This window comes from Myotis nattereri (genome assembly GCF_964212035.1).
Source record: "Myotis nattereri genome assembly, chromosome: 12".
Classification (NCBI taxonomy): Eukaryota; Metazoa; Chordata; class Mammalia; order Chiroptera; family Vespertilionidae; genus Myotis; species Myotis nattereri.
Genome location: NC_138087.1, coordinates 8474988 through 8546437, shown reverse-complemented (window position 1 = coordinate 8546437; position 71450 = coordinate 8474988). Strand labels below are relative to the sequence as shown.

General features: G+C 46.5%; 2 protein-coding genes across 3 annotated transcripts; both read right to left on the bottom strand.

Moving 5' to 3' along the window:
• Nucleotides 1-13914: 13914 nt before the first annotated feature.
• On the bottom strand, nt 13915-46401 carry LOC308528043 (F-box/WD repeat-containing protein 12-like). Of its 2 annotated transcripts, XM_081103524.1 has the most exons (11): nt 46263-46401; nt 43326-43363; nt 35336-35499; nt 34807-34925; nt 26843-27052; nt 22610-22768; nt 20582-20792; nt 19355-19533; nt 19144-19271; nt 18726-18763; nt 13915-14505 (listed from the first exon to the last, which is right to left on the bottom strand). In XM_081103524.1, the coding sequence occupies exons 1-11, from the start codon at nt 46350-46352 to the stop codon at nt 14474-14476; spliced, it is 1368 nt and encodes a 455-aa protein (XP_080959650.1). In that variant the 5' UTR covers nt 46353-46401; the 3' UTR covers nt 13915-14473. The 2 variants fall into 2 exon arrangements, with proteins under 2 accessions (XP_080959650.1, XP_080959649.1); XM_081103523.1 differs by lacking the exon at nt 18726-18763.
• A 2751-nt stretch (nt 46402-49152) lies between these two features.
• CDK20 (cyclin dependent kinase 20) lies at nt 49153-56963 on the bottom strand. Its single transcript, XM_081103526.1, has 8 exons — nt 56637-56963; nt 56131-56244; nt 53422-53610; nt 53063-53184; nt 52814-52876; nt 51934-52057; nt 51371-51526; nt 49153-50118 (listed from the first exon to the last, which is right to left on the bottom strand). The coding sequence occupies exons 1-8, from the start codon at nt 56709-56711 to the stop codon at nt 49921-49923; spliced, it is 1041 nt and encodes a 346-aa protein (XP_080959652.1). The 5' UTR covers nt 56712-56963; the 3' UTR covers nt 49153-49920.
• Between the last annotated feature and the right edge of the window lie 14487 nt (nt 56964-71450).

The following is a 71450-nucleotide window of genomic DNA, read 5'->3' as shown; positions in this document are numbered from 1 at the left end:
GCCACCAGAGACTGTTAAAGGCGAAAACACATGATCATCAGCCCAGGTAGGAGCTGAGATGGGGCATCTCATTGAAAAGACTTTTGAATATATTTTTAAATTTAGAAAAAATATATTCTACATTTTAAATATTTCTTGTTTATATGTCTTGCAAATATTTTCTAACACACCTTTATTTTTTCAAAATTCAAATGTTGCTTTTCATGTGAAGAACTTTTAAATTTTAATTAAATTGCAAATATGTTCCTTCATGGATAGTTCTTTCATGACTGATTTAAGCAGTATTTTTCTCTATGCTCATTTTTCTAAATGTTTTATTGTTTACTTTGTACAGGTCATGGAATTAATAATTGCATATAATTTGAGGAAGGATTCCATTATTTTCCTCATATGGATACTCAAATATTGCAGTACTATTTATTTTTTACAATAGTCCTTTCTTCCCTTTGTCCTTCAGTGCTGCTTCCTTGTTCAATCATGTCTTTATATTCATGGGTCTGTTTTCTAGGCTCTTTCTCTTTCTCATACCACCACCAATATAGCCCTGTCTTAACTTTCTTTATAGTAAGTATTGATATCATGCTTTAATTTCATTATTTGACTATACCTTACCTATTCTTAGCCCTTTGCATTTCCATATGTTTTAGAATCATATTGTCAAGGTCAAGAAAAAAAGTGGGATAGCTTTAAATTATATATATAAAATATTGACATATATATATATATATATATATATATATATATATATATATATATATAAATTATTGACATATCTTTAACAATGAGTCTTCTGACCCAGGAACATGATGTTTTATTTAATAGATCTAAATAAAGATTTATAATTTTACCTGAAAAGGTTGTATGCACACTTTGTTTCATTTATTCCTAGGTACTTGTATCACTTTTTTTTTTTAAGGTATGTTATTTTATGTTATTTTCTTGTTGCTGTTTTACATTAAATCTTTACTGTTGACAATATTACATATGTCCCCTTCCTTCCCCCATTGACCCCTTCTAGCCCACTCATACCCCCTACCCCAGGTCTTCACCACACTATTGTCTGTGTCCATGGGTTATGCATATATGCATACAAGTTTGTTGGTTGATCACTTCCCACCCATCCACCCTTCCCCCCCTTCCCTCTGAGATTCCACAGTCTATTCCATTCTTCAATGTCTCTGGATCTTTTATTCATCAGTTTATTATGTTCATTAGATTCCACATATGAGTGAGATCATGTGATACTTGTCTTTCCCTGACTGGCTTATTTTACTTAGGATATCACTCTCCAAGTCCTCCATGCTGTCTCAAAGGATAAGAGATCCTTCCTTTTTATTGCTGCATAATATTCAATGGTGTATATTTACCACAGCATTTTTATCCACTCATCTACTGATGGGCACATGGGCTGTTTCCAAATCTTAGCTATTGTCAATTGTGCTGTTATGAACATAGGAGTGCATACATTCTTTCTGATTGGTGTTTTGGATTTCTTAGGATATATTCTAGAAGTGGGATCACTGGGTCAAATGGAAGTTTCATTTTTAATTTTTTTTTATATATATATTTTTTAATTAAATCTTTATTGTTCAGATTATTACATTTGTTCCTCTTCCCCCCCCCCCAACTCCCCTCCTCCCAGTTCCCGCCCTACCCTCCGCCCTCACTCCCCACCCACTGTCCTCATCCATAGGTGCACGATTTTTGTCCAGTCTCTTCCCGCATCTCCCACACCCCTTTCCCCCGCAAGAATAGTCAGTCCATTCCCTTTCTATGTCCCTGATTCTATTATAATCACCAGTTCATTCTGTTCATCGGATTATTTATTCACTTGATTCTTAGATTCACTTGTTGATAGATGCATATTTGTTGTTCATAATTTGTATCTTTACCTTTTTCTTCCTCTTCCTCTTCTTAAAGGATACCTTTCAGCATTTCATATAATCCTGGTTTGGTGGTGATGAACTCCTTTAGCTTTTCCTTATCTGTGAAGCTCTTTATCTGACCTTCAATTCTGAATGATAGCTTTGCTGGATAAAGTAATCTTGGTTGTAGGTTCTTGGTATTCATCACTTTGAATATTTCTTGCCACTCCCTTCTGGCCTGCAAAGTTTCTGTTGAGAAATCAGCTGACAGTCGTATGGGTATTCCCTTGTAGGTAACTGAGTTTCTTTCTCTTGCTGTTTTTAAGATTCTCTTTATCTTTTGCTCTTGGCATTTTAATTATGATGTGTCTTGGTGTGGTCCTCTTTGGATTCCTTTTCTTTGGGGTTCTCCGCGCTTCTTGGACCTGTAAGTCCATTTCTTTCACCAGGTGAGGGAAGTTTTCTGTCATTATTTCTTCAAATAGGTTTTCAATATCTTGCTCTCTCTCATCTTCTGGCACCCCTATAATTCTGATGTTGGTACGCTTGAAGCTGTCCCAGAGGCTCCTTACACTATCCTCGCATTTTTGGATTCTTTTTTCATTTTGCTTTTCTGGTTGGGTGTTTTTTGCTTCCTCGCATTTCAAATCATTGACTTGATTCTTGCGCTCCTCTGGTCTGCTGTCGGGAGTCTGTATAATATTCGTTATTTCAGTCCGTGTATGCTTAATTTCTAGTTGGTTCTTTATCATAACATCGAGGGTCTCATTAGTTTTCTTGAGGATCTCACTACATTTATCGGCGGCTTCTAGAGAGTTCTTAAGAGACCTTAAAAGTGTGGTTCTGAACTCTATATCTTCCATTGACAATTTTGTCCTGTTTCTTTGTCTCCACATTTTGTTATGCTTCCTTGGTGCACCCCCTAGTGGTCTTTGTTCGCAGTCTTATAGTTAAATCTTGATTGTTGTAGCTAATTCCAGGGAGGGTTTGACCTCCAGGCCAAGTGGCTATGAGAATCAGCTGTGTCAGCAGTGAGAGAACTTCTGTCCTCTAGGGAGGTGCTAATCTAGCCTTTGCCTGAGGCTATCCAGCAAATGCCTCTGTGCAGGGCTTGGGCGGGGCGGGTCGCACAGGATCAACAGGGTGGGCCGGAGAGAGCAGTTATGGCGGCTCTCAGTCCTGTCCCCAGGGGCTCTGCCTCTCTGAGTCCCAGCACCCGCTGCAAAGCTCGGAGAGAAAGCTGCACTCGCTCTGACCGAAGCCAGACAGTCCCGCTTCTCCCGTTTGAGTCTGGGTCCCTAAAGACTCGCCCGGATCTGGAGCTCAGAGTCTGCGACTCCCTCCCGATTGAAAATGCCAACCGTGCCCTCCGCCGCCAGCCCTCTCCGTGCACTCCGCACCTCAGAATTTGACTTCAGCACTGCACCTCCTCTGAGTGTCCGTATGCGTTTCTCTTTCCTCCTAGTTGTAGGACTTCCACTCAGCCAGCGTTCCTGTGGTTCTGGGTGATGTCCCTTCTGTCTTTTAGTTTCACTTTTGAAGTAGTTGTTCAAAGCAGCAAACTCCGGCGTTAACCTATGCCGCCATCTTGGTTCTCTCTCTTTAATTTTTTTGAGGAAACTCCATACTTTTTTCCATAATGGCTGCACCAGTCTGCATCCCTACCAGCAGTGTGCTAGGGTTCCCTTTTCTCCACATCCTTGTCAGCACCTGTCATTTGTTCATTTGTTGATGGTAGCCATTCTGACAGATGTGAGGTGATACCTCATTTGCCATTTTCATTTGCAACTCTCTAATGATCAGTGACTTTGAGCATTTTTTTTTCATGTATCTTGTCTATATATAAATGTTGGAGAAGTGTCTACTCAGGTTCTTTGTCAATTTTTTAATTGGACTGTTTATCTTCCCCTGGTTAAGTTGTATGAGTTCCTTATATATTTTGGATATTAAACCTTTATCATATTTATTATTACCAGATAGGTTCTCCCATACAATGGGCTCCCTTTTCATCTTGTTGATGGTTTCTTTTGCTGTGCAGAAGCTTATTTTGATGTAGGTCCATTTGTTTATTTTCTCCTTAGTTTCCTTTGTCCTAGATGTGTCTATAACCATATTACTGCAAGAAATGTTTGATATTTTGCTGCCTATGGTTTCTTCTAGGATTTTTATGGTTTCACAACATACATTTAAGTCTTTTATCCATATTGATCTTATTCTTGTATATTTTGTTGGGTTTTTTCAACATCTTGTAGTTTTCCGAGTACAAGTCTTTGACCTCCTAGTTTCATTTTTTTTTTTTGCACATTATCTGTCCAGTTTTCCCAACACCATTTATTAAAGAGATCATCTTGACTCCATTGTATATTCTCACCTTCATTGTCAAATATTAATGGAGCATAATGGCTTGGGTCGATTTCTGGGTTCTCTGTTCTATTCATTGATCTATATACCTGTTCTTGTGGCAGTACCAGGATGCTTAGATTATGGTGGCTTTGTAGTATAACTTAATATCTGGTATTGTAGTTCCTCCAACTTTGTTGTTATTTCCCAAGATTGCTGCAGCTATTTGGGGTCGTTTTTGCTTCCATATAAATTTTTGGAGTGTTTGTTCTAGATCTGTGAAATATGCTATTGGTATTTTAATAGGGATTGCACTGAATCTGTAGATTGCTTTAAGTAGTATGGAACTTTTAATGCTGTCATTTCTACCTATCCATGAACACTGTGTATTCTTCCACTTGTTTATATCTTCCTTGATCTCTTTTTTTCAATGTCCTCTAGTTTTCCTTATACAAGTCTTTCACCTCCTTAAGTTTATTCCTAAGTACCTTAATTTTTTTGTTGCAAGGGTCAATAGAATTATTTGCTTGGATTCTCTTTCTGAGAATTCATTATCCTATATAATAAAGAGCTAATATGCAAATGGTCATCATGCTGGGTTGTTTTATTCCTGATTATAATGGGAAATATTTCAATGTTGTACAAGTAAGAATAGTTTGTGGCAACTTTTATGTAGACACATTTCTCAAAATAACAGTTCCTCATTGGTCTGAACAGCGTGGATGGCGGGAGAAGTGGTAGCAGCCAGGCAGCCCAGGTTCATGAAATCACTAGCATGCATCAGCCCTGCCGCAGTGATGCCCAAAAGGATGGTCTGCTCCACCCCGGGAGCAGCCAAGGAGGGCAGCCACGGAGGAGTCGTCTAGGTTGTAGCCAAACCTGCTCCTGGAAAAGTGAAAACAAAGCACCAGAAAAAGCGCCAGGAAAGGATAAATCTGCAGACAAAAAAGTGCAAATGAAAGGGAAAAGGGAAGCAAAGGGTCAGCAGGCTGAAGTGGCAGACCAGAAACCTGAAGATTTACCTGCAGAAAATGGAGAAACTAATGAGGAGAGTCCAGCCTCAGTTCAAGCAGGAGAAAAGGAAGCCACGTCTGATTAATATCCTATTGCATGTCTTATCAGTGGTCCCTGTCTCCCTGCTTATACAATCCAGAGGAATATTTTTATCAACTATTTTGTAAATGTAAGTTTTTTGGTAGCTCTAGAAACATTCTCAAGAAAGAGGGACTTCCACATCATCCCATTTTTAAAAGTGTAAATGCTTTATTAAGAGGTGAAATCATTTGCTGGTTGTTTATTTTTTTTGGTACAACCAGAAAATAGTGGGATATTGAATATGGAAGGCTTTGATTGTCTTGGGTTTCAGCTTAACATTCCATAGACAGGGGAGGTTTTTATATACTAGTAGAGGCCCGGTGCACAAAAATTTGTGCACTTGGGGGTAGGGGGAAGATGTCCCTCAGCCCGGCCTGTGCCCTCTTGCAGTCTGGGACCCCTCAGGGGATGACCACCTGCTGGCTTAGGCCTGCTCCCTGGTGGATTGGGCCTAAGCTGGCAATCAGACATCCCACTGGCAGCCTGGGAGCCCTCAGGGGATGTCCACTTGCCAGTGGGGAGCAGGCCTAAGCTGCAGTCAGACATCCTTAGCACTGCTGAGGAGGTGGGAGAGGCTCCCACCACCACTGCTGTACTGCCGGCTTCTGGCATGACAATATTTTGTTTATATTACTGGTTTTGCTTTACTGACATTTTTAAATATTTGCACTTATGTTCATAATTGACAATGGCCTGTAATTTTCTTTGAATGTCTTTGTCAGATTTTAATAATTTATGCTAGCCTTATAAAATGTTAGAGTGTTCATTTATTTCTATTCTTTGGAAATTTTATAAGATTTGGAATTATCTTTTTATTAAATATTTACCAGAACTCACCAGTCAAGCCTAAAGTTTTCTTTTAGGCAAAACTTTTTATAAGTGTATAGTTCAATGGATTTTGACAAAAGATATACATCATATGCCACCTCCACAAAATATAGGCCATTTCCATCAACCCCAAAATTCTCTTACACACCTTCATGTTCAATCTCCTCTCCTTACTCCCAGGCCCAGAAAATTGCTGATTTGGTTTCAATTTCTACAGTTTTGCATTTTCAATAATGTCCTTTAAGTGGATTCATTCAGTATGTAGCCTTTGTGATTTGGCTTCTTTCACTTAGCATAACACCTTTGAGATTCACCTGTGCTTTCACATGTATCAGGATTTTGTTCCTCTTTATTGCTGAGTAGTTTTCTACTGTGTAGATAAACCACAATTTGTTTTTCCACTCACAAGTTGATAAACATTTGGTTTGTTCCTAGTTTCTGGCTATTATCAATAAAGTTCCTATAAACGTTCCTGCATAGCCTTTCTGTGGATATGGTCGTCACCCTGCCACCATATTTGCCAAGTTTGGTTTGGACATCAAGTCTGATAATGCCACCCAAACACCAAGAAAAGACTTGCTTTCTAGGGAGAGCAGGATAGCTACCAAGCAGATACAAAAATGGCTTGAAAGATTAAGGAAGGGAAACTGCTTGAGGTTTTTATGGTGGTTGGGGCTTGGGGCCAGAGTGAGGGCTCCTGAACATGGGCAGAGGCCTCTTGGTTTGAATTTCCCATCACCACTAAGGAAGGAGGGACCTGGGCTGAGGTCTTGTCTGCTTGCCCATATGTGAGGCAGAAGAGGAAGAGAGACTTAGAAACTGTCAGTCAGTAAACATTTTTTTTTGAGTTTTTCTTTCTTATGGTACACATATAATTTTATTACTTAGGTAAATATGTAGAAATAGGAACACTGGTTTGTATGATAAGTGCATGTTTAACTTTATAAGAAACTGCCAAGCCTGGCTGGTATGGCCTAATGGTTGAGCATTGACCTATGAACCAGGAGGTCATGGTTTGATTCCTGGTTAGGGCACATGCCCAGGTTGCAGGCTCAGTCACCAGTAGGGGACATGCAGGAGGCAGCCAATCAATGATTCTCTCTCATCATTGATGTTTCCCTCTCTCCCTCTCCCTTCCTCTCTCTGAAATCAATAATATATATATATATGTATATATATATATATATATATATATATATATATATATATACTTAAAAAAGAAACAAGAAACTGCCAAACTATTTTCCAAAGTGTCTGTACCATTTTGCATTCCCACTAGCAATGTATGTGAGTTCCTGTTGCTCTTCAATTCATCAGCATTTGTTATTTTTTTGTCTTTAAACTTTTAGCTATACTTGTAGTTATGATTTTAATTTGCATTCTCCAATTACTAATGATACTGAACATTTTTCATATGCTTATTTGCCATCAACATATCTTCTATTAACTTTGGCGGAAACTCAACTTTAATTCTATTTTTAATGACTATAGAACTATTCAGTTTTCCTTTTCTTTCTGGTGGGTAATTCCTTCCTAGGAATTTATGTCAACCAAACAGAATTTATTGGCATATCATGCCCTCTGCTTTTCTGCTTAGTATTGTCCTCTTTCACATTCCCACTGTTGGCTTTTTGTGTGATCTTTTTTTTGTTTGTTAGTCTTCTAGGGAGTTGTCAACTTTATTAGTCTTGTCAAAAAGCCAAATTTTAACCTTTGCTGTTCCTTTTTATCATGCATTTTTCTATTTTATAAACTTAATGTCTTTTTATTTCATTATAAATTAATTTCCTGCTCTTTTTCCTGATATTTTAAGATGGAAGGAGGCTCATTAATTTTCAGCTTTTCTTACTTTCCCAATATAGGCATTCAGATTTATAAAATTTCGCCTAATACTAGTTTAGCTGCATTTTGCAGGTTTTGAGTCCTAACATATTTTCATCATTTAGCTAAAATATTATCAAATTTCTTTTTCAATATAGTCTTTGATGTGGTTATTTTTTAGTTCTTAATTTCAAAAACTAAAACATTCTAGTTCTATTTCTGATACTTATTTCTAACAAAATTTTATTGTGGTCAGAGAATTCTTTGGCTAATACTAATTCTTCAACATTTATTGAGACTATATTTCCCAGTATATTTTTTCTTTTATGATCTCTGTATACTTGCAAAGAAAATATATTGTGTAGCTATAGGTGTGATGTCTATATTGGGAAGGAAATGTTGTGCACCTTCCTAGATAGGTATAATTCTGCTTTTTTTTCTCTCTCTTGGTCAATGACCCATCCGAGATTCATTTCCCCACTAGCACTTGAATGGAATATAATAACATGTCATTTTTAAAATATAAATGATAGTCATCCTCCAATTTAAGGTATTTGCTGAAAGCCGAAGAACCTTATCTTCTGCCACCACCGGGAAGAGTACTGAAAATCTGCCAGAGTTAGTCTAATGATGAGTGGCAGAGCTGCAAAGAAGAATAATATGCAGCTCAGCAGGTCTGGTGTAAAAATCAGCCCAGATACAGAAAGAGTAAGACCTTAGGATTTGGGGTTTGGGTATCTGAATGGAAAATCTAAGAATATTGACTCCCTCCTTACCCCATCTCCAATTTCCCCGAGCCCTTTCCGATGGCAAAAACAGTTCCCTCCATATTACCAGGAGAGAATTAGTTTCACCCGAGGGGGATGCCTTACGTAATCATCATCATCATCATCATCATCATCATCATCATCATCATTATTCCTCGTTGCCTCCAGGCTGATACCAAGAGACATGTACCAGCATAGCCTGGATAGAGAACTGCAAACCCTGCTTTGGGAAGAAATGCCTACATAGCAAAAGAATTATAGGACCTAGGAGCATGTGTAAAAGTGGATCTCGGTGTTAGGTGAAGGTAGAATTTAAGAGTGGAGAGGAGACCATTTACTGACATGGGCACTCTCACCTTTGACGCACGATTATTACTTGGGTAAAAACACTTGAAAACCATCCTGGCAAATTAAGGACCCAGCAGGGTTGGAGTGGTGGTCAAGGTGCGTTGACGTGCAGAGATCTGAGGTGGTGGTTGATGCATCACAATTCCCTAGTGATGATATAAATGCTATGGCCTTGTTTCTCTGCATTAGTTTTTATATAAATAGAAAAAAAAACCTGAGAATTAGTGAACTAGACCTCTTCTACCTCAATGGAAAGTTAAGATCCCACAACTCATTCCAAGCTCGAAACTTGTAGATACAGAGGACATTGATTAAAAGGAAGGTCAGTTTCCCTAGTGCATAGATTTTCAATCTTTTTCATCTCATGGCAGACATAACTTATTACTAAAAGTCTGCGGCACACCAAAAAAAAGATTTTTTGCCAATCTGACCACAAAAAAAAAGTATAATTTTGATTCTTTCACACTGGATGACTACTACTGGGTTGGCCGTCTCTCTCTCTCTCTTTTTTTTACAATCTAAGGGAAAAGAGGTCAATGCCCCTGACTAAAAAGTCAGGTATTGTATATTTTAAAAATTCTTGTGGCATAGCGGTTGAAAATTGCTGCCCTAGCCCTAGCCGGTTTGGCTCAGTGGATAGAGTTGGCCTGCAGACCAAAGGGTCCTGGGTTCAATTCCAGGCAAGGGCATATACCTCGGTTGCAGGCTCCTCCCTGGCCCGGGCCCTGGTCTGGGCTCATGCAGGAGGCAACCAATTGATGTGTTTCTCTCACATCGATATCTCTGTCTTTCCATCTCTCTTCCACTCTCTCTAAAAATCAATGGAAAAATATCCTTGAGTGAGGATTAAAAAATAAATAAAAAAATCGTTACCCTAGGGCAATGGTCGGCAAACTCTTTAGTCAACAGAGCCAAATATCAACAGTACGACTGAAATTTCTTTTGAGGGCCAAATGTTTTAAAGTTAAACTACATAGGTAGGTACATTGTTATTAACCTACCTATATAGTTTAAGTACTGTTGATATTTGGCGCCTCCCTCACACCGCGTCTCCCATCGCCCGACCGACACCCCCCCTCCCCCACCACTTCTTCTAACGCCACTTCTTCAAAATAGACTCGCCCAGGCCGAAAACTGACTTCTGCGTATGGGCCACGAAGTTTCAATCGCACTGTATGTGTGCGCCCACACATGGTATTTTGTGGAAGAGCCACACTCAAGGGGCCAAAGAGCCTCATGTGGCTCGCAAGCAGCGGTTTGCCAACCACTGCCCTTGGAAATTGTAACCCACCCCACATTCTTTTGACATTGTTTCTATAAATGGTAACTCTGACTAATATGTAACTTGTAGATAACAGCATGTTTATATAAGAATCCTAGGCACTAACATCAGAAGATGCAGACTCTGACCTTCAATCATCCCAGTTCCAGATTTGTCGACCTTCAGCCATAGAACCAGGATGACATAGACCCAGGATGATGAAGAGCAGGAAAACACACACCAGACTATCACTTGACCAGTTTTGAAATCCTTTTGGAATGAACTCTACTGGCCTGCATGTAGAGAACTCTTCAACCTCCTCCCTTGATTTCTTTGTTCTGCCTTCCCTCTTCCTCCTTTTGAAAACCTCTGCCTACACTGAGATATGGAGATGGGCTTTGTGACAAGAGTCTCCCATCTTCTTAGGAGACCAGCACTTGAATAAACCTCCTTCCTTCTTCACCAGCATCTGTCTCACGAGTTTGGCTTTTGTGGCAGCAGGCAGCCGAACTTGAGTAAAGCTCCCGTAACTCCATCACAAGAGTATGCAGTAAGTATTTCTCCAATCCTTTCTCAAAGGAACCTATGGCCACTTGCCAGGGTAACCAGGGAAGGTTGAGTGCATGTCAGGATATTTCTTCTCAGGTGAAGACAAGGTGTTGTGCCTCAAATATCTCACTACTTAACCATTTGTACGCCGTAAGCATCTATAGATGCAAGCGGCCGACCTTTTTTAAATTAAATTCAAAATATCGTGGCAGTTAACTGGTTAAAAAAAGCTTTGGTGGGTCTCTTGGAAATTCAAATTTGGAGGAAATGAGTACCAAACTTAGAAATACTGCTCTGATTCATTTATTGGATAACCTTGGGCTCTCAGTGATTACAGGTCCTAGTTCCTAGAGATAGGAGAAGTAACAATTCTCTCAGGAGTCAGAAATTTTAGGTGGAAGCTGTGATGACCACCTGCCTACTCTCTTTGTCAATGGCCCAAGAGGCAAAGAAAGGAGTGACTATCATGACTGGGGGTATAACTGCCAATCATGAAGTAGGCTAGTGTGTCTAGTACCTAGAAGTAACAAGGGTTTCCCTAATCTGATATACCATCAATGAATTTCAATGAACACAGAAACAACCACAAACATCACACTGGGGGTGGAGGTCGGGGTCACCCCACCAAGCAAACAGCCCAGACTGCCTAAAGTACTACCAGAGTAAAGGGAATCCAGCAGGAGGGATTCTATCTCATTTCACTCTCTCTTGCTGCAGACTTCCAGATCAGTACTGGCCACCAACTGGGACTCTGAGGAGGCCTCACTCTTTATATAATGGGAGGGTGGGAGGGGTACAAAGCCTGGACTGAGCTGGGACACAGAACATGTATACCTTCTCAAATTCCCTCAGCCACTTCCTTTCTCCCGTGGTTGGCACCCCATCTGCATCAGGCATTCCCCACTTTGGGAGATGACTGAAGTACACATTGCAGCTACCTAAGTGGCTGATGCACAGCATCTGAGCTAAGACCTCAAAACTATACTCTCAGAGTCAAGGAGATTAGGATGTAACCGTACCCTCTCCCCGGCCAAATTGCAGGGAATGACAGAAGGCAACCTTTGTGTGGACCAGAACAGATGAGCTGAGAACTGTGACTTTGATCCTGCCCTGGATGGGTTGTACTACTGGAACACATACCTTGGACTGGCCAAAGACCTTCAGACTGTGAACGGGGCGGGAGGCAGCCTCCATCATGAGGATCCTGTATCCCCACATAGCCACAGACACGTGGCATCATCTAGATTTCTATATTCCCTCCCCTTTGTGGCCAGCCTAATTGTGTAGCAGTAAAGTGATATGTCTTTATTTTGTGTGATTACTAATGTTTTGAGCATGTTATCCTATAAATTAGGGTTTGGTTTGATTTCTTCTCCTGTAAATTACATTTCCTATTAGCTCATTTTTGGAGCTGCTGTCAATGGCATGTCTTTCAATGTTGGTGTCACTTGTACAAAGGATTTAAATTATGACATAGACTAATACATTTATTTGGTTAGGGGTTTTATTTTATATATTTAATTCTGCTTTAAAAAATTTTCTCTATAATCTTAAAATTTTGTTTAGATCCTTTACACACAAACTTATTTGTTTGCATGATAGGAGGAAGGAATCTCATTTTATTCCATTTGGATAGCTAGCCTTACCAAATCACTTATTGCAACATAATTTTTCCATTCTGATTTGAAATGTCACATATATTATATAACAAATTTCCAAATATACAGAGATCTGTTTCTTAATCTTCTACTCTGTCTTTTCATGCTCTGGTACCACTTCGTCTCAGTGCTAAAGTTTAATTTTGTCTTCATAACTCACAGGGCAGGTCTCTCCATCCTCTAGCGTTATAAAATGTACATACACATTTTGTAATCATTTTTCACTTTCTATTTTAAAACTGCTTCAACTTTATTGGTATTGCTTTCAATTTATGGCCCCTTTAAAATAGTAACTCTATCTATATATTCTTTAGAAAAGCTTTGTGTGTTTCCTCCATAAAGTTTTTTGTTAAACATAATTTCAAGATGCTGGCATGGCTCAGTGGTTAGAGTGTTGGCCTGTGGACCAAAGGGTAGCGGGTTTGATTCCTAGGTTGCAGGTTTGTTCCCCAGCCCCATTCAGGGTGCATGTGGGAGGTGACCAATCAATGTGTCTTTCTTACACTGCTGTTTCTCTCTCTCCCCATCCCTCCCTTAAAAAAAAAAAAAAAGAAAGAAAAAGAAAAAAATTAGTGGGAAAAATATCCTCAGGTAAGGATTAAAAAAAAAGATCATTTCAAGATATAATTTCTGCTGTTATTGTGATGGCATACTTTTCCTATCGTATTTTCTAATTGTTGGTACACTAATTTTAATATGTACATAACTAATTCACCAATCATGAGGAATTTTGCTTTACTAATTCTAATTATTTTCTTAAGATAACATTTTTTTTAGAAATTATGGTTAATATACCTCTTTCTAATATTTTTAGAACTCAGTTTTGTTTTTAAAAAAGTATTACATTTGTTAGCACCTCCAAGGTAATAATTATGGTGGTTATATCACTCTTACATTGTTCCTAACGTCAGTGGAAATGTTTCTAATTATTAAGCATGATTGCTGTTTCTTCTAGATTTCCTTTATCAAGAAAATTATCTTCTGCCCCTATTTCATTGAGATTTTATTTCTACTTAATCCATCTATCTTAAAATGTTTTCAATCTTCTGTGTGTATCAAAGCCACTTTTTTAAAAAAGGAATTATTGAATTACAATTAGCAATTACTATTTTAGAATTTGTAAAGACTTCACTTGTAGTCAATTGCTAGAGAGAATATTTTAATGTTTTATATCCACTTAATACAGAATATCTTGGGCTACATCAGGAGTTCATGAAAGGATTTGAGGAAGACTCACAGAGACCCACCAGCTTGCTGTTTCTCTTGCTTACAATTAAGAACTCTGAAAGATATGCCACTGCACCAGTCAGGGCTTCCGAGGGGACCAAGTCCAGGGGCACCACCATCAAAAAATACAAAAGTCGCCCTACAATTACATGATGCAGTGCCATGAAACTCATCTACATGATAGCAATTTATTTTTTTAATGTGTTTAAAGCACACTGCACAAGATTAAGAAGATAAAATACATTTACTTACACATTTGAACAACACAAATGATTCTGTGACACCCCCAGCACTGTAAGCATGGGCTTTCTAGTCCCCCGTTGGGCATTCTCTCCTTTCTGCCACTTACTACCTGAATAGCGCTGGGCAGATTGCTAGGCGGCTGGAACCTGGGCCAACAACAGGTTACTGACTCTCCTGTTACATTTCCTGTTCCTTCTCTGAGAAACAGAGAATCATTCTTGTTTTATCGGCTTGCTGTGATTATTTACATAAACTCAAATAGCACAGTGCCCGCTCCTAGGAGGCATTTGAAAATAACTACTTCCATTCCCAATGTTGATTAAAAAATCATTTTAGTCTGTATGTACACAAGCTATTCACCAGAGTGGGATGATCTTTAACCAATGCAGTCACCTAGGTCTCGTCGCAGTTGGAAGTAGTATGACCTCAGAATACTCGTGCCGGCGCTTCTGGCTTCCACGCCCACGATGCTCATGCTGTCACTTTCCACCTGGGTAAATCCACTGCGAAGGAAAGGACACGCTGCGTGTTAACCTGAGACGAGGACAAATGTGTTGGCAGTAGGGTCTTCACACACAACCTCATACCTCCTCCACCCAGCCCCGTTTGAGGACCTACATTCATTGGTAACAATTAGCAAATACGACCACTTCTGCAGTGGGAATATCAGCTTTGGACCCTCCTGAGAGGAGCTGCCTGAATCACAGTGATCATGGCTATTCTGGAAACTTCTCCTGATATAGGAGGAGGGGCACCTGATCTAATCTTGGCAGGTCTGAGTCATTCCCCAGCATTTGGAACCATCAGTTCCTGATCAGTCTCGGTGAAGATGTGAACACAGCAGCTAATGAGGCCACCATTCTCTGTGATGTTACCTGTGTCTGCCTAGACCAGCAGTTCTCAACCTGTGGGCTGCGACCCCTTTGGCGGTCAAACGACCCTTTCACAGGGGTCGCCTACGACCATCCTGCATATTTACATTACGATTCATAACAGTAGCAACATTACAGTTATGAAGTAGCAACGAAAATAATTTTATGGTTGGGTCACAACATGAGGAACTGTATTTAAAGGGCCAGAAGGTTGAGAACCACTGGCGTAGACAAACGTACCATGTGCTGCTCTGAGGCGTGAGAGAAAAATGAAGCAGGTATATAGAAAACCAAATCAAACTAAACTAAGCAAAAACAAAATTAGAGAAGGAATTTCTTGTTTCTTACAGAAGCCTAGCTGTTGGGCTACAGACTGCTTCTCAAATACTGCTGCTCTGGCCTTCGTGAAATACCTTTTAGCTTCAAGCCCATGCTGACTTACTAAGTTTCTTTAAGTAGCAACTAAAGTTCTAGTCAACTTAGAAATATCAAGAGTGGAATGCAGCAGTTTCCAGACTCTCAGAAAACTGCAGCATTGGCTGGTCTATCTAGGGGCTGAGCAGGTCCCCGATCTGGTCAGCCAGCCAGTGATCACTGTGATTTTTGGGTAAAGAAGGTAGAATTTGCATCTGCTTTCTCTCTTTAGAATCATCATTCCTCCTCTTAAGTCTTTTTCTTTCTCAATTGATTTTTAGTAAATTTGCAGAGTGGGGCAACCATCACTATGATACAGTTTTAGAACATTTCCATCACTCCAAAAAGAGGTTGTGCCCTAGCCCAATTGGCTCAATGGTTAGAGCATCAACCTGCAGTCTGAAGGGTTCTAGGTTTGATTCTGATCAAGGGCATGTACCTCAGTTGCAGTCTTGATCCCCAGCCCCAGTCAGGGCACATGCAGGAACAACTAATTGATTTGTCTCACTCACATCGATGTTTCTCTCCCTCTGTCTTTCCCTCTCAGCTTCCACTCTCTCTAAAAAAAAAAAAAAAAAAAAAAAAAAAAAATCAATGGGAAAAAAAAAATTCTCAGATGAGGATTAACAAAAAAAAAAATAAAAATAAAAATTTAAAATAAATTTTAAAAAAGATTTGTTGTACCTATCTGTAGTAAATCCCATCCTACTCTCAGCCCCGGGCAGCCACTAATTTATCTTCTGTTCCTATAGACTTGCCTCTCCTGGATGTTACATAAATGGAATCATAGAGTACTATCTTATACATCTGGCTTCTTTAGTGGAGCACAATGTTTCTGCATTTCACCTATGTCAAGTGTATGTCAATGCACCATTCCTTCTTATAGCTGAGTAATATTCCCTGTATGGATGTACCACAGTGGATTTATCCACATCGGCTGGCATTTGCACTGTCTGCACTTTTAGGGTTGAGTAAAGCTGCTAAGAACATCCCGTGCAAGTCTTTGTGTAGATGTGTGTGTGTCTATTTCTCTTGAGTAGATGTGAAGATTCACATAAAGTCTGGGTGTAGATGAATTTATTTCCTTAGGTACATACGAACCTTCCTCTAACATCTTTGTGTAGACATAGGTCTGTTTCTCTTGGGTAGATCCTAAGTGCTACTGGGCTGCTGGTAAATTTATGTCTAATACACATTTTCTTTGGAGAATCAGAATTCGTATTCAGAGACGACAACATTTTAGGAAACTGAAAAGTTCCTAGAAAGTTTTGGTTATTTCTTGCAGTAGTCACGAAGGTGCCAAAAAAGGAGATAAAATGTTGCACATCTTAGAACTTACAGGGAACAACAGCATTAAGCAAGATTTCTGGGTTTATTATTGCCAAATGAAGCTCCCCAAAAAAGAAATTACCACTCAACTAAGGATTTCTGGAGGTACGTGTTGTAAATCAGGGAAGGGGCATAATTTGAGGTCATGATCCACTCGTTCTGGAGTCCTGATTAAAACACGTTTTTGAGATGTGCCACTCACCTGCCACACTGAAAACAGTGTCACTTCAGCAGATGGACATGTTTACATTTTTATAATGCGTGTACTGCAGTGTTTAAAAGCACATGTGAAATGGGAGATTCTAAAGTTTCTACTTGCTTACCATGACAAGAGCAGTGCAATACAGCAAATGGATGTATGCAGCTTTGTGATGCACACAGTGCAGTGTTTAAAAAGTCTTATAAAGAAGTTTCTAAATGTGCTACTTGCTTGCTAAGTTAAGAACAGTACTGTGTCAGTGAGAGGATGTTCTAACTACTCAGTAGTGCTGTAAAGAATGCAATAGAGAATTCCGGAAAGACAGATAAAAACGAATGAAACAGTGCATTCGTGAGGCCAACATCTAAGCACAAGCTCCTGAAGGCTGACCTGAACAAGGCAACAGCACAGGTGTTTGCATGCATCTCCCCAGAGGAGGGACGGTATCCCTGCCCCTGGAGGGAGATCATCGTTATTATTGACAGAGGGGCTCACTTCACACAGGCGGGCCTCGGATCCACAGCAGACACAGCAGAGCGAGGCCACGATGCCGCTCCCAAGTACAGGGGAACCTAGTACAAATGTATCCCAGCGTAAACTAGCGGAAGTACAGTACGTCCCCACCTGCAAATGTGGACATGGAACGGCCTGGCTCCCAAACACTCCGGTTCGGCCCAGACCTCCGACTTCCAAGGAATTTACTGAGGAATTCTGAGGGAAGCAGTTGCTGATGCCAATGCTTTTCAGAATGCAGAGCACTGAGTTGGCCTTACGTTTTGTTTAGAAAGTTGAGAGGGTTAAAAACTACCTACAGACCAATGATCTTAAAATTTAGTTGACTCCCTACTAATTCTTAATCTTCCCAGAAAATTGTATTTATTTACTGAAAAGAACTAAGATTCTCCTGTTTTAGGAATTTCCTCTAATAATTGTCCTCAAATACCTACTGATTTACCATTCAGAAAATACGTAGTTTTATTACAGAAATCTGTAATTTTTTTAAATATTTGGTTTGGGGCACTGTATTTTTTCATTTAAGATTATAAGATGTTTCATGGGCACAGACAACAGTGTGGTGATTGCAGGGGGCAAAAGGGTGAGTGGAGGTGGAAAAGGGTATGGGGGAATAAATGTTAATGGAGAAAATAAAATTTTAAAATAAATAAGTAAATACGTAGTTGTGAGAAGTTTGTCACAGGAGGTTGAATTTACCGCATACCTCATGACAAGAAAGTGACAACTCCCCCAGATGGAATATGAGATCCAGAAGCCCTGTCCTCTACGGCACTCTAGCAAGAAGGCTCACAAGTGGTTCCAAACTATTAACCCAAGCACAATGCAGAACCGCATTCTTTCCCTTTCACAGTCTTTCCCCCACGGACCCCCCCACACCAGGGTCTGGCAGTGAGTTCACAATTGTGTGGGCTATGAAGGGAGGGTAAGGCTGGGCTGCAGGGCTGTCAGGCCCCACCCCGGACCTCCCGCCTCCCCGTGGGACTTTGGGTACAATAACCACACCTCTGCACGCCCACTGCACCTGGGCAATGTGGGTGATGCCACATAAACTGTGGGTGGCGGTTTCGTACATTAAAGGAGACCGAGTGGAGGGTGCAGAGCATCTTTTTTTAAGAAGAGGAAACAGATTCTGACCAGTGACTTTCGTTGGGTCCCCAAGTAGTGCGGGGCGGGCTAGGCTAGGACTCCAAGTCCCAGTCACACTCTCTCCAAGGGAATCCTTAAAAAGGTACTGTGGGGGATATATGCATCCCTATGTTCATAGCAGCACAATTCACCATAGCTAAGATCTGGAAACAGCCTAAGTGCCCATCAGTAGATGAGTGGATTAGAAAACTGTGGTACATCTACACGAGGGAATACTATGCTGCTGTAAAAAGGAAGGAACTCTTACCATTTGCAACAGCATGGATGGAACTGGAGAGCATTATGCTAAGCGAAATAAGCCAGTCAGAGAAAGAAAAATACCACATGATCTCACTCATTTGTGGGATATAATGATCAACATAAACTGATGAACAAAAATAGATCCAGAGACAAATGGCAGGGGAGGGGGGGTTAGAGAGCAACCAAAGGACTTGTATGCATGCATATTAGCATAACCAATGGACACAGACACTGGGGCGGGGGAGGGGGGTTTTGCCCAGGGTGGGAAGGGGGGGGTCAATCAGGGGAAAAGGAGACATACATAAAACTTTATTAATAAAAAAATAATAAAAAAAAATAAAAAATTATATATATATAAAAAAAGCCACTGTGGGGAGGCCAGGAGAGGCCGTCTTACAGGTAAAGGAGGAATCGGATGCAATTACCTGGCCCAGCGGTGGGAGCCCCCGAGCAAGTGATAGCAGCTCTTGAGGACAGGAAATTTATTCCCCTTTTTCCACATGTAGACACGCAAGGAGAGGTCGAAAGAAGAGGTGACGACTCGGCTCTGGTCCTTGAAATGAAAGCTACATGAGGCGGGGAAGTGGGCTCCGGGGGCTGGGCTCCCCCATCCGGGCCAGGGGGTGCGGCACTCACCACACACAGGGACGTGATGGGCTGCTGATGGTCCTGGAAGGCTGCCAGCCGCAGGCCGTGGATGGTGAAGAGCACCAGCTCAGACCCCGACACCAGCAGCACCACTTGGGAGCCGTGCCCCTTCATGAGGTGAGGCGGCATCATGGTGTCTGGCAGGTTGAAACTTGCGATCTGCTGTACTTTTTGAAAGAAAAACACACCGATTGTCATTTCTCGATAGCAGCTGGAGTCTGGGATAGCGTGCCTCACCTAAGATGACGCAGCACATTGAAAAGGGCAAGGGCTTCACAGTTACAGCAGCGTTCACGGCTGAACACGCGTTCACTCCCTCAGCCTCCCATGCATTGGCTCTACCGCACTGAACCGGTGCCTGGCTTACAGGGGACGCTGTGCAGGTGCAAGTGACAGGACCTGGCACACAGCACCATCCAGAGAATGGGGAGAATGAACACCCTTCCTCATCTAGGACAGGGTGATATGAAAAAGGGCCACAAGAGAACCAAGACATTTACGACATCTGCCAAAAACTATGTTGAAGACACAGTCTTTTACACTGTATAGCATTCCTTGTTTGTTTGTTTTTTTTTTAAAAACCCACTTGATCACTTTCTAATGGAGTTTAGCACCAGGAAGAAAAAATTACCTCTTTTGAAAAAATTCATGTGCTTTCTCGTATCAGACAAGGGATTATTCCATATCCTGTTTTCCCTTTTTCCTCGGCTGCCAGGAAGCTCAGAATAAAAACTAAGGTCAAATGATGACATGAAAACACATGAACATAAAACCAAAGGAAAACAGCGAAGGACCACAGGGAAGGCCTGTCCGGGAGACAGGGAAGGAGAGGGCTGTGGGTCTTATTTTCCTACGGACTAGGAGCTCCTGGGGAAGAGATAGGCGTGGCTTTTATCCATCTTTGCCTGCACTGTGCTGAGAACAGTGCCTTGGATACAGTGGTGAAGAGAAGCAGGGACGAATGGAAGCAGGAAAATAAGTCAGGAGAGGGCAGCTGACAGTAGTTAATGTCTGAATTCAGGGCCTGACACAGAGCAGGTGCTCAACCACCCACACAGTACATAACATCACAAACAAGGAAACATTCGCTGGGTCACTATATTCTCTGCGAGAAAAGAAAAAGTGTCCCAAAGGCAGCATGAGGAATCTGTGCTTGAAGCGTCCTATGCAACGCTGGTGACATGCAGGCCCACAGGTCCTGCTGGGGATCCTTACCCAGAACGTTCACTGCATCCCTGGACTTCTTAGCCCCTGGCTCGTAGGTGGTGACCACCCACTGCACGCCGCCGTCATCTCTGTGCACCACCACCAGCCTGGCCGCCTCATCGGGGGCCCAGCAGGCTTTGGAAGTCAGCCCGATGGGGAGAGCGGTGGAGACAGGAGGCTCGTCTTCCAGTGGACACAGCAAGGAGTGCGAGTGGAACACCTGGGGAACCGCACCGCCGGCCTCAGTGCGATGACGGGGACGCCTCCGACCCCGGAGCACTCTCCGGCGGCTCTGCTCAGGGACCCACACCCACAGTGGCCTTCCGGGCGTGAGGGAGCAGCTGTGCCACTCGCAGACCCTCCTTTCCAGATGGCTCGGGCCAGGGAGCAGGTCAGTCCCAGCCCACGTCTGGCCAGAAGATGTCTAGGTGCACGAGTCCCAGTGAGGGCAGGGGGGAGTGACTCCAGTAAACGGCTCTTCTGCTTCTGGGCAGCTGCACAGCACTGTCCTACTTCTGCCTCCAGCGTCTGCCTCCAGTGTCTGCCTCCAGCGTCTGCCTCCAGCGTCTGCCTCCAGTGTCTGCCTCCAGTGTCTGCCTCCAGGAGCCCTTCCTACTTCCAGGTAGTCTGATCCCAAACACTTCTTGGTCCCTAGGACTGCTGTGTCAAGAGGCCCCGCTCCTGGGGACCACTGCCCCCCGCCAGCCCCTTCCTGAGCCTCTCTCCTCCACTGCCCCCCGCCACCCTCTTCCTGAAGCCTCTCTCCTCCACTGCCCCCCGCCACCCCTTTCCTGAGCCTCTCTCCTCCACTGCCCCCCGCCACCCTCTTCCTGAGCCTCTCTCCTCCACTGCCCCCCGCCACCCTCTTCCTGAAGCCTCTCTCCTCCACTGCCCCCCGCCAGCCCCTTCCTGAGCCTCTCTCCTCCACTGCCCCCCGCCACCCCCTTCCTGAAGCCTCTCTCTTCCACTGCCCCCCGCCACCCCCTTCCTGAAGCCTCTCTCCTCCACTGCCCCCCGCCACCCTCTTCCTGAGCTTCTCTCCTCCATTGCCCCCGCCACCCCCTTCCTGAGCTTCTCTCCTCCACTGCCCTCGCCACCCCCTTCCTGAGCCTCTCTCCTCCATTGCCCCCGCCACCCCCTTCCTGAAGCCTCTCTCCTCCACTGCCCCCCGCCACCCTCTTCCTGAGCTTCTCTCCTCCATTGCCCCCGCCACCCCCTTCCTGAAGCCTCTCTCCTCCACTGCCCCCCGCCACCCCCTTCCTGAAGCCTCTCTCCTCCACTGCCCCCGCCACCCCCTTCCTGAGCCTCTCTCCTCCATTGCCCCCGCCACCCCCTTCCTGAAGCCTCTCTCCTCCACTGCCCCGTCCAGACCTCTCACCTCCCCTGGCTACCAGGTCCCGGCACTGCCGCCTGATTGCCCTGCCTGCCCTAGCTCTCTTCCTGGCCTTCCTCATCCAGTCACCCAGCATGGCTCAGACCTCTACAGGGGCTCCAACTCCGCTCTAATTTTCCAGGTCAGTTCCTGGCACTCAGGCTGGACGTCTCTGAGCCCATAAATCACCAAGACACTCCCTGGGTCCCGGGGCTCTGGTGCTAGTGGTAGTGCTCAGTGCTACGGGCTGGCCATGCTGTGCCCGGTCCAGGTAATGACGCTGTCCCCCACTGCCAGCATCTCCTCATGCCTGACCTGACACCCTCTCATCCTCGCTCTCATGGAAGCTCTGTTCTCAAGCCGCTGAATGTCTATGACACTCCACCAAGGTGTCCCTAAGGCCCCAGCTCCTTCAGAACTAACTCTGTCCTCTAGCCAAGCCACAAACTCCTTCCGACCTGGGAGCAACACAGCAGCCTGGAAAGAGCAGCGCTCTGGGGAGAGGCTGGCACCACCACTGCCCAGCTGGTGGCCCTGAGTGGCCGCAGGCATGGTCCTGTGCGAGGAGCCATCCTCCCAGATGCATGTGCAAGACCGGGCACACAACCCACTCCCGTGCACACAAAGCCTGGCCCTTGGGACAAGGGCCACAGCCCAGCACTGACCTTGGGGCTCAGGTCTGAGTCCTGGGCCAATGTGAACACCCACTGGCAGTCGGGAGAGCAGAGCAGGCTGGCGGGGTGGTTTGGGAACACGCTCACCCTGGACAGCACCTGCAGCCCGGGCACCGTGAGCGTGTGGAGTGTTCCGTCGGCACAGGCCGCCTGCAATGCGAAGTGCAGTGACCACCTGTGTCCTGTCCTCGCCCAAGGACCAGGTGGCCACATGACTCCTTCCTCGCTGGGGTGAAATGACAATTAAGTCAAAAGTAATGAATTACTCAAACAATATGAGAGCAAACCCTCTCCTCCCTCCACACAGAAGCCCTTGCTATCCTCATGCTCAAATTCGAGCTGCAGCCTGCCCTGCCTTTTCTGTTTCCAAATACTCTTTGGAAATCTCTTCTCATCAGAAGACTTTTTTCCAGGACTTTTTACTTTGTCCCATTATGATGGAAATTTGGATTGTTTACAAATTCCGTTACCATGAACGATCTTTGTGCGCCAATGCCAATATTTCCCCCTGAGAGGTCCCTACAACTGGAATTGTTAGGTCCAAAGAGTATCAGATTTAAAACTTCTAACAGGAAAAAGGCAAGCTTTATTAAAAGTGCTCAATCTATATTCTTACTTGCCATGTATAAAAATATTTATTTTTCATCACACTTATTATAATACCGATTTTTTTTATGTGTTGGCTCATCCAGTAGGTCAAAAGCCTTGTTGTGATGCTACTTTCTTGGTTATGAGTTGGGTTTCACTCCTTTACACATTATTGGCCACTTGTACTTTTTTCTATGAGTTGACTATTCATGTCCTCACCTATTTTTCTACTAGATCTCTATGCTTCAAAAAATATGATATTAATGCCTTGTTAAATAAGCTACAATGTTTTCTCCTAATTTTTTATGTCTCAATTTTATAATACTCTATAGTTCAGATGTTTTTAATTTTTTAGGTAAATCTGTGTATTTTTTCAGTTCCAGGTTTTGTCTTGCCTAGCAAGGCCAGGCACATCCCAGACTGATTTTAAAAACCAGTTAGTTATCCCTCGGATAATTTTATAACTGCCTTTTACATTTTTAAAACATATTTTTATTGATTTCAGAGAGGAAGGAATAGGGAGAGAGAGATAGAAACATCAATGATGAGAGAGAATCATTGATAGGCTGCCGCATGCCCCCTTCCTGGGGTTCGATCCCACAACCCGGGCATGTGCCCTTGACCGGAATCAAACCCGGGACCCTTCAGTCCACAAGCCAATGCTCTATCCACTGAGCCAAACCAGCTAGGGCTAACTGCCTTTTAATTTATTTTTAATGATTCTAAATGTATTTCCACAGATGGAGTGATATGGGAATAGCTTAGCTTCTCTCTCCTAATGGTCAAGGGCTCCATTTCTTGAATGGCTTGTCCTTCACCTACTGTTTTAAAAAAACGTTTTTCACAGACATTTGCACCTGGAACACAATCTGGACTTTCTTTTCCTGAAAACACTTGTTCTTACTGGCCAAGAAAACACAAACACTTCACAACGCATAGAAAACAGCAACAAACAAGGTCATGAAAAGAAAAAGTGAGAAGCAACACATTTAAGCTGATAAAACTATTCCACCAAAGGAAAACCAGGAATCAGGGATCTGTAGCCACATGGATGGAAGTTAAGTATCACAATACAAGCATATGAAGGGACATCTGGAATCAGAAATTCAACACTCAGAATGGACACGGATAAAAAAAAATATTAAATAAGAGAAATTACTTCAGAAAAGATACTGATGAAAAAGTTATCTCGCCCTGGCCGGGTGGCCCTGTGCACCAAAAGATCGCCAGTTTGATTCCCAGTGAGGGCACATGCCCAGGTTGCACGTTTGGTTCCTGATCGGGGTGGCATATGGGAAGCAACCAATAGATGTTTTTCTCTCACATCAATGTTTCTCTCTCTCCCTTCCTCTCTCTCTAAAAAAAAAAAAAAAAAAAAAAAAAATCAGTAAAAACATTAGGAAAAAAGAAAGAAAAAGTTACTTCACAAATGAAGATAACAGCCCTAGTCAGTTTGGCCTGTGGACGGAAGGGTCCTGGGACCAATTCCAGGGAAGGGCTTGTACTTGGGTTGCAGGCTTGGTACCCGGCCCCAGTCGGGGTGCATGCAGGAGGCAACCAATTGATGTGTCTCTCTCACATCGCTGTTTCTTTCCCTCTCTCTCTTCCCTTCCCTTCCACTCTCTAAAAAATCAATGGAAAAATATCCTCGGGTGAGGATTAAGGGAAAAAATGGACATAATAAACCTAAGAGAGAAAACATTCTCTGAACAAATAAGGGCACTAGAAGAGGAGAAAGAAAACAGGTAGGAGCACAAAAGTAGAATGAAAGGCTAAACTGAATCGGAAAGTATCTGAGAAGATAGGCAAGAAGATCAAATAAACACGAAGTTCCTACAGAGCGTTAATCTGTTAACGCTTCATTAACAGATTTATAATTAAAATTCATATACAGTGAAACTTCCTAGAAATAAAAAACCCTGAATCTATGTATTGAAAGGGTGACCCAGGATGATCACTGCAGACATGTCACAATGAAACTACTAGACTTTAAATGTTTAAAAATATATTGAAGGCCTTTGGTTTTAAAAATCCAAGTTTCTGACAAGTGAAGTCAGGTACCTGTAGACTTTCAACAGAAACATAAACAGTGAAATAATATTTTCACAAAATTCAAGAGACGTGTGAGCAGGGATCTGGTGCCCAGCCAGGCTATCCTTCAGCATCAAGACTACAGAAAAGGGTGCCTCACCTCCTCCGGGGATTTCAAACACTAGGTTTTTCACAGATCCTTTATGGTCTTGCTACTCAAAAGAACTGGCAGCCCCAATATTCCCAAGAAGCCGGGTAAAAGTCAGTATCTCAGGCATCCCCAGGGACCCACTGAATCAGAACTGCCTTCACACACAAGCCACAGGTGACGGGGTCCCAGCACTGTCTAGAAGCTTGGCCACGCCTCTTACCCTGTTCCGCATTTACACTCTTGCTATCCCGGTTCTGCTCCAGACCATGATTGTTATCTTTCAGCTCACTAATTTCCTTCCATTTTCTAACTTTTTAATTGATGTATATAACATATATGGCAAAATGCACAAAACATAGAGCTCAAGGAATTATTACCAAAAAAAATTCATGTCACCACTTAAGCTAAGAAGTAGAACTTGCCAGTGCCCACAAGCTCCATCCATCCTCCCCAATCTCTGTGTGGTTCCACTGTCCACCCTCCATCAAGTCCATTCACCTTTGCTTTTCAGTTTTTCTGTTCTGATTATTTTCTAAATCATTTTTATAGCGTTTAAAACAATTTTTGTTGAATTTATTGGGGTAACATTGGTTAATAAAATTATATAAGTTTCAGGGGTAAATTCTATGATACATCACCTGTATATTGTATTGTGTGTTCACTACCCAAAGTCAAGTCTCCTTCCATCACCATTTATCCCTCCTTTCTCCTATTCCATCTCCCACCACAACCCGCTCCCACTGGTAATTACCATGCTGTTGTCTGTGTCTATGTCATTTTTTATAGCTTTAAGTTCTCTGTTGAAATTTGCTTCCCTGATCATAGCGACCATTGGTGTCTTATTGTCTGTATCTAATAACCACAATATCTGAAGCCCCTGTGGCTCTCTCAACATTGTCTGCTGTTTATCCTGCCAGTTCTAGTTGGTACTATTCTTTTTTTTTTTTAATCCCTGCCCGAGGATATGTTTTTATTGGTATTACAGAGACAGAAAGGGAGAGAGAGAGAAACACTGATCAGTTTGCCTCCTGTACTTGACCCAACTGGAGACTAAACTCACAACCAGTATGTGCCCTGACCAGGAATGGAACCCACCACCTTTGGTGTACGGGACACTCCAACCAACTGAGCCACCTGCCAGGGCTAGTTGGTACTATTCTTATCCCCTAGTTAGCTTTAAGTGTGTGATGGCTGCTATGTCTGAAAGAGAAATAATGTGAGGCCTGTGGTACTGGTATCCTTTTCCAGAAAGGATTTTCGTTTACTCTGACCAGGTGATAGGAGGCTGAGCTGCAGGAGGCTGAGCTGCAGCAGGTGAAAAGACTGTTTACTCTCAGCCCAGCCTTACTGCCAGGTTGCAACACCTGATAATCCACCCAAAGCTCCAACTCTCCATGGCCCTTGGCTGGGAGACGGCTAGCACCCACAGAGGCTCCTGAGCGCCAGGCACTCACCAGCAGGAAGGGGCCCTCTGGATGGTCAGAGGCCTCCAATGCAGACGAATGTGTAGGCAGGCAGAAGGAGGCTGACTCCCGCCCGCTCTCTGCTTCCCACACTTTGATGAGTCCCTGTGCGTCCACGGTGACAACCAGCTGCAGCTGAGGGTAAGTCACCAAATTCACCAGAGCATCAGGCTGTAGAGGGCTCGACCAGATCTCCATGCCCTGGGCAACAACAAAATTAATATAAGAACTTATATAGAGCAGTTTATTTCATAAACACACATTCTTTTCATTCATCCCTCAACCAGCACACACTGGGACATGCAGGTGAAAGGACCCCATCCCCATCCTCACAGGACTAACAGCAGGGCAGGGAATACCATGGAGGTGGCTGGGTCTGGGTGTGTAGAGACTTTGGGGGGGGGGGGGCTGGGTGGCATCACCAGGTGGGCCCAGGATGGGGTCCTGCTTGCACACAGGCCGGTATGTCTGCTGCACTTTCGGTGGTGACCTACAGCTCCGCTGAGGAAGGCTGGGCAGGGAGGCGGGATCCAGCACTACACACCCGGCTGGGACCTGGCCACGAATCCCTACACACAGAGCCTCCACACGGAGCATCTCGCCCAGACCTGGGTAGTCAGTTTCACCGATAAGCTAATCGGGCTTGTGGATATGAATGGCTTGTGTTGCATATCTGCAGCTGCCCTGGCCAGGACACCCACTTCCCTACAGTGAACCCAGCAGTACCACCACAGGCCAGCCCTGGCCCAAGCCCATGCCCACGCCCAGAGGAAAACCAGTGGCCCAAGCTGGGTCGATTCCATGGTCTCTTCCTGGGATTCTGAGAACTGGATTGGAGAGGTCAAGAGCCCAAGTGCCAGAGAGCCCACGGTACATTAAGACAGGGCATCCGAGAACCAACCCACTAACCACTGTTCTGAGTCTCCAGAGCTCACACACAGGTTTCTTTCCAATTTGGGGTTATTCTGACCTTTTTTCTATTATGTTATCTCTGTATCATGGTCTCTATCTCTTTTCCCACACCTGGTATCTCAGTAGTCTTCCACTAGTTTCTTTCTTCCCCACAGGCCAACAAATCAACAGTTGATTTCTGTTGCTCAGCTAACATGCCATCAGTGGGGCAGAACTTGGCCTGTGGACGGACTGAGGGTGAGCTTCGGAGGACACAGGGTGTTTACCAGTGGTTAGTGGCAGGAAGTGGGCGAAGGAGCAGTTAAACTCCCCTTTCTATTTCAGAATGGGAAGCAGTGGCCAGCGGAACAGGGCAGAAAGATGCTGACCAGCGAAGGTCTGGGGACTCCACTCGATGTGGCCCAGGAAAGAGGCGTGGGGGCTGGGGGTGTTGGAAGCTGCTAGTGGCACCAGATACTTCAATGCTAGAAAAAGACAACTCAAACCATAGAATTCTCCAGGGAACAGCAAATAAAACATAGAGACAAATATTATGAATACATAGAAAACTAAAAAAAAAATTTAAAGAATCATTACAGACTGCAGGAAAAGCAAAATGTTAGTTTTCCTCAAGGCTTGGCTGTGAAAAGCATTGACATAATTGTGGGGGAGCACGGAAGACTTGGTTGGAAAATCTGTAAGGAGGAAATTCTGACTGAGGAGCGTTGGCTGAAGGCACCAACCCGTTTATTGGAATTCCCTAGGGGGTTTGGCTGAAGGTGATTGCCCCTAATTGTTCCTCGACCTTTCCCAACAAGTCTGTGTACATTTAGACCCTTGGGTGTTTACCGGAATATTTATGCCTAATCTTTAGACGTCCTTGCTTAAAGGACATTGCAGACACATGTGTCCTCCCACGAATGCTTACCCTACTAATTGTATCTAAAAGTTAAACACAAAGGCTGGTGGTGGTGCACAGAGACGACAACAAATACTCAAGGTAATGCATAGCAAAGACCTACAAACAAGATTATTCTACCCAGCAAAGCTATTACTTAGAATTGAAGAGCAGATAAAGATCTTCTCAGACAAGAAAAAGCTAAAGGTGTTCATCCCACCAAACTAGTATTAAATGAAATGCTGAAGGGTATTCCTTAAGAAGATGAAGAGGAAGAAGAAGAAAGTAGAGGAGGAAGAGGAGGAGGAAGAGGGGAGGGAGGGAGGAGGAGGAGGAGGAGGAGGAGGAGGAGGAGGATAAAAAATGTGAATAATAAAAAGGCAATAAATACATATCAACAACTGAAGCTAGAAATCAAAGGAACAAGGAATCTAGTGAACAAATAAAATGATGAATAAAATAGAACCAGAGGCATTGAAACATGGAACAGACTGACAAACTCAGAGGGAAGGGGAAAGGGGGGCAGGAAGAGATTAACCAAAGAACATATATGCATATATGCATTACCTATGGACACAGAAAATAGGGTGGTGAAGGCCTAAGGCAAGGAGGGAACCAGGTGGAAGGGGAAAATGGGGGGGGGGAATATATATAATGTTCTCAACAATAAATATTTTAAGAAAAAGGAAAAAAAAGTATTTTCTAAAAGCATGACGATAATTTAAAGAAATTTTGGGACAACATGAAACAAAACAACATTCAGATCATAGTGTACCCATAGGGAGAAGAGAGTGAGCAAGAGAAAGAGAACCTGTTGGAAGAAATAATGACAAAACACTCCCCTAAGCTGGGGAAGGAAAAAGCCACACATGTTCAGGAAACACAAATGGTACCAATCAAGAGGAATCAAAAGAGACCCACTCTAAGACACATCATAATTAAAATGGCAAACATTAAGGACAAAAAGAGAATCTTAAGGGCCACAAGAGAGAGAGAGTAAATGCCCTACAAGGGAGCTCCCATAAGGCTATCAGGAGATTTCTCAACAGAAACACTACAGGCCAGAAGGGAATGGCATGAAGTGTTCAAAGTAATGAAAAGAAGGAATCTGAAATCAAGACTACTGAAATCCAGGAAGGCTATCATACAAAATAGATGGGGAAATAAAGAGAATTTCAGACACAAAAAAAAGGCTAACGGGGTTTATCATCATCAAACAAGCACTACAGGAAATGTTAAAGGCACTACTGTAATAAGAAGAAACATATATAGAAAGAAACATAGGCCTAAAGAATAAAAATGGCAATGAATAAATACCTATCAATAGTAACCTTAAATGTAAATGGATTAAATGTTCCAATCAAAAGACATAGGGTAGATCAATAGATAAGAAAACATGACTGAAATATGCTATCTACAAAAGACGTACCCCAGAACAAAAGACTCTCACAGGATAAAAGTGAAGGGAGGAAAAAAATATTCCATGCAGATGGAAATGAAAAAAAAAAGGGGGGGGTAGCAATACTTATATCTGACAAAATAGACTTTAAAGCAATAGCCTTAACAAGAGACCCCAAAAAAGTCCATTACATAATACTAAAGGGATCAATCCATCAAGAAATAATAACCCTAGTAAACATTTATGCACCCAATATAGGATCACCTAAATATAAAAAAAAAGCTCTTGGCGAACTTTAAGGGAGAGATCAATAGCAATATAGTCATAGTAGGTGATTTTAACACTCCACTGACATCACTGGACAGATCTTCCAGACAAAAAAACACACACAAGAAAACAGAGACCTTAAACAACACACTACATCAGATGGATTTAACTGACATTTATAGAACATTACACCTCAAAGCAGAAGAATATACATTCTTCTCAAGTGCACATGGGTCATTCTCAATCAAAGATAGACCACATGTTAGGACACAAAATAAGTTTCTACAAGTTTAAGAGAGCTGAAATCAGATCAAATATCTTCTTAAACCACAGTGGCATGAAATTAGAAATCAACCACAATATAAAACACTAAAAAAAATTCAAACACACAGAGAATAAATAGTATGTTTTTAAACAATAAAGGGTTACCAATGAAATAAAAAAAAAATAAAAAACTTCCTGGAAATAAATGAATTTGAACACTCAGCAACCCCCAAATCTATGGGACACAGCAAAAGCAATTCTGAGAGGGAAGTTCATAGTATTACAGGCATACCTCACTAAACAAGAAAAAGCTCTAATAAACAATCTAACACTACAACTAAAAGAATTAGAAACAGAACAATAAGAAAAGCCCAGAGTAAGCAGAAGGAAGGAAAAAAATTAGAGCAGAAATAAATGGTAGAGACAAAAAAACAAAACAAAAAAAATCAATAAAACCATGAACTGGTTCTTTCAAAAGATAAACAACATTGATAAAGCTTTAGCTGGACTCATCAATAAACTAAGAGAGAGGACCCAAGTAAATAAAATCAATAATAAAAGTGGAGAAGCAAGCACTGACACTACAGACATACAAAGGATTGTAAGAAAATACTATGAACAAACTATATGCCAAGTTGGACAATGTGGATGAAATGAACAAATTCCTAGAAAAATACAATCTCTCAAAACTGAATCAGGAAAAATCAGAAAACCTGAATAGGCCAATAACAACTGATGAAAGAGAAGCAGTAATCAAAAACTCCCAGCAAACAAAAGCCTGGGTCCGGAATTCTTCACAGAGGAGTTTTACCAAACATTCAAATAAGAACTATCACCTATACTCCTCAAACTATTCCAAAATATCCAAGAAAAAGGAACACTTCCAGGCTCCTTTTATGAAGCCAGCATTACCCTAATCCCAAAACCAGATAAAGACACTACAAAGAAAATTACAGGCCAATACCCCTGATGAACATAGATGCTAAAATCCTCAACAAAATATTAGCAAATCGGATCCAGTAATATATTAAAAAGATCATACACCATGAACAAGTGGAATTTATTCCAGGGATGCAAGCCTGGTACAATATTCACAAATCAACAAACATGATACAACACACAAACAAATTAAAAGACAAAAATCACATGATCATATCAATAGATGCAAAAAAAGCATCTGACAAAACCCAACACCCATTTTTTGATAAAAACTCTCAGCAAAGTGGGAATAGAGGGCTCATGCCTCAACATTATAAAGGCCACATATGACAAACCTACAGCCAACATCATAGTCAATGAGCAAAAACTAAAAGCATAGCCCCTAAGAACAGGAATAAGACAGGGATGTCCACTTTTACCACTCTTATTCAACCTAGTACTGGGAGTCCTAGCCACAGCAATCAGACAAGCAGAAATAAAAGGCATCCAAATTAGAAAGGAGGAAGTAAAACTATCATTATTCACAGATGACATGATATTGTACAAAGAAAACCCTAAAGACTCCACCAAAAAACTACTAGATCTAATAAATGAATTTGACAATATAGCAGGATGCAAAATCAACACCCGAAAATCGATGGCTTTCTTTTACACCAATAATGAATTTTCAGGAAGAGAAACTAAACAGACGATCCCATTTTCCATTGCAACAAACAAATTAAGATACTTAGGAATAAACTTAACCAAAGAGGCAACAGACCTATACTCAGAAAACTACAGGACATTGAAAAAAGAGATAGAAAAAGATATAAACAAGTGGAAGATTATATCGTGTTCATGGATTGGTAGAATCAAAATCATTAAAATGTCCATACTACCCAAGGCAATCTATAGATTTAATGCAATCCCTTTTAAAATACCAATGGCATATTTCACAGAGCTAGAACAAATACTTCAAAAACTTATATGAAATCAAAAAAGACCCCAAATAGCTGCAGCAATCTTGAGAAAGAAATCCAATGTTGGAGGGATCACAATACCAGATTTCAAGTTATACTACAAAGCCACCATAATCAAAACAGCTTGGTACTGGCACAAGAACAGGCACATAGATCAAAACAGAACAGAGAACCCAGAAATCAACCCAAGCAATTATGCTCAATTAATATTTGACAAAGGAGGCAAGAGAATACAATGGGGTAAAGGTAGTCTCTTCTATAAATGGTGCTGGGAAAACTGGACAGGTACATGCAAAAGAATGAAACTAGACTACCAACTTATACCATACACAAGAATAAACTTAAAATGGATTAAAGACTTAAATATAAATTGGGAAAACATAAAAATCCTAGAAGAAAACAAAGCAACAAAATATCTGAAATCTTATGTAGCAGAATTTTCACAGATACATTTCCTGGGGCAAGAGAAACAAAGGAAAAAATAAACAAATGGGACTGCATCAAACTAAAAAACTTCTGCACAGCTAAAGAAAGCTGTCAAGTTGAAAAGAGAACCCACTGCACGGGAGAACATTTTTGCCAATGATACATCTGGTTAGAGGTTAATCTCCAAAAAAACCCCCAAACATATATATAAAGTACTCATACAACTCAACAAAGGAAGACCAACAACCCAATTAAAAAGTGGGCAGAGGACATAAATAAACACTTATCTAAAGAGGACATACAACAAAAGTCCTGGAGACATATGAATAAGTGCTCAACATCACTAATCATCAGAGATGCAAATTAAAGCAGCAATGAGGTACCACCTCACACCTGCCAGAATAGCTACCATCAACAAATCAACAAACAGCAAGTGCTGGTAAGGATGTGGAGAAAAAGGAACCCAAGTACACTGCTGGTGGGAATGCAGACTGGTACAGCCACAATAGAAAACAGTGTGGAGTTTCCTCAAAAAAAAAAAAAAAAAATTAAAAATGGAACTGCCATTTGACCCAGTGATCCCACTGCTAGAAATATATCCTAAGAATCCCAAATACGATCAGAAAGAATATATTCAAAAGCAAAACAAATGATAACTAACTCATTCCAAAACAGCTCTAGCCATCCTGCCCACCTTCCCACACCCTCTCTGATTTTCCTTTCCAAGTCCCTCCCGGTTCCTGGAGTCCCTTAGAGGACCTGGTTTGGAATCCTGCAGCCATCTGGAATCCTGGGCTGGTGTCTAGTTGGTGATCACACATCAACAGCCACTAGTGGCCTCAGACCTGAGTGGGCCATTTCAAAAGCACCACCTGCCATCACCAAAGAAACATACCTCACACCCGTTCTTACGGTTTCTACTGTAAAGTCTGGGCAGAGCAGGGACCCAAGGCTGGCACAGGGGTATGAGAATGCAACTCCCCCTAGCCAGCTACTCATGCAGACTGAAAAGGAAGGCTCAGCTCACGGTCAGGTCGCTCTCTTACGGGCCAGAAGAGGAATGATCTGTGGGGAGTTCGGTAGAGCCTCCAAGGGTCCTGCTTGGAGACCGCCCTCCGCTCTGTGCACTATGTTCAAGTGCAAGGAACCTGTCACTTCCAGCAGAACTGAGTCACAGAGAGATAAGCACCCACCTCACCATGTGGTACTAGGGTGCCGTTGCCTGTCTAGGGATTCTGGAAATGTGAAGTAATCTACAGATTTCCAGGAAAGGAGCCATTATAAGAGGCCTGGTTACATCCATGTGTGGCCGGGCAGAACCCTGAATTTACAGGGAACCACACACTCAGAGACACTCCCTCTCCCAGGCTGTCTATACGTGTATAAAATTAGGATGATAATACCGAGTAGTCTGCTCAGCTGCTGTGAGAATCAAATGAGAAAATGGATAGAAAAGCTTTTAAACTAAGAGCACCAGCAACGTGTGAAATACTAATCAAGTTTCAAGGTTTTAACACTAAGCTTGCACTGGGGGTGACTAAAAGCTGCAGTTCCCTGGGCTCAACCACCCAGGGGCCGGCATTGAGCACAGCAGTGCCCCTCCTCTCCTCCCCCCGCCCCCGCACCCCCCCCCGCACCCCCCCCCCGACACACACACACACACACACACACACACACACACACACACACACACTTGTGCAAACAACCCTGTGCAGAGGAAGTTAGAAGCAGGTCATTTGCGATCACTCAGACTCCAGTTTCAAGCATGGCCTGGCATGGCGTCTCAGCCCCTTGCCGCTCAGATTTCTCATCTGTACAATGGGCTCCCACTCCTCACCTCAGAGGTCACCTGTGATGCCTAATGACACCGAAGACACTCAGTGCTCCTCCTGGCCCCCTCCAGGCCACTCACCGCATGTAGATTCCAGGCACGCACAGTGCCATCTGAGGACGCAGTGCACACCACAGACTTCTCCCACCTGTCAAAGCAGTACTCGTTGGGTGAGATGTAGGCCAGCTTAGCTATCTCTCCTGAAAGAGAACAGACTTGCCTCAAATGGACACTCCTGCCTGGAGTGTGAGCACAACCTGGGAAGGGCAGGCGAGACAATCACTCCCCTTTCTGTCCCTGCAGCACAACAGGCGCAGATTGGGAGACAGCGGTGGACAGAAAGGGCTAGGGCTTTAGACTTACAACTTGGGTTTCATGCCCAGGACTGCCCACAGCCTACCAGCCCCAAAACGATGAAATAGATGCAATGAGCCCTCCTCACAGGGTTACAGTGACTGTCAATGACAACATCGATGTCGAACCCAGCATGGAACATACCCATCAAGTGGCATTTTCCAACTCACTGGCTAAAACACAAAATGCCATGGGACCGGACCAGGGAGAGTGAGTGGTGGGAAAGCGGGCAGCTACCACACTCCCAACACCATACCTTTGTGCCCGGCAAGGGCTTTGCAAACGAAGTCCTTCTCTGGCCGCCCAGATTCCACTCGGAAGTCCAGCTCGGATCGGCAGAGGTAGTACTGTTTCCATGTCTGTGTGCCCCGCGTCACCTGGGAGTCTTTACATGAGGACCAGCGTCTCAGACACAGCTGCCTGAAAACAGACCACAGTCCCAGGCAGGGCGGAACAGTCATCAGCAGGTACTGTGGTACCAACAGGCCAGCTTCACCATCTATCAGACTGAACACCTCACTATGCCTGTGTAGACCGCATTTCCTCTACTGTTAAAGGGGGAAATAAAGAGATAACGCAATGAGTGCTTTGTGTGTATCCAGTCAATCTGCAGAAGTAGGTCTGATTGCCATTCTGCACGAGGACAGAGAGGCAGAGAGAAGTAAACACTTGCCTATGGTTATGCAGCCATAACCATTCCAAGGCTCTGCATATTTTGAAGTATCTAACTCTTACTACTGAATTGTCTATCTTTCCCTTCAATTCTGTCAGCCCTTCGTGTATTTTGCTGCTGTTAGTAGGTGTATATATGTTTATAAATTTTATTTTTTATTGATTTCTGAGAGGAAGGGAGAGGGAGAGAAAGATAGAAACATCAATGATGAGAGAGAATCATTGATTGGCTGCCTCTTGCACACCCCACACTGGAGATGGAGCCCACAATCTGGGCATGTGCCCTGACTAGGAATTGAACCATGACCTCCTGGTTCATGGGTCGATGCTCAACTGCTGAGCCACGCCAGTTGGGCTGTTTATAAATTTTAGATCTTGATGGATTAACCTGTACTTTTTGTCTTAAAGTCTATTTTGTCTGATATTAGCCTGGCCATTCCAGCTCTCTTTTGGTTACTGTTTGCATAGTATATCTGTTTCCATTCTTTTATTTTCAACCTGAGCCTCTGAATCTAAACTGTGTCTATTATAGTTTAGATTCCTATAGTTTTGCTGCCTTTTTATTGGAGTGCTCAATCCATATACATTCACTGTAACTAAAAAGATAGCATTTACATGTCATTTACTTATTTCTATGCGTTTTTCCTTCTCATACTCTATCACTTCTTCTTTTATATTCGGTATTTTTTAGTGTCCTATTTTAATTCCCTGTTGTTTCTCACACCATAGTTTTTTGAATTCATAATGGTTGCTTTGGCGATTACTATTAAAATATTTATCTTTTATTTTTTTACTTTAAACAAAATTATTTTTTTTCTTTTTGTTAATTCTTACCTGAGGATACTTTTCCCATTGATTTTCAGAGAGAGTGGAAGGGAGGGAGGAGGAGAAAGAGAGAGAGAAAAGACATATAATTGAAACCTTAAAAGTAAATGGAGTATCCCTAGCCAGCTTGGCTCAGTGGACCAAAGAGTCCTGGGTTTGAGTCCAGTCAAGGGCATGTACCTTGGTTACAGGTCTGTGTTTCTCTCACATCAATGTTTCTGTCTTTCCCTCTTTCTTCCATTCTCCCTAAAAACTAATGTAAAGATATCCTCAGGTGAAGATCAACAACAATAAAAAAAAGTAAATGGAGTAAATGCTTTCATCAAAAGAGATAGGGGCAGCTGAATGGATACATAAATACGACCCAAATATATGCTGTCTACAAGAGATGCACCTCAGAACAACAGTCTCACATAGGATCAGAGTGAAGGGATGGGGAAAAAAAATTTCCATGCAAGTAGAAAAAAAAAGCTGGGGTAGCAAAACTTGTATCTCACAAAATAGACTTCATAATGAAGGCCACCACAAGAAACAACAGAGGTCACTGCATAATACTAAAGGGATCGATCAAATAAGAGGCTGGAATCTTGTTACATTCATACCATGGAATACCAGAAGAACAAACACTCCAAAATTTATATGGAACCAAAAAAGACCCCAAATAGCTGAAGCAATCTTAAGAAAGAAGAACAAAGTTGGAGGGATCAAAATACCAGATATCAAGTTATACTACAAAGCCACTGTAATCAAAATAGCCTGGTACTGGCACAAGAACAGGCATATAGATCAATGGAACAGACCAAAGATCCCAGAAATCAACCCAAGCTATTACACTCAATTAATATTTGACCAAGGAGGCGAGAACATACAATGGAGTCAAGACAGTCTCTTCAATAAATGATGTTGAGAAAATTGGACAGATACATGTAAGAAAATGAAACTAGGCCACTAACTTAGACCATACACAAGAATAAACTCAAAATGGATAAAGGACTTAAATGCAAGACATGAAACCACAAAAAAACAACAACAAACAAACAAACAAACAAAAAACTAGAAGAAACTATGGGCAGCAAAATCTCAAACATCTCCTCCTCAAAAAACTAAAAATGGAACTCCCATTTGACCCCAGTGATCCCACTTCTAGGAATATATCCCAAGAAACTAGAAACACCAATCAGAAAGGATATATACATCCCTATGTTCATAGCAGCACAATTTACAGTAGCTAAGATTTGGAAACAGCCTTAGTGCCCATCAGCAGATGAATGGATTAGAAAACTGTGGTACATCTACACAATGGAATACTACACTGCTGTAAGAAGGAAGGAACTCCTACCTTTCCAACAGCATGGATGGAACTGGAGAGCATTATGCTAAGCAAAATAAGCCAGTCAGAGAGATAAATATCACATGATCTCACTTATTTGTGGAATATAATGAACAACATAAACTGATGAACAAAAACAAATCCAGAGATAAAGAAGCATCGATCAGACCGTCAAACCTCAGAGGGAAGGCAGGAGAGGGTGGGTGGAAGGGGGAGAGATCAACCAAAGGACTTGTATGCATATAAGCATAACCAATGGACACAGACACTAGCGGGGTGAGGGCATGAGCGGGGGGTGGGGGTTGGGGTGACAGTGGGGGGATAAGGATACATATGTAATACCTTAATCAATAACGAAAAAAAGAAAAAATTAAATTAAAAAAAACCTCAGACTTCTCTCGTAGCAATATGTTTACTGATACATTTCCTAAGGCAAAGGAAACTAAGGAGAAAATACACAAATGGGACTACATCAAAATAAAAAGCTTCTGTATAGCAAAAGAAACCATCAACAATATAAAAAGAGAGCCCTCTTTATAGGAGAACATATTTGACAATGATATATCTGATAAAGGGTTAATATCCAAAATATGTTAGGAACTTATACAATTCAACAAAAGAAAGACAAACAATCCAATTTTAAAAAGGGCAAAGACCCTAAACAGACACTTCTCCAAAGCAGACATACAGATGGCCAAGAGACATATGAAAAAATCCTCAAAGTCACTGATCATCAGAGAGATGCAAATTAAAACAACAATGAGGTAGTACCTCACACCTATCAGAATGGCTTCCATCAACAAAACAAATGACAAGTGTTGGCGAGGATGTGGAGAAAAAGGAACCCTTTTGCACTGCTGGTGGGACTGCAGACTGGTGCAGCCACTGTGGAGAACAGTATGGAGTTTCCTCACAAAATTAAATATGGAACTGCCATTTGACCCAGTGATCCCAATTCTAGGAATATATCCTAAGAAACCCGAAACACCAATCAGAAAGAATGTATGCACTGCTATGTTCATAGCAGGGCAATTTACAATAGCTAAGATCTGGGAGCCCAAGTGCCCATCAGTAGATGAGTGGATAAAAAAGCTGTAGTACATTAATACCACAGAACACTATGCAGCAGTAAAAAAGAAGGATATCTTACCCTTTGAGACACCTTGGAAATAAGCCAGTCAGAGAAAGACAGGTACCACATGATCTCACTCATACATGGAATCTAATGAACAAAATAAACTGATGAAAAAACAGATCCAGAGATACAGAAGCATGGAACAGACTGTGGAATCCCAGAGGGAAGGTGGGGGAGGGTGGGTGGGCAGAGAACCACCAAAGACTTTATATGCATACTAGGAGCCCAGCGCGCGATTAGAAATTGTGTGGTGCCGCCCACCCTCCGGTCTGGTCCTGCCTCCCTCTCCGGCCCTTAAAGCAGCTGTAGCTGCTGCTGATCAGGCCCTCCCCCAGCACAGGCGCCCAGAGGCCCCTGCCGACCCACCCCTGATGATGCATGTGCACAACCTCCTGTCTGGTCAACCCGTTACGGCATCCTGGTTAATTAGCATATCTCTATTATATATATATAGTTTATATAGATATAGATATAGATATATATAGATAGATATGCATAACCCATGGACACAAACAATAGGGTGGTAAAGGCCTGGGATGGGAAGAAAGGGGAGGAGGAGGGGCAGGCTAGAAGGGGTCAATGGGGGGAAAAAGGGTTATATGTAATACTTTCAACAATAAGGATTGAATATGGAAAAAAAAAAAAAAGGCGAGTCAACTGTACTTAAATTAGCTGATTTATAGTCTCTGTCTACTGGGTCCAATGTCTAGGCTTCCTTGGGGACAGTTTCTCTTGTGTGCTTTGTTAATGCATGTTAGCCATACTTTATTTCTTTGCTTGACTTTTAACTGAAGATTTTAAATGACATACGTATTGTGGAACTCTATAAATCCAATGCCCCTTTCCCCAGGTGTGTTATTTATGCTGTTTGTTATTATTATTTGTTTAGTGATGTTTCTTAACTAATTCTGCAAAGTCTATAGCAGGGGTGGGCAAACTTTTTGACTCGAGGGCCACAATGGGTTCTTAAACTGGACCGGAGGGCCGGAACAAAAGCATGGATGGAGTGTTTGTGTGAACTAATATAAATTCAAAGTAAACATCATTACATAAAAGGGTACGGTCTTTTTTTTTTTTTTTTAGTTTTATTCATTTCAAACGGGCCCCGCGGGCCATAGTTTGCCCACGGCTGGTCTATAGTCTTTGTTACATCTGGTCACTTAAGTCCCTGCTCAGTTAAATTACTGCTCACTAATGATTGGACAGAGATTTTCTAATCGTCTAGAACAGGGGTGGGGAATGTCTGGCCCGAGGGTTGTATAAGGCCTATGAAGTCATTTGGAATGGCCCTGCCAAGGCATTCGGGGTGAGTTAAATGTTTGACTAAATACAGCATGCTAATTTTTAAGTTGATAATTCTGTATGGCCCAAGGATGATGTTTTAAATATCCAAATGGCCTCAGCAGAAAAAAAGGTTCCCCACCCCTTGTCTAGAACCACTAAGTCTCCCAGGCATTGCCAAAGGCTGTGTGTGTATGTCGGGGCATACGTTCCACACACAGCCGGGCAACTGACTGCTCTGCCTTATCCTTCATTCCTTCAAAGAATCTCAAGGTCAGCCAGAGGTGCGAGCCTAGAGCCTTAGTCAGGTCTCTCCTGAGTTAGCGCAAAGCCCTGCTTGTGCACACGACCTAGATTTCTAGGAATAGACCCGAGCTTTCCAAAACCCCTAAAGATATCACATTCCCAGCTTTTTGTTTTAAGTTTTTTGGTTAGCCTGTTCTTTCTAACTGTCATACATCAGCTCTGACAGCCACAAAGGTAACCAACTGTCTACAACTGTTTTTGACAAATACACCAAGGTAAAGGCTTTTCAAGTGGGTGAACTTAAAGTCAGGCAAAGTAAAGAGAGCCTACGAGGTCTTTCACGAAACACCAGATTGAGGTCAAATAGTGAGGCTCTGCTCCATTCTCCCCCTCAGTGAGTGCCAGGCTCCTGGTTTCACTGTGACTGGGAGCTACTGATATTCAAGATTAACACGGAGTTGGAGGGAGCTGTGGGAATAGGGTACGTGAAAGCTTGCTGTTCTTACTGAGAATATGCCGTTTTTTTCTTTAATAAACACTTCCTAGACTATTATGTCTCTGGTTAATTTCCAGAGTTACATTAAACGTTGGTTTTTTTGTATTCATATCTCAATCTAAACAGTGTGAGAAGAAAAGCTAGACCAGGAAGATAATGCGTTTAAGAAAAAAGAAAGATGACACATTTCTTTGTGGAATGAAGTCTATTTCTACATAGTTAAGGCCATTACCCATCAAACCATAGAAGGACCCATGGCCAATATTCAAGAGCAATGAGAAAATAAAATGATTTGACAATAAAAAAGGCTGTAAATAAGGTTAAAGTGTGAATATAAGTATGTGATATGCCTCTGAAATAAAATGATGTAGCAAGTGAAACAAAAAAAATACCATGGCTCCAAAACCTTTCACAGGTGGCAATTAATAACAAAACAACCTACTGTACACAACAGAAATTATGTACCTTAAACAAAATAAAATATTTGCAATTTTACTTATAACCGAAAAGCTAACACTTAGTGTGAAGAAATGGCAGAATTTTAAAGGTCCTGAAGTATTTAAGCCATTTGCAGCACTTTCAATGTAAATTATGAAGTACAGATTCAAAACACATGACCAGTTAACCACATTTATTCACTGTGTCCATAAGAAATTTTATAGGCACAACACCAGAAACGACACACGCATATGATGATGCTCCTGCCATGCTGTTGTCCCAGCCCCAGAAACATAAACCCAGGGCTTTTTTTACTAACATAAAACAATAACATCCCAAGAAACAACTTTATGCTTTAAAAAAAAAAAGGTTAGCACCAAACACTATGAAATAGTAATGAACCAAAATCCCGCCTGTGACTTGGCTAGCAGACAGCTGAACAACCTACGTGAGGAAGCTGGAAGCACGACATGGTAACATGTGACATATATGTGGAGGTCAGGGGATGAGCTGCTGATGAGTTTTTTTAGTTTTTTTTTTGAACTGCTGACCGAAATATATTTAGTTATTTCACTCAAATGGAAATTCCCACTCCAGCTGATCAGCAAAGATGGAAAAAAAGAGTAGGGTTTAGGGTTGGGATCCTACCCATTTTAACAGGTGAACATTGTTCTGCCAGGGCTTACAAATAGCTGCACTAATCCGCAAGTCAATTCACTTATTCCTAGTGACGCAATGTCTTTGAGAATCACATCTAAGGCATACTGTTGTCTACTTACCTACAGATCAATCAATTTCCAGAACTAAATGTTAATCTACAATTGTTGAGATAAAGACTGGAACCCATTAAAAGTTCTCTTACTTCAAAAGTGACTAAAGAGATTGACATCATTTTTCTAATATTAGCAATAAAAAGTAAATGAAAAGCAACAAAAATAACAATGCTATATGATATTGAAAATGAAATATGGTAAGACTGGCATTGCAGAATTATAAAATACCCCAATGAAAAGTTATCCTAAAAATAAAAACAATCAAGCAAAGATTCCCTCCATGTTTGGAAGCACCTTCATGTGTGAACAGTTATTTTCCATCACAAGTAATTAAAAGTAACCACAACTCCCAGCTGACGGGCAAGGATATAGTCTGTCCTGTATTCAGCCAGAGGTAGAAGATCTAACATTTTTATCTTGGGGCAAAAGAAAAGATGTCAGGTTCAAAAGGAGAAATGAATAGGAAAGAAAAATTTAATAATTTAATGATTAAAATATTTATTTTCAACTTTAATTTTTTGCATTTTACTTAAGTTCTAATATCATACATGCCTAGATAGCTATGTTGTTATAGTAGAGATGAATGAAAATAAAAGCGGCTTAGTTGTCTGTTGATTTGTCTACCATCATCCAGTTGTGTTCATTTGCTGTATATTTCTTCCCCTGAGTTTGGTACCCCTGTCTTCTATCAACCTCCAACTCAATTAATAAAATCTCTTATATTTCAGAACATTATAAAGAAAAGTGTTCTGCCCCAATCAGAGTGCAGTTTCCTCCTGGGAGGGGCTATCACTTATTGAATACTCAACAGAGGCAGAAACATAGTGAGTACTCAAAAAACTAACCCAGTGTAAGTCTTTTTGAGCTGCTGACCGAAATATACCTAGTTATGTCCCTCAAATGGAAATTCCTGCCCCAGCTTATCAGCAGAGATGAGAACAAAGACTAGGGTTGGGTTCTTACCCATTTTAACAGGTGAACATTGTATACCCACCCCCCCCTTTTCAGACACTGTCCCAACCACATATGGCTCTTCTTTCATTCACTCACCTCCACAATTCCTTGGTTCCTGAAACCTCATTCCAGACCTATAACAAGAGAAGAGAGAAAAGAATAGCTGTTCGGTCACCATGCAGTTAGCATTTAGCCTGCCAGGCCCTATGGAGGGGAGTGCTAATCAGACCCAGTGCCTGCACTCATGAAAACTCCTCCTGAGACATATTGAAATAAAAACCACCACATAAGTGAGAAAGGAGAGAATGACCAACTCAATGCAGCCACGAGGTTCAGAAATGATTACTGACCAAGTCCCAAAGGATGGGTCATTGCACTTTAAGAGAATGGCTGAAGCGTTCCAGCGAGAGACAGAACCACCTGTGCAAAGATTCAGACGAGTGAGAGACAGTGAGTAATTTGCCTTAATTAGAACATAAGTTCTGGGGAAAAGGAGCCGGAGACTGGCTTACACCAATTCCTGGAGTCATAATGGCAAAAACAGTGTGAAGCTACTTGAGAATTGTGAACGGAGGAGTGGTGCGTCCAACCGTGTTTTAGGACAATCACTCTGGCTGCTGTGAGAAGGAAGGGTTGGAAACGAGGGCACAGGTTGTAAGGTTGCTGCGATGGAGTAAATTGAGGCCCTGGCCCCAGGGATGTCCCAGATGCCAACATGGTGGAATGGAACAGCTGCCAAAGGGAGGCCTCTATATGGGCCCTGGTCTACAAACTGCCCGCAGCAGAAGCATCTGGAAGAGACTCAGGTGGCACGTGGAAAGCCCACGCCTGCATCCTGGATTCTGGAGCCTACACAGCTTCGGTGGGAACCACTGCGGAGATTTCTGTGGCCCAGTCCCACTGAGGGTCCTATCCCTGGAAGACACGATGGCCATGCTACCTGAGCCAGGGCTCCCATTTCTACAGCCCTCGCTCACCTAAATCAAAGTTTCTCAGCCCTTAAGAAGTCTTTTGGGCCCTATCCGGTTGCAGGTTCAATCCCCGATAGGGGCACATACGGGAGGTAACCAATGTTTCTCTTACATTGATGTTTCTCTCTCTCTTCCCCTTCCTCTCTGACTAAAATCATTAAAAACGTATCCCCAGGTGAGGATTAAAGTAGTCTTTTTGGCAGGAACGTAACGTTTATATTTTACAAAATCAAACCAGCCAAGAAAATTTATCCATTTTCCTTGTCTATAGTTTCCAGTTCAAAACACTACTGAGATCTTATTTCTCACATATAGAATTATCACATGTACTATAACCTGCAAAGTAAGTCCTACCCACCTTTACGGATCCCTCTGACCCTGGCCTTAACTGAACACCCTGAGGCAGCGATGACTGACCTCACTTTTACCTAACGGGGAATCTAGAACCTAGAATGTTCGTGCTACAAAAAGGTCTAAGCATATCCCTTTCTCACTCCGCCACTGTGCCATCCAGAACCTGCTGCTGTGGAAGCAGCCAGGCATCCAATTCCATCGTGTGGGGCCACTTGGATGTCCTTGAACAACGCATTCACGGAGATACTCACCTTAGTAGTAAACATGGGGATGAAAACCCACTATTTTACTTGACACATTTAAAATTGTAAGTACAGAACTCAGGTCATGATCTGTTTGTTAATCTTTTTGTAAAAATAATAGATTATTTTACAATTTACTCAACAACTACTCATTGGGAGTGTGATAGGCAGTTAGGCAGACATGAGCAGAGCAAGGACTAAGGACCAGGTACAGACGGTCATCAGAAGAGATAGCCCCAGGAGCCTAGCAACTGACAACTGGAGGGCGCGCCCTCCTCCCCAGGGTGACTTTTCCTCCCCTAGCAGGTCACTGGTCCTGTGGTTGGACCCCCTGAGCTTTCATATCTCTGGTCATTCCGTTTGGACCCCTGCCCCTGACCTTTCCTCCCGAGACATAACATTTAGGCCTCAGTTGTATTTCAGCTCCACGCCCAGAAAAGCAACAAAACCAGGTAATCAACACCAGGGATGACCTCAGGACCAGCTGCATTGCATACTGACCACCTGCCCTGGTGCCCACCAACCCATCAGTGGAGGCCCTGAAAGGACACACAGTGATTGATTCCCCCGGAGTGACACCCACTGAGTGATTCCCCCGGAATCTGCCCTAACACCTCCACGCTTAAAACCTTAGAGGAGGACCCAGTGCACGCTCCCTCCAGGGAGCACATCGGAGCCTTTCTTTCCCTTTCCCCTGCCCCCCAGGGGTCACCCTTACCTTCCTCACTTCTAAGCTTCAAGGGCCCGTCCTTTGCCTCTACGTACTGATTACTTACTCTAGCTCTGTGATTTTCTAAATAAATGTTCTCTTATAGGTTGAGTCCTGGCTGTGAACTCTTCCCTAGCCAGAACTCAAGCACCGAGGTTGCCAAGTCCAGGTCCAGTCTAACGCCCGGTGCCATTCTCACCACCACCACCAAGAGTCTGTGATGCAAAAGACAAAACCCCTGTTCTTAGGAATGCGTAGCGGGGGAAGCAGTCATCAAATGCACCCTACAAACAGCGCTTGGAGTTGTGCCGAGTCCCAGGAAGAGGGTATGAGGGCAGGAGTCACCAGGGATGAGGCTCAGGCGAGACTAGCGCACTCAACGGGAACTCGGCACGGCCAGGGCGGAGTGCGGGCTCCGGGGCTGCGGAGAAACAGGACGAGGTCGCCCCCTAGAGGAGGGGCAAGGGGCGTGGCTTTCCAGGCAGAGCCAGCGAGGCAAATTCCAGAAAGAAAACGCTCCCTACATTAATCTCTGGAGTGAATCCAGATGGAAGCGCGCGGGCGTTCCTAGGCAAGGACGGGGCCTTTCGGGGCGACCCTTCCAGCGGCCGCGGCAGCAGCCACCTTGCGGGCCGAGAGCGCCCTCTGCTGGTCACAGCTTCAAGCCGCCGAAAGCCCCAACCCGGACGGGGAAACGGGTCAGAGAAGGGCCGGCCTCGGGCACTCAGTGGCCATGTCCCCAGCCCGGGCGCGCTACCTTGTCCACCTGGGCGGCACGGAGCAGGTCTCGGGCCTCCAGGAAGGAGAAGACGTGCAGCAGCTCGTGTACGCCCAGCGACGGCCCCATCGCTTCCGCAGTCCCAGGCCCGCCCCGCCTTCTCCGCGCTTCCGCCCCGCGGGCCAATCCGCGCCCGGCCCGCCTCTGCGTCCCTGCGCCGCCGGCGCGGTGTCCCTGCCCCAGGCAGAACCCGCCCTGCTAGCGCGCATGCGCCTCATTAAGCCAATCCCGGGCCCGTCCGCCGCTCCTCGGCCCCTCCTCCCGCAGTGCGGTGGCCCCACCTACTCCGCCTCTGCCTGGCCTTGGGTTTGCCCCTAACTTCACCTTGGATCTCGCCTTTGCCCTGACCCGTACCCTGACACTCCCCAGACCCTCGCCCATCCCCTCCCGCTGACCTTCACCCGCATCACTGGACCTTACAGTGTTCCCGAACCGGCACCTCTGGACCCAGCGCTGTGGTGCTGGCCCTGCCCCTTGGTCTCAGCCCTTACCAATGTGTGTCCAGGCTCCACCTCCACCTCACCCCTGCCCTCTAAACCTAACCTTTGACTTGGACCTCTCACCAGGTTCATACTGGCCTTCACCCTGCCCCTGGTCCTGCCATGTGCCCTTATCCTGACCCTCTTCCTCAACCTTGCCCTGCTCGTCACCTAGTCCTTATTAGCACCTGTCACCCACGCTTAGCCCTCCTTCCTTCACCTAACCCTGATCCTGACACCCTCACTGTGAACGTCATCCCGACCCTGACCCTCACGTTCACAATGACCCTCAGACTCCCTCTTACATTGGCGCTGGCACGTGCCCAGACCCTCGCCCTAACTGAACCTGTGCCTTCCTTACCACGGTCCCTAGCCTGGTCTCACCCTTGCCTTGGGCCCTGACTCTGAACCTCACCCTGAACTTGGTCCTGGCCCTGGCCACGTGCAGATCAGTTAGTGTAAGGGTGAGGGTCGTGATCAAGTTCAAGTCAGGGCAGGTCAGAGTCACAGGATGAATGTAAGATGAGGGACAGAGTAATAAGGGCCAGAATCAGAGTGAGGGTGAGTGTCTAGTTCAGGGTAAAATTCTGTATCAGGTTACAGATCTGGATGAGAAAGAGGTCAGTGTCAGAATCAGGTTCATGGTCAAAATCAGTGTAAGGGAAATTTTAGGGCCAGGGTTATGTTCAAGATCAATGTGAGAATCATGATCAAGGTCAGGACCAGGGTCAGGTTGAGTGTCCATTAGAGGATCAGTGAGAGGATGCAGGTCAGGGGCTATTGTCAGGGTGAGGTAAGATTGAGAGTTGCACTCGGGTTGACAGTGAATGTCCAATTCTGTGTAGGATTCGGATCAAGGTCAGGGTGAGGCTGATATTCAGGATTAGTTGGGGTCAGTGTCAGGTTATGGGTCCAGATCAAGGTTAGGATAGTCAGTTCAGGGTGAGCATGATGTTCATTGTCAAGGTCAATTAAGTCAATGTGGGGTTTGTTTTCTTTTGCTGCTGGAGTGAAGACCTCCCACCTTCACTTCTCTCTCTTGCATATACACCCACCGGGATAATCTAAGACACTCTTCCCTTGTCAAGGTCTGTACACTTGATCACACCTGCAAAGCCCTATTGCTATGTAAGGCAACATTTTCATAGGTTAGAACATGGGCATCTTTGAGGACTGAGCATTCTTCAACCTACCAGTTATTGTCAGGTTTAAGGTCAAGGATGGGTCAAGATGTGGGCATTGACCACGCTGAGGATGATGGTCACCGTAATGATGGTCAAGTTTGATTTCAGGTCAGGTTCACAGCCAAGTGTGAGTCCAGGTTCTGCTCAAAGGTCAGTGTTAGGATGAGGATCAAGGTCAGGGTGAAATTGAGGTTTGGGTTAATGTCAACATCAGGATCAGGGTCCTGGTAAGGTTTGACGTGCAGACTAGTTTCAGGTTCAAGGTCAGGCTCTATGGTTAGAGTGGAGGACTATGATGGCCCTTGTTAGAGAATTCAATCTAGGGGCAGGGATAGAGTGAAGTTGAGAGTCATAATCAGATTAAGGGTACCAAGAGTCTCATTCGTGATAGTGTTGCGTCATGACCAGTGTAACAAATAGTCATTGTCAAGGGTAAGTCAAGGTCAGGATAAGTATGACAGCCATGTTAAGCATCAGGATCAGGGTCATGATGAGCATCAAAGTATGAATGCCAATCAGAGAGGGTCAATGTTATTGTGAGAGTGATGGGGGAGTTCATGAAAAAGGTTAAGTTCTATGTCAAGTGGGGTCAATTATGGTGAGGGTCATGGTCAATGCCAAGACAAGGCCAGGTTTAGGTGGGTAAGGGTCTGACAAAGAATTGGGTGAGGGTGAGTGTATATGTCAATCAGGGTGATGAATAAGGGTCAGGTTTAACGTAAGGCTTAAGGACAGAGTGAAGGTCATGAAAATTGAGCTAGACATTCTGACACAGATGTGGCTGGAGAAACAGGCAGAGGTCCAATCCTGAAAACATCTTTAAAGACAGATGAGATGGTCACTTTCCCCTCCAGAAAGCAACAACTGGAGTTTGTGTTTTATACTCCCTCTAAAAGCAGTGGCTGGCAATGTTAGTCACCTCTGTCCTCAGTGCTTACAGAAGTTTATTCAAATGGGGCACAAAATGAATATTTTAAGAATAAGAGTACTAAGAATATATTTCTTTAATCTGCCTGTTTTTATCTATCCTTGAACCAATACCACTGTCTCAATTATTACAGCCCTATGCCAAGTCTTGGTATCTAATAGGTAAGCCCTTTCATCATCATTCTTCTCATTTCTGCATCCTCCTTTCAACCCTTATATTTCCATATATATTTTACAACTGTCGTATCAAATTATTAAATAAGAAAAACAAGCGCTGGATAGAATTGTATTGTGATTTATTGAATTAACAAGTGAGTTTCAGGAATGCCTGTCTCCTTCTCGAAGGAAGAAGATGGCACAACTGATTCTGGCTCACCCTTCTCCAAAGGCGGAGATGTCTGTAAACCAGATTAAGGTGTTTGGTTCACAACCTGAGCCATACTTGGGCCTGGACTTCCGCCACATCACCTCCAAAGGGAAGCTCCGTCATATAAAGCCCCTAGGGAGCCCCCAAGATTAGAGTAGCCATGAATGGCGTCACTTTCCCAGCGACCACAGAGAAGCAAGGACCAGGAGAAAATGCCACCTCGGCCACTTCCCTTGATAGGAATGGAAGAAAGGCAGACACCAGGCAGAACTACTTGGGCTTTTTTATAATAAATCTCAAAAACTGAAGTAGTGTTTAACATCCTTGAGAACAAAAGCAAACCCACCTCCCTTCCCACTAGGGTTTCTGAATTGAGGACATCCTCCTCTGTGCTCACAGAAGGCTCTTCCAGGACGTGTCCTGGCCAGAAAGGCAGTGCCTGGAGCAGCAGCACCACGGCCAGCACGGAGGTGGGCGCACTGCCCCTTTCGGATGGTAAGTCAGCAGCACTCAGCCTCGGGCCTCCTCCTCTGCTGGGGCTGGACATCCTCACTGCCGGGCTGGGACAGGACCAGGTGCGAGTGAGCCCAGTGTGGTCGTAGTGGCCATGGGGTGAGTCAGGCTGGAGCAGAGGAACAGGAGGCCCTGGAACACAGGCCGGCGGGGCCTGGTCCAGCAGCTCAGCTCTCCGGGATGAAGGGCCGAATCAGCTCTGGGTTCAACAGCAGCTCCTCGAGGGGCTGGTCCACATGGAAGTCATGGACGTTGGAAGGCCCTGGGTGGGCCTTGGGGGCCAGTCCCCCCGGGCGCTGGGGAATTGGCAGCTCCGAAGGGTGGGCAGGCAGGGGGGCTGTGAAGAAGTACTGGTGCAGGAGGGCCTGGGGGTGACAAGAAGGAACAGCATATGGAAACCCACCCCTTCCCTGTCCCAGCCTCAGCTCACTTCCTGAGCCGGGGAGACGAGTGCTGCCCTGCAGGGCTCCTTCCTTCCCCTGCTCGGCTGACTCGCTTCTGAGTGCTGACTGGGCACAGCCCCAGAGGCCAGGGGTGCCGCAGCGCACAGACCTCCACGTGCCGGGAGTGGGGGACAGTAAACAACACAGAGAAGTAAGGTGGTCCGTGTGCCAAATGACCAGGGCCGAGGCGCAGGCTGCAGTGCTGAGAGGAGGCCCTGGGAGGTGGCACTTGAACAAAGACAAGAGAGATGAGTACGTGAGGCCCAGGGACAGAAGTGCACAGACCCTAGGACATGGGGGGAGCCCTGGGGCCAGAGCGGGGTGACCGAGAGGGACAGGAACAGGCAGTCAGAGGTGACAGCCCCAAGCCCGTGGCTCCTATGGGCCACTAGGACCTGGGCTGTCCTCTGAGGGAGCTACAACAGGAGAGCCCTGCAGAGGGTGCTGGCCTGTCTGGACAAGGTCACGACCTCTGCCAGGTGGGAGCAGACACTGAATGGGCAGGAGGAGACTCTGGGAACAATGGGGAGGGGTTTAGATGGAGCGGGAAGTGCTAAGTTGGTCTCGGGATGCTCTGAAGGAACGGTGGACGTGGCGCTCACCAGGCGCATGCATGAACACACACTGCTAGTGCCAAGGGGGGGAGGGGAATGGTACAAGCCACAGAGACCCTGACGCCATAGGCCCATGGTCCCCCTTCCTTCCCTGCCTCCCTGCCACAACCCGTCCTGCTGGGTCCTTCTCTCCGGGCCTCCGCTCATCATCCCTCATGAGGAAACACCTCCCGCGCCTTAACCCATCCTCCAGGGAGCCTGACGCCCACTGCCTGGGCGCCCTGCCTCACCACGAGGTAGAGACCCCACAGGGATGGGGCCATGACCACTTGTTCGCTCTGGCCCAGGCCCAGGACAGTGCCTGGAATATGCCAACGCTGAGTAAATACCTGCTGGAGGAATGAAGGCATGACGAAGTGAGTCACCAGTAACCGGAGGGGCTGTCTTCTGTGAGGTGGGCATGCCCTTCCAATGGGCCACCCTTTCTGCCTGCAGCGCCCCTGGGGTCTGCTCAAGAGAGGCTTGGTGGCTCCGAGCCCCCATCACACCTTCTCAGGGACCTTGACCTCCTGAGTCCCATGAGCGTGAGTGAGGAGGGTCAGGGCCACGGGTCACCCTACCTGAGAGGCTGCAATGCGCTGGCGCGGAGGGTAGAGGAGGAACTGCCCCAGCAGGTCCAAGGCCTGGGGAGAGGCGTCGGGCAGCACCTCTCCTAGGGGCACAGGCGCCTGCTCCTCGAAGGAGATCTTGTTGTAGTCGGGCAGCTCCGTGATCTCCTGAGGGGAACGGGGCGCCTCAGGGCCAGCACTGCCCGCCGGCTCCCTCCATCAGTCCTCGCTCCCTGTCGCCCACCTGCTCAGGCTACTGGCTGCGGCCCCAGCCACGTGTCCACCCTCACCCCATCGCCCATGTCTTCACTCACTCACTCACTCCCTCGTGCCTCCACCCTTTCCAGAACCTGCTCCACCCCCAGCTTGGAGAGACTGCAGGTGCTAGGGGCAGGCAGGATGGGACAGTGGACAGCAGGGAGGGGGGAGCCCCCAAGCTGGGCGAGGACAGTGGTCTGGGATTTCAGGGAGGCATGGGGCCAAAAGAGCAAAATTACAGAGAGGGGAGTCACCAGCTACCAGGGGAAATGAAGGACACCTCCCCCCTCCCTTCCCCACTGAAGGCCCCTGCTCACCGGCCAGATTTGAGGGCTAGGGGTGCCCAAGATGCGAAGTACACAGCAAAGCTGTTCGATGTCGTTCTCCCCTGGGAAAAGCGGGGACCCGTTCAACAGCTCCCCCAGTATGCAGCCAACGGCCCTGCAGATACAGAAGCCAAACAGCTCAGACTCACACCACGGGCACTGGTCTCCCCACACCAGCTCCATCGTCTCACACCATGAACACAGGTCTACTCATACCAGCTCCATCACTCCCCACCGCGGACACACGTCTCCTCACACCAGCACCCACCTCTCGGCGCAAAGTAGCCTAGAGGGCTCACAGCCAAGACCAAGCCCCCAAACAATCAAAGACCTCCAGCCTACAACACAGAGCACAGCCCCCTGTCCAAGCATCTCTCAGCCTCAAATCTACAACACACAATAACCACTCAACAGTTCTGCACCTTCTCAGAGCTCCCCACCCCGGGACACACAGCCACCTCCTCACATTCTGCGGCAGGCCTCCAAACAGCCCCCCAATCTCAAACTCTTGGGCATGTATACGCACGCTGTCTCAAGTGAAGGCTCAGAGCCTTACCACCCAAGGACCCGGGCCTCAGGATCGTTCAGGGCAGATGCATCCCCTGCACAGTAGCTAGATGCACCACACCCCAGGAAACTTCCCACTGGGACAACCACTCCCATCCCACCCAACCCCCATCCAGCTCCAGAAAGTCCTGGAGAGGAACACGGGTCCCAAACTCCTCAGAGACACCCTAACTGGGGAAGAGAGCCCAAGGCAACCCAGAGCTCACAGCCCGAAAATACCGCTAAGCAGCTGAGAGATCCCAATGCCCAGGAGGAAAGGGTGACTCCTCGACCCACATTCCCCCCTTGCCCAGCCCAGTCTCACCACAGGTCGACCCCCTGGTCATATTGGCGGGCACCGTACAGGAGCTCGGGGGCTCGGTACCACCTGCAAGAGAAGGGTAAGTGGTCACAGCCAAGTCTCCAGTCTGACCGGAGGCTGCCCCAGAAGGTCACCCTGGCCCCCGTGCCCGCCTCATGAGCAATGTCTGGAGAAGCCCAGAAGCCTCTTTTCCCCGGGGGAGGCATGGGGCCTGTCCATCGCTAGGTCCTGCCTGGGAACCACCCTCCCTACCTGGTGGCCACCTGGTGCGTATAGAGGCGGCTGCCGTCTGGGGAAAAGACCCGGGCCAGGCCGAAGTCCGCTATCTTGAGCTGGCCCGAGGCGCTGATGAGCAGGTTGGCTGGTTTCAGGTCCTGAGAGCACCAAAGGAGGCATCAGTTCTTCCAGGGCCCCAAGAGAACCTTGGGGGCTGGCAGGCTGAGCACCTGGGTCAGCCCAAGTCCCCACCCCCTGCAGGACCACACCCCAGAGGGCTTACCCACAGGCCCCACCCCCTCAGTCCCCCTCTCTGGTCTTGTCTTCTTCAAGGGCCGGTCCACCCCCAATCCAACGGGCCCTCAGGCCCCACCCCAGCCCCTGCTGGGACTGACCCGATGCACGATGTTGTTGGCGTGGCAGAAGGAGACACCTTTAAGGAGCATCTGCAGGTAGCTCTTGACCTGTGCCTGGGCAAGCGGCCTCTGGGTGTGGCGCACCACCTCCGCCAGATCTGACAGCATGAACTCGAAGGCCAGCACAAAGCCTGCCCCGTGCGGGAATACGGCCTTCAGCTGCACCACCTGCAGGCAGGGCACCCAGTCAGCCCCCAGACGCATCGGGCTCAGACTCCTGCTGGAACCCCCAGCCCTTGCCACAGCAGAGGACAAGACAGACAGAGGAGGTGACATAAGATCTGAACGGGGACCAAGGAGCTGGGTGCCCTCTTGTTCCTGTCTCCTGAGAGAAAACAGGCTCCCACTCTAACACTCCACTCACACTCAGGGAAAAGGAGGTCTAAGGCCACTTAGGGCAACGTCTGGTTCCCCCACCCAGCCCACAAACTGGAAAATCAACTCACACACACACACAAAATCAAGTCTCATCTGGTTTCCTCTAGGGCAGCGGTTCTCAACCTGTGGGTCGCGACCCCTTTGGGGGTCGAACGACCCTTTCACAGGGGTCGCCTAAGACCATCGGAAAACATATATAATTACATATTGTTTTTGTGATTAATCACTATGCTTTAATTATGTTCAATTTGTAACAATGAAATTGGAGGTCACCACAACATGAGGAACTGTATTAAAGGGTCGCGGCATTAGGAAGGTTGAGAACCACTGCTCTAGGGCTATTAAATCCCAGCACCAAGAAAAGGCAACCACTACTCCCCAGAACTGTGACAGCTGGAGACACGTCATATGTACTGAGGGCCCACAGGTCACAGGTGTTGGGCTGCACAGGAACGAGCAAGAAAAGGGGACCTTAAGGAGCTGCCAGCACTGGGGAACCGATGACTGACAAATGTTCTAATGAGGACAGAAGAGAAAGAACGGGGTGGGGATGATTATACAGGGAGCTGGACAGGAGCTCTGGGCAGGAGACAGCAAGCACAAAACCCCGAGGCAAGAATAGAGGAGGCTGGAGGGAGGGACATGTGCATGTGGGAAGGCTCTGCTCTCTTCCGCCCCAAAGCCTAGAACGGTGCTTGTCCCGGGAGCATCATTTAAGCTGTGTTGAATGAATGGAAAGAGAGGCTGGAGGCGGGTGGGAGCAGATGGTGACAATGCTTTCACTGTGAAGACAAGCCACTGGGAACGGACAACTCCACCTACATGTTTTTGACGGTGGGGCAGGGCAGCAGTGGGAAGGCTGCTGCAGCTGTTCTGGTGAAAGGCGACAGTGGCCTGGGCCAGCGTGAAATCGACAGTGTTTTAAAGATAGAACCTCAGGCCTGCTGATCACAGGATGCAGGGCCTTGTCACCAGCCTCCTGGTGGCCACACAGGGGCTGTCAGCAAGCCCTTTACTCCCTCAAAAAACGAGAATGGCCTTACTGCTATTTTTCTGATTTTGAGGCGAGGACATAGTCATTTTACAGAGTGAAACACACACATACATTCAGATAATACACAAAATTACTTTAAAAAATTTTTTAAATATATTTTTATTAATTTCAGAGAGGAAGGGAGAGAGAGAGAAACATCAACGATGGGAGAGAATCATTGATCAGGTGCCTCCTGCATGCCCCCTACTGGGAATTGAGCCTACAACCCGGGCATGTGCCCTTGACCAGAATCGAACCTGGGACCTTTCAGTCTGCAAACTGACGACGCTCTATCCACTGAGCCAAACCAGCTAAGGCCAAAATTACTTTTTAAAAAACAAAAAAAGGAAAATCCCACCTACAATAATCAACCTTAAGAGTATATCCCCCCAGACTTTACAACAGATACGGCATACAGACACACATTCACATATACACAGATATAATGTTTTCATACAAAACCGGGATGACAAACAGTTTTAGAGCATGCCCTTGTCACCCAATATATCATGAAGAGCTTCAGAGATTAAGGAACAAATCAGGGGCTCCCTTATCCAAGGTCAACCCATCCTTGTCACTCCCCGGGAAGTTGAGCACATTCTCCACTCCTGACATGGACAAGAGAGAGAGCCAAAGAGAATGAGGCTGGGATATGAGGTGTCCCTCTTTATGTGCCCACAGACTCTCCCAGTCCTGTCACAGCACCAACCACACCAGCTGGGCCCTGTAGCTTCTGTCCATCTCCCTTACCACACTAACTTCTCAAGAGCCTGGTGAGGGCCAGTTTCGCCCGTGTTGCCAGTGCCCAGCACCGGGTGGGGCCTACAAAAGGCCCCAAAGTTAAAACATCCAGACTCCTCAATCAGACCTGGTCCCAAGCCCCCCATTTGCTGGTGGCTGGCCCTGCTGCCTGGTCTGAGAGAGGTCGATCCCAAAACCTCCCGTGCAGATTAACCGAGAACATTCGGAAGGACAATGGAGGTGAAGCAGTTAACCCAGCCGGCAGAACACAGCAGGAGCTCAATAGGTGGCAGCGATCATTACCACTAGAAACCACTGAAGAGTTCTGAGAAATAAGGCACACGTTCGTGAATGGATGGATGAGTACAGACAGAAGTGGATGAACAAGAAAGTGAATGAGTGAGGAATGCAGTAGTTTGGTAAATGAGAGGGAATACGTGGGCAAGAAGGGACGTGAGGGCGGGGAAGCACATGAGCCAGTTGAGTGGGAGTGAGTAGAGGGCGGGAGGAGGTGCCCGGCCCCCAGCCCCACTCACATACTGATTGTCCTCGATCTCCTGCAGGGCCTTGATCTCCCGCAGGGCCTGGTTGGGGATGCCATCCTCCAGCCGCCGCAGGGCCACCTTCTTGAGGGCAACGATCTCGCCAGTCTGTGCAGGACGGAACGCAGACACTGCCACCCCATGGCCCCTGGGAAAGGCTGGCGAGGGGGTGGGAAACGCGCCCTCTGGGTGGGACGCAGAGGCCCGAGGCCCTCGTGAGGATGGAGGGTGCCCCCATCCCGTCTGGAGGGAATTCACAGTTCAGAAGCATCCTCAGCACGCTCCTGGGGACACGTGTGGGATGCGGCGGGCTGCAATCTGGACGCCTCCATCCCCACCCCTTAAAGGGGTTAAAGTGATGAGCACACGCGGCGAAGAGGAGAGAGACCGGGAGGCCGGCGCAATGGCCCACGCCTGGGTTCGGAAAACAGGTGCACCTCACAGAGAAAGGAACGGGACCCAAGGAGGAAGGCCCGGGAGGCCCCCGGGGCGCAGCTCACCTCTACGTGCTTGGCCTTGAAGACGATGCCGTGTGCGCCCTCCCCGATGCGCCCCAGAATGCAGTACTGGTCCATCGCCCGCCCTCTGGTGCCCGGACCGGGCTGCCTAGAGACTGGGCGGACCCCAAGCACCGCGGGCCGGCGGCCAAGTGCAGCTGGAGACGCTCGCGGGCCTCATCTGCGCTTTCTCGGAGGCCCCCGCCCCCACGCCGCAGGGCGCTTCATCCGGTGGAGGTCACCGCGAGCGGACAACGCCAGCCCCCGAGCGCCGAGCAACAACCGCAACAGACCCCAGCCCGCCGCTGGGAGTCACGTAAGGAGATACGCAAGGCACGCCGGGAGGGCGGGGCCGCGGGGCCTGGAGGGCGGGGCTTCAGGCTGAAGGGCGGGGACGCAGGGCCTGGAGGGCGGGGCCTCGAGCTGAAGGGCGGGGCCTCGAGCTGAAGGGCGGGGCCGCGGGACCGACAGGGCGGGGCCGCGAGGGTTAGGAGACTCCCAGCAGTGACGGTGAAGGGAGAGGGCCCGGGCTGAGTGGTAGAGGGACCCTCAGTGAGGTCTCCCTTCTGGAAGGTCAAATGGCAACATACAGAGATAACTTTTTAAAAGTGCAAACTCCAAAAAGAGAAAAAAAGTACAAACTCTGACTCAGAAAATCTATGACTAAGGGCTTCTCATGAGGAAACATTTGAAGGAATTTGCAACTTGAATGATTTTAACAATTGCATATCATCAAAGGAGGTTGACCAAAAAAACACACAACAGAAGTAGCTCTTAAATTTCTGGAAAGATGCTCAATCTCACACACGAGATAAATGCAAAATAATGTATAACTTTTCACCTATCGGATGGCCAAAGATTGCAGATCTAACAGCCTGGCCAGGCTATGGGAAAACAGGAGCTTTCCTACAGTGCTGGTGGGAGTGTAATCCCTTAGCCTCAGCAAGCCCACTCCTAGAAATTCCCCCAGTAGATATATAGCACATGTGTGAAATGACATATGCAAAATTATTAAGTGAAGCATTGCCTGAATAGCAAAATATTGGAAACATTACAAATGTCCATCAATAGGAGACTGACTAAGTTGTGATACACCTATCAAATGAAATATTAAGCAGCTTTAAAAATGAATGAGGAAACTTTTAAGGTACAGTAATGGGAAGATTTCTAAACTATATTAAGTTAAAAAGGCAAGATGTAAAACAGCATAGCATGCCACTAGCTGTGCCCAAGAAAAGTAGAAAAGAATATAAATAAAAGCATATGTAGCCCTAGCTGGTTTGGCTCAGTGGATAGAGCATTGGCCTGTGGACTGTAGGGTCCTGGGTTCGATTCTGGTCAAGGGCATATGTCCGGGGTTGCAGGCTCAGTCCCGAGTAGGGGACATACAGGAGGCAGCCAATCAATGATTTTCTCTCATCACTAATGTTTCTATCTCTCTCTCCCTCTCCCTTCCTCTCTGAAATCAATAAAAATATATAAAAATAAAAAAATAAATTAAAAAAGCATAAATAAATAAAATGTGTGTTCATACATTCCAAGATATTTGTAAAGATACCAAGTTTTCATTATTGTAGTTACCTGGTGGGACTAGAAGCATTGGTGACAGAGTGGGAGGCAGACTTTTCACTGGGACTCTTTGTATTCTTTGAGTTTTGAGCTGTATAATTTACTAATTCTTCTCTTTTAATTCTACTCTTTTAATAATTTCAGAAGAAGGTCTTGATGTCCACAGAAGGATATCCACCCCGTTTGATGGTAGTAGAGGCCAGATAAGAACCCAAATCTATTTTTGGCCAACTCTGGAAATCAGATTATCTTCCATCTTCAGGATTTGTTGTTGTACATTTGCTTTTTGGTTTAGTGTATTTCCCAATCTAATTGTGCAATGTCTGTTTTCTTTCTTATGTGTGGTCTCTGAAATCTCTGCTCAGTTAGCTTAGGTGTCAGCTAACAACTGGGGAGAGGTTTTCAGTGGGCAGGCTCCTTTCTTCAGCCAGCACAGCCAGTGTCCAGGGGTTCTTTCTGACAGAGGTGGTCTGTGTGAATGCGAAGGAATGTGAGTGAATAGCAAACCTCATGCCCTGATGCGAATTTGAATCCCCAGACAGAAGTCATGGCAGAGGAGTCCACACAGAAATACTTCAGCATTAGGCCTCTGCCTTCCCTCACTCAGCCTCCAGCTACATATAGTCAGATATCTCTTTGCTTATCTGTTCCTCTCTGGCTGCACCGATGTGATTGGTTCCCAGTGCCATGATCACTTCAGGAGCCCAAGACTCATCCAATACCTTCTTGTCCTTCAGCAGTAATGTCAATAGACTGCTCATCTCTGGACTTTATTTTCACTTACTTTATATAGCTTTCCTCTCTCTCCTCCTCTTATTTACTATATGAATACTAGAGGCCCAGTGCACAAAAATTTGTGCACTTGGGGGTGGTCCTCAGTCAGCCTATGCCCTCTTGCAGTCTGGGACCCCTCGGAGTATGTCCACCTGCTGGCTTAGGCCCGCTCCCTGAGGGATTGGGCCCAAGCTGGCAGTCAGACATCCCTCTGGCAGCCCGGCAGCCCTCGGGGGATGTTCACTTGCCAGCAGGGAGTAGATCTAAGCTGCAGTCGGACATCCTTAGTGCTGCTGAGGAGGCAGGAAAGGCTCCTGCCACCACCGCTCTGCTGGCAGCCATCAGCCTGGCTTCTGGCTGAGCAGAGCTCCCTCTGTGGGAGTGCACTGACCACCAGGGGACAGCTCCTGCATTGAGATCTGCCCCCTGGTGATCAGTGTGTGTCATAGTGACCAGTCATTCCCAGTCGTTCTGCTGTTAGGGTCAATTTGCATATTACCCTTTTATTATATAGGATAGAGGCCTGGTGCACAGGTGGGGGCCAGTTGGTTTGCCCTGAAAGGTGTCCCGGATCAGAGTGGGGGTCCAACTGGGGTGCCTGGCCAGCCTGGGTGAGGGGCTGATGGGTGTTTTCAGGCTGGCCAAGCCCCCCGGCGATGGAAGCTCCCAGCCCCTCCTTTTTTTTTTTTTTTTTTTTTTTATTCTGGGATTTATTTACCTTCTATTATTGAAATTTTGTAGCCTTGAGTAGAGCTCAGAGCCAGCCAGGGCAGGTAGGAAGCTTGGCTTCCTCCATCAACAGGGGCAACCCAAGCCTCCTGCTCGCTCCAGCTCCGTGGCCACAGCCGGCTGAAAGCAGGTATCTGGGGTTTATTTATCTTCTATAATTGAAACTTTGTTGCTTTGAGTGGAGCTCAGAGCCGGCTGTGGCAGGTGGGAAGTTGGCTTCCTCCATCATTGGGGCAACCAAGCCTTCTTCTCATTGCAGCTCTGTGGCTGCCGGCCGCCATCTTGGTTGGGTTAATTTGCATATAGTCACGCTGATTGGCTGGTGGCCATGGCTTAGGGCATAGCGAAGGTATGGTCAATTAGCATCTTTGTCTTTTATTGGTGTAGACTAGAGGCCCAGTGCACAAAATTTGTGTGCACTGGTGGGGGCGGGAGGGGGGGTCTCTCAGCCTGTCCTGCACCCTTTTGCAGTCTGGGAGCCCTGCAATCGATCACCCCACAGAGGGAGGCCCTGCTCACCTACCACAGCCTGCCAGTCAGTGGCCTGGGCCTCCCTCTTTGGGGTGATCGTGGAGCTCCCTTATTGATCACCCGCCAGCTGGTGGCCTGGGCCACCCTCTATGGGGTGATCCTGGGGCAATGGCAGGGCCCTCCCAACCAATCACATTGCACCCGCTTTGGCTGGCCTGGCACCAGTGGGTGTCATAGTGTGGTCGTGCAGATGGTCCTTCAACTGTTTGGCTGTTCAGTTGATTTGCATATTATGCTTTTATTATTATAGATTATTATAGATAGATAGCCAAGATATGAAAGCAAATTAGGTATCCATCAATAGGTGACTGGATAAAAAAGATGTGGTAGATATATACAATGAACTATTACTCAGCAATAAAAAAGAATGAAATCCTGCCATTTGTGACATGGATTGTATGTAGAGGAACATGGATGGACCTAGAGGGTATTATGCTCAGTGAACTAAGTCAGACAGAGAAAGACAAATACCAATGGTTTCACTTATATGCGGAATCTAAAACAAAACACACACACGCACACACACAGAACAAAGTAACAAACAAAGTAAAACAGAAACTCATAGAAACAGAGCTCAGACTGAGGTTGCCAGACCCTTTTGGTGGGGGGGATTGGTGAAAAAAGGCTAAGGGGATTATAGTTAGTAATACTGTGGTAAATTTACAAGGTGAAGATGGGTAATTGAGTTACCGACCTTACGACGTGGTCACACCGTAGAGTATATAAATGTTGAATCACTATATTGTACACCTGAAACTAATGTGTTGTCTACCAACCATATTTAAATCTCCAAATTGAGAAAAGCCAATTGATGGCAGCTTCCCACCCTGCGGTATTACTCCTTCCTCTCCTATAACCCCTGGCAATTCTCAATCCAGTGTTCTTTTTACTTATGTGGGTTTACACGCTGCTAAAAACCCTGGGACTTGACCAAATTATCCGGATTTAAGAGGAGGAGGCTCTGAGATACCGCATAAACCTCATCCTAAATCTTGACTCACCATCTTCTACATGCAGCTGCTTCCTATAAGTTCATTTTGTGGAGGTTACCTCGAGGAAACAGCTGGGGGTCCCATAGTCGCTCAGTAAGATAGCTGAGTCTCAGCCCACCTCTGCAGCTAGGGCGTTGGCTGCCCTGGCCTGTAACTGGGTCAGTAATTCATGTCTGGCCTTCCTCGTTGATGACCTGTGGTCTACACCTTCGCAGATGGGTCCTGCCGCTGCCAGGGGTGGGCAAACTTTTTGACTCGAGGGCCACAATGGGTTCTTAAACTGGACCGGAGGGCCGGAACAAAAGCATGGATGGAGTGTTTGTGTGAACTAATATAAATTCAAAGTAAACATCATTACATAAAAGGGTACGGTCTTTTTTTTTTTTTTTTTTTAGTTTTATTCATTTCAAACGGGCCAGATCCGGCCCGAGGGGCCATAATTTGCCCACGGCTGGGAGCCTCGCCCAGGTGCGTTGCCTCTCCACAGCTGGGCTGAGCATCCTGTCCCGAGGAGGGACTATTTATTACTAGGGTGGGTCTTACGGAGGCTTTAAAGGGGCTTAACTGGGCGGGTGCTGCACTTCCCTACCAGACTCCCCCTGGGAGGGAGGCAGTTCTCACCTGGGTCCTGGCTGGTGGGTGAGCCCAGCCCGGACATGTTCTCCAGCAGTAAGTTTTTGAGGAGGCTGGGGGGCTGGGGGTGGCAGGGAGCCCGGCAGTCTCTCTGGGCCATGCCCTGTGGGTTCAGGAGGGCGGGTCCAACCAGGGGTGGGTTGAAGGTCACTATGACAAGAGGCGTTGACACTTGGACAGGGGAGGCTAAGCACCCTAAAAGGCTGCCCGAGAGCAGGTGCGCAGGGAGGCAGAGGGCGCCCTGCAGGTTGGGAGGGGGCGGGGGGGCGGCAGCCTCTGGGAGCTCGGAGGAGGGCTGGGGGCGAGGGGGGTGGGGGGGGTGGACGCGGCTCCGCCTGGGCCTCGAGTGTTGCCTACTTTTCTCCATTGAGAAATTCCACCTTGAACGGAATCAACGAGTCAGTGGTGAGCCCCGCTCTGATGGACTCCAGGGGCCCCAAGCTAACACTGAGGTCTGGGGAGCTGGCCAGGTCACAGGAGAAAGTACGAACGTTAGTGTACAGAACGCACCACCTCTTCCCCCCCTCCCCCAAACACACACACTCCCGCTGTTAGTTTTCTTCCCACATGGAGATTCCTTATGTTCTGGTTTGGGGGATCTGAGTTTTGGTGGACTTTGGTTCCTAGTACAAGTGGAGGTTTGGCAGACCAGCTCTGCGCATGGCCGTCTCCGGAGGTGCACTTCAGTTGTGATTTAGTTTATATGGCATGCCTCCTCCCTCCCCACCTCAAGAATTGTTGGGAACTGAGGCAAGTTGGGAGCAGGTTCTGCAGAGTACAGGACACCAGAGACCTCTGCCTGCCAACAAATTCCTTGGCATGGGAGGCTGCCGCCCCAGGCTGCCCGGGACAGGGGGCAAGTCTTCGTAGACCTAAATGTGACGTGGAGACTAATGTCTCTTCTGCTGTGTGTGTGTGTGTGTGTGTCTGTCCCAGGGCCCCAAAGAGGCTCAAGGCGCAAGAAGACCAAGTACAACAAAAACCAACTCAAGGTTCTTATCGAGGCCTTTGAAAAGGAGCCATACCCGGATCCCACTGAGAGAGAAAAACTAGCCAAGCGAATCCAGATTCCTGAGTCAAGAATCCTGGTAACGTGTCAATTTGTGCTCCTTGAGGGAGGGAGAGGCGGGTGAACCAGCAGGGAGGGAGAGGCTGTTTAAAAGGCAAGCTTTAAGCAAACACCTGAATTAACCTTTGTACTGCCCCTCTGAGGTGGGCATTAGTCTCAGTCACAGGGGTGGCAAAATAAAGATCAGAGAGGCTAGTGGCTTAGATTACAGCTCTGGCTAGGGGTAGAAGCTAACTGGGCTGTGTCTGTCAAATATTTACCATGTTAGAAATCGAAACTGAGACATTTAAAACTATTCACCAATTTTTAAAAATTTATCTTTATTGTTGAAATTTTTACAGATATCACCCTTTTCCCCCCATTGACCCCACTCCTGCCCCCTCCCCAGGCTTTCCCCACCCTCTTGTCTGTGTCCATGGGTTATGCATAATGCACATAAGTTCTTTGGTTAATCCCACACCCCTGAAATTCGCCAGCCTGTTGCATGCTCCAGTGCCCCTCGATCTATACTACTTTTTAAATAACCATAATAAAACATGACATATTAACCTGTTTTTTTAAATAAAAGTAACCATATTTTCACAGCCAGAAAATGTAGTAAGAGGAATGGCAGTGGAGATGAGTGTCAGCTGCTCTAGGTGTCGGCCTCTGGGAGTGAAAAGGGCAAAGGCAGATCACATCTGAGTGTGGTTTTGTAGAGAAACTGGTTTTAACCTCACCAGGGTCCCCAGAAGGCAGTCAGGGATCCCAGGGGTTCTGGATCATTTGGTCCTCTGGGTCTCAACCCCGGCCCCAGGGTACACCGTAATCCTGGGGGCAATGGGTGAAGGAGGGGTCTGGGTTGGCCTCCAGGAACCAGCCGGGATGAGTTTGAGAGCCCTGGCCTGAAATGAAATGTGGAGCCGGGAATATTCGTAGGTTGCCTGGGAAGCCCCCAGGTGACTAATGTGTAACCAGGATTGAAATCTCTGTCCTGAGTGCTCTTCAAACTGGAACTATCAGGGCCCCACCACACAGCCTTATTTAGATTCAGAAGCTCTGGGAGTGGGCCCAGGCTGGAGAAGTTTTTAAACCTCAGGTGACTGGAGCATGCTGGCCCCCTGCCCTCCACCCACCCTTGGCCTGGACCGAATGTCGTTATTACCTGAAGAGCTTTACAGTATTGACACCTGGCGTTCCACCTGGCCAGGTGGTTCTAAATCTCCCCAGGTGTTTCTCCTGTGTCACAGGGTGCCTGGTCCCCAGGGCCCCCTCCCACCCTTTTCTATGCAGCCCCCTTCGAGGCGCCTGATGAAAGGGGTGGGAGGACTCAGGCTGCAGGAGAAGGAGTGAGCATCCATGGAGGGTTTGCTGTGTGCTAGGTGCTCTGTTAAGAATTTTACTTTTAAGAAAACTTTATGCAACCCCAGAAATAATTAAGTAAACCACAGTCCAGGGAGGGGAAGTGTTACCAGAGGCACCCAGTACATGCAGAAAGATAAACTGGACCGTGTGGGACTTGGGGCTCCCCATTTTTGGAAGCAGTGGTAACCTGAACTAAATCTTTCCAAATGAGCGTCCATATTTTTCCTTCAGTGCCTTCCCCCAACTCCAAACTTTCCAGAGTGAACCGGGACGCCAGGGATAGTCCGAAGCCAGTGACATTTGAGTTAGAGACGCAAAAGCCTGCGGTGGGCTCTTACCAGGCGGCCCAGAACCAGACCCAGGGAGGGGCAGGCAGCCTGTCAGGACTTCATCACAACCCTGAAAGGTAGTTAGGACTTCAAGACCAGGCAAAAGAGCTGGCCTCGGGCGGTCTGTAAGGGTAAGTGGTCCCAACTCACAGCTCCTGGAACCAGGATGGGAAATGCTGACGTTTACTGGCTCCGCTGGGAGACCCCTGGGAGGCAGGAGCTATTAGGCCCAGAGGGACTGGTGAAGTTTGCTGCTGGAAAAGCAGGTTTGCAAAGGTCCTGAGGGAGGAAAGCAGGATTGACTCTGGTGATAAACTAGCACCCAGTACCCTGCTGGCTGCTGGGCCCAGCAGGTGGGGATGGAAGCCCCAGATGCTCAGGGAGCCTGTGGGGCTGGGAACCCTGTTGTTTCCGGCGGGAAGGGCGTCCTACGTATTGGTTTGGGGAGCATACGTAGCAGCTAGTCTGGAACTGGAAGGAGGCTATTTCAAGGGCAGGGAGAGGGGGCCGGTGCTGACATGCACCCATGTGTTGGTGCGGATGGACAAGCGAGCTCACTCAACACCTGGGTGCGAGGTGGGCACTCTGGGGAGATTTGTCTGGAAGGTCGGTTAGGCCGCACTGAGAAGGGTTTGAATCAGCCAAGGATTTTACTTTTATTTTAAGCTCTAAGGCAGTGGTTCTCAACCTTGGCTGCACATGAGAATCACCTGGGAATCTTTTTAAAATCCTGATTTCTGGGCCTCATCCTCCGGAAATTCTGTTTCTTTGTTACTAATGTTGTGGCCCCACCCCATCACAAAGAAACAGAAATTCCAGAGGATGAGGCCCAGAAATCAGGATTTTAAAAAGATTCCCAGGTGATTCTAATGTGCAGCCAAGGTTGAGAACCACTGGTCTAGCGGAACTTTGACTTGACAACTGTTTAATCTCAGATACAGGCTTCTTGGTGATAATTTTGGTACTGGGCTTAATTAGAAAATATCTTCTCTCTTTTGCTCCCTCTGGCCACCCTCCCCCTCCCCGCCCTCTCCCCGCCCCCCCAGGTCTGGTTTCAGAACCACAGAGCTCAAACACCAAAGCACTCCCAGAGGAGGCCCTGTGGGAAGGCAGCCCCGGCCCCTGGATCCCGTCAGGGTGGATTCTACTCCCCTCGCCACTGCTCTGGCCTCCAGAGCCTTCTCCCCAACTGTGACTCCAACAGAACTCTCCAGAGCGATGCCGGCCAATTCTCCTGGGGGGTGGGGGGGTCTTCCTAGTCAAGCCGTCTTCTCAGGGCACATGAAGGGGGAGACTTGTGACCTGGAAACTCCAGCTAGGGCACTGGGGAAGCCTGGAAGCTTCCTTCACTCTCTGTCCTTGGGCTTCAGCCTTGCAGCCCTGGGTCTACCTCCTGATCCCCTCCAACAGCCCTTCTCACAGGTGGAGGCTGATGGCACAGGGATTCATCAGGGGGACCCCAGGCTACTCATGGCACAGGGGGGCTGGGCCCTGCATGGGTGTGGGCAGCCTCCTCCCTCTGAGTGGCAGCCATGGGGGTGCTGACAACCTACACCTGCTCTGGAGCCACTGTCCCAGCACCCTAGGGCCCAGGAGCAGCCACCCCTGCCCCTACCCCCTTCAGTCTGGGAACACTGGCCGGATCTTGCTGATGCAAGTCCTCTCCTTCCTATCAAGGCAGAGGAGGTACCTGCTGGGCGTCTGGAGTAGTTTCCATCCCTCCCTTGGAGTCAGGACCTTAGTGGGAGGCCCTCGGGCACCCTGGCCCACACCCCCTGCAGGAGCACTTGAAGCTGCCACCACAGCAAGCAGTGGGAATGGGCCAAGCGAGTGAGGTCACCAGAGACAGAAAATCAGCCGTGGTTCCTCTGCACATTTCATACTGCACAGCGGGAGGGGGGAGACTTGTGGACTGTGTGTGTGTGTGTGTGTGTGTGTGTGTGTGTGGTGGTGGCGGGGTACTTGTGGACTGTGGGCTGTGGTATGGAGCACTCTCACAGGCATCTCTCAGGGCAGAAGACCTAAGGGCTTTTCTTAGATGGGAGAAAAAGGGCTTTAAAAATCTGTCTGTCCTGCCTTTTATTGACTTGTAAATATGGACCACTTATAATGTTCTGTAAACCCTTGGAGGGAGGGGTGGGGTTGGGGGAGGGTTGCTGTGTGGAACTGTACCTGGCCATCAATAAAACATGACATTCAAGCTTGGTCGTTTCTGTGCATCTCCCATGGTCCTCCTGCGGTGTGCGGTGGCCACTGCCCTCGGCCTGGCCTTCGCAGTGCTCCGTGACCAGGTCTTCCGCCTCTCCCTGTGTCCGGCCACGTGTGGCTTCTCTCTGAACGGTGAGCTGCCTGCTGCTGGGCAGTTTCCCGAAAACCAGCCCTCTTCTCCCCACGCCCCCTGCAGGGCCTGAGGCAAACCCAGGTGGGAAATGAACAGGTCTGAGGAGAGATGGGGACAATGAATGAAATGCATCTTCTCTCTCCAGGGCCAGTCTGCGGGGGGAGGGGGCCTGTCCAACACCCACCGATCCATGCCTAGAGAAGGGGGCAGGTGGGAGAGGGTGGGGAGCATGCCAGCTCCCAGGCTGACTGCTTGGCAGGAGGCCTGGTGGTGATTCCTCATGTTTGGGGACATCAGAAAGGCCCCTTCCATTCACTGGAGAGACCGTATCTCCCGAGGTTACAGGGAAGCGGAAGTGCGCTTTCCCCAGGTTACAGAGAAGCGGAAGTGCGCTTTCCCCGATTTATACGCAAGGATCTGGTGTGAGTCAGAGACAAACTCGGGGAGGCTTATGTTCCCCTGCACAGTCTCAGTTTAAGAAAAGCCGGGAGCTGAGCACAGGCTGCTTGGTAGAAACGATCTGTCAATCAGTTCGCCTTCTTGGCTACCTGCCACTCTGTGAAGAAAGGACCCGTGCATTCACCAGCTGTTAGGACTGCTGTGTGACGATGCAGCCGCCCCCGGGTGCCACCACATCCACTCGCCTGTCCCCCTTGGTCAGGTGAGGCCTGGGGAGGCCCCCTGGTCCCTGCCTCAGCCCCAAGAGTCTAAAATTGGGTCTACAGTGGCACCGCGGGCCGTGATCCAAACCACTTGGGTGTTGATCAATATACAACTTTCTAACCTACAATCTCAGGGCACCCGCCCCTCTTTTCCTTCCCTGATGACAGTCTCAACTGAGTGGGGTGTAACTGGTGTTGCTCTCCTGAGAGGATGTTCTGGACTTCCCACGCTAGAAGGGAGGTGGGCGGGGCCGTGTGGAGGGGCACGCTGCTGGCTGGCTCAGGTGGAGCAGAGTGAAGGCTGAAAGCTGACCTCAAGGACGAGGTTTCTCCTCTGACTAGGTCTTTCTGCCTCTAACACTTTCCAATGTGTGCAATCCACACTGGAATGGATTCACAAGTACTAATTGGCCCTTCTATGTACCGATCGTGGTGGGGACTAAAGAGAAGACCCTTCACCAACCATACACCTGCTTGTGCTAAGGTGCTCAGATGTTGTTCTTTTTTTTTTTTTTTTAATTCTTTATTGTTTAAAGTATTGCATAGTCTCCTCCCCCCCCCCCCCCTCGCCCTCGCCCACACACACATTATGGGATGTTCTTTCTCTGAAGTGAGACCTGGTTCAACCAGCTTTCTAAGTGCTATTCCAGGTTGCAAAATTCCACTCATGTATTCGATCATGAAATGTTCACAAGAGGCTCACTATAAATTTTATATAGATTGTTAAAAATATATTTTATTGATTTTTTTACAGAGAGAAAGGGAGCAAGATAGTTAGAAACATCGATGAGAGAGAAACATCCATCAGCTGCCTCCTGCACACCTCCTCCTGGGGATGTGCCTGAAACCAAAGTGCATGCCCTTGACCAGAATCAGACCTGGGACCTTTCAGTCCACAGGCCGAAGCTCTATCCACTGAGCCAAACCGATTAGGACTTATATAGATTTTTAAAGCATAAATATCGTACAGTACTCTATCCCTCTTCACATGGCTACAACATTTGATAGTCAAATGTCATTTCAGATGATGATTTGCTGGATCATTTGGAGGCTAATCCTAGTTTTTCATGTTTAAGGTTGGGATCAAAATATAGGGACTGCCCTGGCAGGTGTAGCTCTGTGGTTAGAGCTCAGCCCCAGCATTGGGTTTGATTTCTGGTCAAGGGCATGTATCTGGGTTGCAGGTTCAATCCCTGGCTGCAGGGAGGGAACTAATGAATGTGTTTCTTTCACATCAATGTTTCTCTCTCTTTCTCACTCTCTCTTTCCCCTTCTCTGCCCCCCTCCCTACCTCCCTCTCTCTAAAAAACATCAATGGAAAAATATCCTCCAGTGAGGATTAACAAATATCGATGTCACACCTTCCAGAAGTGCTCTGCCAATTACCGCTAGTTTTTAGCCAAATTGGTATGGAATACGTTTCTGTTATAGCAGACTGCAACCTCTAAATCAGGCCTTCCATATGATTTTCTGTAAAAATCATAATACATTTTAACATAAAAGGTCAGAGATGGAGGGAAAGTAGTCACTACATATGTTTATTCAACATTTATTGAAAACTTGCTGCTGTGTAATAGACACCATTCTAGATATGTGGATAGCAACGTCAAACTAAATTCCCGCCCAGCAGGCGTGGCTCAGTGGTTGAGCATCGACCTAGGAACCAGGAGGTCAGTGTTGGATTCCTGGTGGGGGCGCATGCCAGGGTTGCAGCAGGATCCCCAGTGTGGAGTGTGCAGGAGGCAGCCAATCGATGATCCTCACTCATCATTGTTAGGTCGGAGAGAGCCCAGGGAACGGATACAGGCAGACATGTGATGAGATAATGGACTCCCCCTGGCATTTCTAACAGATCAGCATGCCAGACACAGATACCAGCTTCTTCTTCCTGAATCAACACGACCCCCACACAGATACTAACTCCTTTCTGAATGCCCCTACTGACCCCTGCAGCGGAAACTTCCTCTGCTGAATACCTTAGCTCATGTCCCCGCCCCTCAACCAACCGCAGTATAAAAAAAGCGCCCCCCCTCCCTATTGGCGCGGATCCACGTGCCCTGTCTTTGGGGTTCCTGGGTCGCTCAGGGACGTAATAAACTTTTCCTTTTCTTTCTTTTCTGATTCACTGGACTCTCTTTATTTCCTATGCCACCTCCTGAGCCACCTTACCTAACAATCATTGATGTTTCTATCTCTCTGTCCCTCTCCCTTCTTCTCTTGAAAACCAGTAAAAATATATTTCTTAAAAAGATTAGATTCCCTAAACCCCCATGGAGTTTTTGATTACTTGTTGCGGATACCTATTAGGGTCCCTTCAAGAAATAAGTGCTCACAAATATCAGATTAAAACATGCCGTTTTAATTCCTAATGTTCAAAAGAAGATGATTAGTAAATTTACATTATACATGCCCAAAAATTCATTGCAGGGCTGAGAGCAAAGAAGTCCATGTACTTGCAAAGATGTTAAGTCCTAAAAGCAAAGGCCACCTCAACTATTTTTTTTTACCCTCACCTGAGGATATTTTGTCCCATTGATTTTCAAGAGAGTGGAAGGAGCCCTAACTGGTTTGGCTCAGTGGATAGAGCATTGATTGGCCTGCGGACTCAAGGGTCCCAGGTTCCATTCTGGTCAAGGGCATGTACCTTGGTTGCGGGCACATCTTCAGTAGGGAGTGTGCAGGAGGCAGCTGATAGATGTTTCCTAACTCTCTATCCCTCTCCCTTCCTCTCTGTTAAAAATCAATAAAACATATTTTAAAAAAAGAGAGAGTCGAAAGGAAGAAGGGAGGGAGGGTAGGAGGGGCAGAGAGAGAGAAACACCAAAGTGAGAGAGACACACCCGAGTCTGACCTGGGCCTAGAATCTGAGATCGAACCCACAACCCAAGAGCATGCCCTGACTAAGTGTTGAATCCGTGACCTTCCCCTGCATGGGACATCACTCTAACCCATGGAGCCACACCTCTGGGCTCAACTGTTTCTTTCATGAGCCAGTCCATGCAAAGGGTGAAATGCAAGGACAAGTCGGGAGATGCATGTGATGGTGTCCGCTGGACACTTGAAAGGCTCTGACCGCTGTGTTGGCTTCAAAGGCCACGGAAGACCTGGGAGATGCTTCCCTGCGTCCCCTCCATTGCCCCACAAGGTGAGGGACTCCCTCCCAAGAAGGCTCCTGGGAAAAGACTCCCTGTTTGCTCCCTCACAAGGCAGCGTATTGGGGTGCAATCCCTGCTAGCTGCGGGCTCTGCTCTGGATGTGGGGGTGCGGCCCCTGTCAGGTCAGGGCTCAGGTCCACTCCTCAGGAACCTTCTCCCCTGGCCGGGGAGGCGGGCGGCCAGGGCAGCCATGGAGGGAGGCCCTGACTCCGGGCCGGGCCGCACAGAGAAGCTGGGGAGCCCGGAGGAGGGGTCACATGCCCGCAGGATGTGGGGGCTCCCGCACTGGCTGTGACAGGCTGGGGCCTCCTGGGCCCTGGGGAAGGCGCCTAAGCGCCCGCAGAGCACGAGGCAGGCAGGGCAGGTGTGGCGCGGGGACCGGGTCTGGAACAGGCTCCTCCTGCAGGGCCAGCGGGTGCCCAGCTCCTGCCCCACAGCTGGAGGCCCAGGTGCTGGAGAGTCAGGAAGGGCGTGGCCAGTGCTGAGGCCCCGCCCCCTGCCCTTTGACCTCTCCTCCCGCGCTGGACAGGCACGTGCACAGTGTCCAGTCTCCGTTGACGTTTCCATGGAGACATCAGAGCTCCTGGCCCACGTTGGCTCAGTGCGTGCAAGAGCCCCAGCGGAGGAGGAAGCGAAGGAGCAGCGCTCCCGGTCTCCACTCTGACCTCGGCTCGCTTGGCGCACAACTT

What these genes read in the sequence shown, in the direction of transcription:
- LOC308528043 (XM_081103523.1), bottom strand. Translation starts at nt 46,352, where the DNA reads ATGGGGCCGTCGCTGGGCGTACACGAGCTGCTGCACGTCTTCTCCTTC. An exon ending in GTGCCGCCCAGGTGGACAAG is followed by an intron (nt 43,364 to 46,262) that starts GTAGCGCGCCCG and finishes CTCTTGTTATAG; the next exon opens with GTCTGGAATGAGGTTTCAGG. An exon ending in GGATGCAGTGAACGTTCTGG is followed by an intron (nt 19,534 to 20,581) that starts GTAAGGATCCCC and finishes TCTTTCAAAAAG; the next exon opens with TACAGCAGATCGCAAGTTTC.
- CDK20 (XM_081103526.1), bottom strand. Translation starts at nt 56,711, where the DNA reads ATGGACCAGTACTGCATTCTGGGGCGCATCGGGGAGGGCGCACACGGC. An exon ending in CCAACAACATCGTGCATCGG is followed by an intron (nt 53,185 to 53,421) that starts GTCAGTCCCAGC and finishes TGGTGCTCTCAG; the next exon opens with GACCTGAAACCAGCCAACCT. An exon ending in CTAGCCCTCAAATCTGGCCG is followed by an intron (nt 51,527 to 51,933) that starts GTGAGCAGGGGC and finishes CGTTCCCCTCAG; the next exon opens with GAGATCACGGAGCTGCCCGA.